We start from the raw sequence: 71587 nt of genomic DNA, 5'->3' as shown, positions 1-71587 counted from the left end.
TGTCAGATTTTTTATTTCACTTTTGTTTATTATCTATTTCACTTGCTTTGGCAATGTGATCATATGATTTCCATGCCAATAAAACACTTTGAATTTAATTGAAAGAACTATTACACACCTCCAACTTATTCCACCATGTGTCCTGTAGGGGAGCTGTTCTTCTCCCTCTTCCTCTCTCTGTCCCTCTCCCTCTTCATCCTACTTGTCACTTGCAGGTCACACACCTGGCCACTGAGCCCCACACATCTTAATTGAGCTCATCTGTGGACACACACACACACACACACACACACAGCTACAGGACAAAGCCTCAACACACACAGTGCAACAGGTGAGTGAACGTATGGTAATGCTTGAAATCATGATTTAACAACAATTATTGCGACTGAATGTTATTTTCTCTCCTAGAGCACGGAATGAATACATTTCCATACAGTTTCCTGCTGTTCTTTACCTCTCTCTCCACCTCCTTCTGTAGTTTTGACCACAGAGCCTTCCATATGATTACCATGGTGTTTGCGGTGGATGAGATTAACCGTAACTCAACCTTACTGCCAGGTGTGAGGCTGGGCTACAGAATCCTGGACAGCTGTGACCACGTCCAAACCAGCCTGAGAGGGGTGCTATCCGTGGTCACTGGGAGGAGGACTGAGGAGAATATAGAGGAGGGGGTGGAGAAGAGCATGCTTGGGTGCCTGGCCTCCTCCACTCGTACATTTCCTCAGTGAAAACAATGTACTGAGCAAATGTCAAATTGGCTTTTAACCAAACTACCGTACGACAGACCACATATTCACCCTGCACACCCTAATTGACAAACAAACAAACCAAAACAAAGGCAGTCTTCTCATGCTTTGTTGATTTAAAAAAGCTTTTGACTCAATATGGCACGAGGGTCTGCTATACAAATTGATGGAAAGTGGTGTTGGGGGAAAAACATACAACATTATAAAACCCATGTACACAAACAACAAGTGTGCAGTTAAAATTGGCAAAAAACACACATTTATCTACACACTCTTCAACATATATATCAAGAATTGGCGAGGGCACGAGAACAGTCTGCAGCATCCGGCCTCACCTTACTGGAATCTAAAGTCAAATGTCTACTGTTTGCTGATGATCTGGTGCTTCTGTCACAAACCAAGGAGGACCTACAGCAGCACCTAGATCTTCTGCGAAGATTCTGTCAGACCTCAGTAAGACAAAAATAATGGTGTTCCAAAAAAGGTCCAGTTGTCAGAACCAAAGATACAAATTCAATCTAGATACCGTTGCCCTAGAGCACACAAAAAACGATACATACCTCGACCTAAACATCAGCGCCACAGGTAACTTCCACAAAGTTTTGAACAATCTGAGAGAAAAGGCAAGAAGGGCCTTCTATGTCATCAAAAGGAACATAACATTTGCCATACCAATTAGAATCTGGATAAAAACCCTTGAATCAGTTATCCTCTCCCGACCCCCCCTCCCGGATCCGGGATCCTCCTCATCAGAAACGCTGACTAGCATAGCCTAGCCTAGCGCCACAGGGAATATCATATAATATAATTTCATGAAATCACAAGTCCAATACAGCAAATGAAAGATAAACATCTTGTGAATCCAGCCAACATGTCTGATTTTTAAAATGTTTTACAGCGAAAACACAACATATATTTATGTTAGCTCACCACCATACCCAAAACAACACAGCCATTTTTTCACAGCAAAGATATCTTTCACAAAACCCACAAATAGAGATAAAAATAATTACTAACCTTTGAACAACTTCATCAGATGACAGTCTTATAACATCATGTTATACAATACATTTATGTTTTGTTCGAAAATGTGCATATTTATAGCTACAAATCATGGTTTTACATTGGTGCCATGATCATAAATGGCTCCAAAACAGCCGGAATAATTACAGAGAGCAACGTGAAATACAGAAATACTCATCATAAAACATTTATGAAAAATACATGTTGTACACATAATTAAAGATAAACATCTTGTGAATCCAGCCAACATGTCCGATTTTTAAAATGTTTTACAGCGAAAACACAACATATATTTATGTTAGCTCACCACAATAGCCCAAAACACAGTCTTATAACATCATGTTATACAATACATTTATGTTTTGTTCGAAAATGTGCATATTTATAGCTACAAATCCTGGTTTTACATTGTGAACATGGTGCCAAAATGCTCCAAATTGTCCGGAGTCACGTAATCTAACAGAAAAACTCATCATAAACTTTGCTGAAAAATACATGTTGGACATATAATTAAAGATACACTGGTTCTTAATGCAACCACTGTGTTAGATTTTAAAAAATAACTTTAGTAAAAAGCACAGCATACAATAATCTGAGACAGCGCTCAGCCATTCTCCGCCATGTTGGAGTCAACATATTCAACAAAAATACGAAATAACATCATAAATATTCTCTTACCTTTGATGATCTTTCATCAGAATGCAGTGCAAGGAGTCCTAGTTCCACAATAAATCGTTGTTTTGTTTTAGAATGTCCATTTCTTCTGTCGAATTAGCAACTTTGGCTAGCATAGTGGAACTCACGTGTGCATGAAGATTTTACGCATGAACGAAAAATTCAAAAAGTCATAATAATAGTCGAATAAACTGGTCAAACCCAGTTGATAATCCATCTTTAGGATGATTTTCAGAAATCAATCCAATAATGTCCCAGACGGAGCATTTCTTCGTGTCTACCTAACGCATTGCAGAAAACGATGTGACAAACCCTAGTGCGTAGCCAGGTACTGCCAATATGGCTGACCTGTCACTCCAAAAGCTCTCATTCGGTCCCACATCAGGCTATACACCTCATTCAACGTTCTACTGCCTGTTGACATCTAGTGGAAGGCGTATGAAGTGCATACATATCCATAAATACAAGGCAATTGAATAGGCGGAGCCTGTCACAGAGATCCATTTCAGAATTTTCACTTCCTGTTTGGAAGTTTGCCTGCCAAATGAGTTCTGTTTTACTCACAGATATAATTCAAACAGTTTTAGAAACTTCAGAGTGTTTTCTATCCAATAGTAATAATAATATGCATATCATATGATCTAGAACAGAGTACGAGGCTGTTTAATTTGGGCACTATTTTTTCCCAAAGTGGGAAGTATTAAGTATTAAGAAGAAGTTATACAATTCACAAAATGGGACAAACATCAAATTGAGACTCTGCATGCAGAATTCTACAAAATATAATTTGTGTATAACGTAAAACACCAAATAATGCATGCAGAGCAGAATTAGGCCGATACCCACTAATTATCAAAATCCAGAAAAGAGACATTAATATCTGCAACCACCTAAAAGGAAGGGATTCCCAAACCTTCCATAACAAAGCCATCACCTATAGAGAGATGTACTTGGAAAGGAGTCCCCTAAGCAAGCTGGTCCTGGGGTTACAAACTAGAATGCTATTTGGCTCTAAACAGAGAGTACACAGTGGCAAAATACCTGACCACCGTGACCGACCCAAACGTAAGGAAAGCTTTGACTATGTACAGACTCAGTGAGCATAGCCTTGCTATTGAGAGAGGCTGCCTTAGGCAGACCTGGCTCTCAAGAGAAGACAGGCTATGTGCACACTGCCTACAAAATGAGGCAGAAACCTCCAGCCCAATGTTTGTGTCACGACTTCCACCGAAGGTAGTTCCTCTCCCTGTTCGGGCGGCACTCGGCGGTCGGCGTCGTCGGCCTACTAGCCATCACCGATCCCCTTTTCCTTTTCTGTTTGTTTTGTCTTTGGTTCTTTCACACCTGGTTTCATTTGCCTTAATTTCGGTTGGTACAATTTACCCTGTTGCCTGCCTAGATTTGTGCTGGATTATTTTATTGTGATGTTGCTCGGTTAAGTTGTGCCCATTTTTGTTTGACACATTTATACTGAGTGTGTATAAATTTAGGAGCTTTGTTTGTTCCTCCTTTCGTGATTAACGGGTTTCTCTGTTGTCGAGGGCATTTGATTTTTGTATTGTGCCTTACCTGTTGGACTTGCCCATTAAAATGAGGCATCTCGGACATCTCTGCTCTCCTGCGCCTGACTCCTTCACCTACCTCCTAATGCAATATTGTCACAGTATGACCATATTAGAGACACATATTTCCCTCAGATTACACAGACCCACAAAGAATTCAAAAACAAATCCAATTTTGACAACTCCCATATCTATTGGGTGAAATACCACAGTGTCAGCAGCAATATTTGTGACTTGTTGCCAGAAAAAAAGGGCAACCAGTGAAGATCAAACATCATTGTAAATACAACCTATATTTTTGTTTCTTTGTTTTCCGGTTTTGTACTTACACACTACTTACACATAACATGACATCTGAAATGTCTTTATTCTTTTGGAACTTTTGTGAGTGTAATGTTTACTGTACATTTCTTTATTGTTTATTATCTACTTCACTTGCTTTGGCAACGTAAACATGTTTCCCATGCCAATAAAGACCTTAAATTGAATTGTTTTGAATTGAAATTGAATTGAGATTGAGAGAGAGAAAAAAAGAAAGAGAAAGAGAGAGAAAGAGAGAGGTTTTTACATTGCCACCTGTACCTCTCAGTCAGACATGCCTGCCACTTTTTCCTGTAACTTATTGTCTGTGTTCCTCCAGGTGAGTTCCTTCAGGTGCATTCCTCCAGGTGAGTTCCTCCAGGTGCGTTCCTCCAGGTGAGTTCCTTCAGGTGCGTTCCTCCAGGTGAGTTCCTCCAGGTGCGTTCCTCCAGGTGAGTTCCTCCAGGTGCGTTCCTCCAGGTGCGTTCCTCCAGGTGAGTTCCTCCAGGTGCGTTCCTCCAGATGTGTTCCTCCAGGTGAGTTCCTCCAGGTGTGTTCCTCCAGGTGCGTTCTTCCAGGTGCGTTCCTCCAGGTGAGTTCCTCCAGGTGTGTTCCTCCAGGTGCGTTCTTCCAGGTGCGTTCCTCCAGGTGAGTTCCTCCAGGTGAGTTCCTCCAGGTGAGTTCCTCCAGGTATGTTCCTCCAGGTGTGTTCCTCCAGGTGCGTTCTTCCAGGTGAGTTCCTCCAGGTGCGTTCCTCCAGATGTGTTCCTCCAGGTGAGTTCCTCCAGGTGTGTTCCTCCAGGTGCGTTCTTCCAGGTGAGTTCCTCCAGGTGCGTTCCTCCAGGTGAGTTCCTCCAGGTGCGTTCCTCCAGGTGAGTTCCTCCAGGTGCGTTCCTCCAGGTGAGTTCCTCCAGGTGTGTTCCTCCAGGTGCGTTCCTCCAGGTGAGTTCCTCCAGGTGCGTTCCTCCAGGTGCATTCCTCCAGGTAAGTTACTTTGCCACCTGTCTGACGGATAAACTCTCCTACCCCTCGTTCCTGCGGACTGTGCCCAGTGTTCCAGGTGTCAAGAAAGACGAGAAAGTTTTAGACAACATAACAGAAGTTATGGGCGACATTTTCATATTGCAAAAGCAATGAGTTAAGTGCACATTTATGTGTTCATGTATTTTTCAGTTTACTAAACTCTAGTTAAATAATTTTAATTAAATGGTTCGAGATTACAATAATGTTTGTGTTAAATTTTTCAACACATCATCACAGAATTTCCACCATAATCTCTGTTACAATGGCAAGAAAAAGTATGTGAACACTTTGGAATTATCTGTATTTCTGCTTAAATTGGTCCCAAAAATTCACAACAATAGACAAACACAGTGTGCTTCAACTAATAACACACAAATTATTGCTGGAAAGGGTTACACAAGTATCTCTAAATACCTTGATGTTCATCAGTCCATTGTAAGACAAATTGTCACGCCCTGACCTGAGAGATCCTTTAAATTCTCTATTTGCTTAGGTCAGGGTGTGACTAGGGTGGGCAATCTATGTTTTCTATTTCTTTGTTGGCCTGGTATGGTTCCCAATCAGAGGCAGCTGTCTATCGTTGTCTCTGATTGGGGATCATATTTAGACAGCCTTTTCCCACCTGTTGTTTGTGGGATCTTGTTTTTGTGTAGCTGCCTGTGAGCAGCCCAGAACGTCACCTTTCGTTTTCTCCTGTATTGTTTTTGGTGAGTTGCGTATTTATTAAACATGTGGAACTCTAAGTACGCTGCGCCTTGGTCCATTCATTCAGACGAGCGTGACAGAAGATCCCTCCACCCACGGACCAAGCAGCGTGCCCAGGAGGAGCAGGGATCCTGGGCCTGGGAGGAAAGCCAGGAGTGGAGGACATCCTGGACGTGGGACGAAATCATGGCAGGGGACAGAAGCCTGCCATGGAAGCAGGCGGAGGCAGCGAAGGAGCAACAACGACTACACCGGGGTTCGCGGCCACGACGGAAGCCCGAGAGGCAGCCTCAAAAATAACATTTGGGGGGGCACACGGGTTGGCCGGGGGAGCCGAGGTGTGAACCAGAGCCGGTCCACATGGGGTGGTCGGCGCAGCCGAGGGTTGAACCAGAGCCAGGTCACAACGGGGTGGTCGGCGGAGCCGAGGGTTGAACCAGAGCCAGTCCACACGGGGTGGTCGGCGGAGCCGAGGGTTGAACCAGAGCCAGTCTGGGAGAGGAAGGTGAACTTGGAGGGGAGTGAAGGGAATGAATCAGAGACAGTTAAGGAGTTGATGGGGAAATTGGAGGAGAGAGTCATGAGAGAGCTGTTGTGTTGGTGCATGAGGCACGACATTCGCCCTAAGGAGCGTGTCCTCAGTTTAATGCCACCTGAGTCAGCTCTCCGTACTCATCCTGAGGAGCGTGCTAGCCGTCTGGTGAAGACTGTGCCGACCCCACGCGCCAGGTCTCCAGTATGCCTCCCCAGCCCTACACGTCCTGTGCCAGCTCTCCGCACTCACTTTGAGGAGCGTGTTATCATTCCGGTACAATGTGTGCCGGTTCTACTCACCGTGTCTCCAGTGCGCCTCCACAGCCCGGTACGTCCTGTGCCAGCTCCCGGCACTTGCCGTGCGAAGGTTTCATCAGTCCAGGACACGTTGTGCCAGCTCTACGCTCCAGACCTCCAGTGCGTCTCCCCAGCCCGGTACGTCCTGTGCCAGCTCCAAGAAACCAGGCCTCCTGTGCGTCTCCCCAGCTCGGTACGTCCTGTGCCAGCACCACGCACCAGACCTCCAGTGCGCCTCCACAGCACGGTACGTCCTGTGCCGGCTCCATGCTCCAAACCTCCTGTGCGTCTCCCCAGCCCGGTACGTCCTGTGCCAGCTCCACACACCAGGTCTCCAGCGACGGTCGGCAGTCCAGAGCCTCCAGGGACCGTAGGCAGTCCAGAGCCTCCAGCGACGGTCGGCAGTCCGGGGCCTCCAGCGACGGTCTGCAGTCTGGAGCCTCCTGCGAGAGTTGCCAGTCCGGAGCCTCGTGCGAGGGTTCCCAGTCCGGAGCCTCCGGCGACGATCCACGGTCCGGAGCCCCAAGCGATGATCCACGGTCCGCTTTCTCCGGCGACGATCCACGGTCCGCTTTCTCCGGCAACGATCCACGGTCCGGAGCCTCCGGCGACGATCCACGGTCCGGAGCCTCCGGCGACGGCCTACCGGGGAACAGTGCATTTAACTGTCTTGTTCAGGGGCAGAACGACAGATTTTTACCTTGTCAGCTCAGGGATTCAATCCAGCAACCTTTCGGTTACTGGCCCAACACTCTAACCACTAGGCTACCTGCCGTATACCATTGCTCAGGAGAAGTGTAACACCAGCACGTATTTTACACTCAGACAGGAACGATGTGTGTTTGGGGATGTGTGTGTGTGCGTGTGTAAATATGATTATTAATCTATTTCTAGTCATATTTAATCATCCCTCTATGTTAAGTGTTGGTACTGCATACCTCCCTCTCTTTTTCCATCAGCTGTAACACCAACTGAGGAGGCTGAATCTCAGCAATCAGTTTTCCATCAGTTCTTACACCAACTGAAGAGGCTAAATCTCACCAATCAGTTTGATGACAACGGGAAGCCCATTCTCCTCTATGATGTTATTTACTGGCAGAAGGTCAGCAGTGGATATATAAAGTTCCAGAAGGTAGGAAGCTATGATGGCTCTGCCCTCCCTCAGCCAACAGCTGCAGATGGAAGACAGCGCTATCGTTTGGACAGGAGGGCAATCACAGGTGGGTTGTAGTAGAAGTGGTGGTGTCGAATAGGGTGATGTTTCCATTTAAGCAACATTTATTATTCTGTTTTCCTTATCTGAATTCAACTTTCCGCAAATAAGACTTAACTAGAACTAAAGTAAATTAGGGGCCTTTGTGTGGGTTCAGAGTGTTCTCCCCTATGCAGTGTTCAATAGGCACAGGTGAGGGCCTGTGTGTGTGACTGTGCCCTATGTCTCTCCCCAGGTGAGTGTCTCTGTGCAGTGCCTACCTGCACCCCTGGCAGCAGACAGGCCCGTCATCCAGGAAAGCCTCCCTGCTACTTCGACTGCCCGCCTTGTGCTGCTGGGGAGATCAGCAACCAGACAGTTACACACACAGTGACACAACGTACCATGATTTGATTATCATTTTATATAGGCCAATGTGTGTGTGCATAATGTCCTCCCATGCAGGTTCCTTAGAGTGCACTAGGTGTCCTGAGTTCTAGTGGTCAGACAGACAGGATCATTGTGGTGCTGGTTAAGACCATTTTAAGACCATTGTGGAGCTGCTGGCCTTCAGGGCTACTGTACCAGGCTCCAATGCCCTGACGAAGCTGTTTGGACCTTCCCAGCAGAGGACACTGATGCTCTGCTCCACCGTACCTCAGGTAGAGCTGTTGAACTGATGCTCTGCTCCACCGTCCCTCAGGTAGAGCTGTTGAACTGATGCCCTGCTCCACCGTACCTCAGGTAGAGCTGTTGAATTCATCAAGCACTAGTTCATCAAGCACTACTACATAACCTTTTGCAGACTGTCATGATTGCCAACCATATTATGCTTATTGTTCCACTACTTACCCCAGGTGTGTCTCTGTGTTTACTGGCTCTCCATGGCTCTCTCCATCCCGTTCAGGAACTCTTTGTACCATGGTCTGACAAGCATGGTGGTGCTGAAGTGTAAAGGAGCCCTGGTCCAAATCAAATCAAATGTATTTATATAGCCCTTCTTACATCAGCTGATATATCAAAGTGCTGTAAAGAAACCCAGCCTAAAACCCCAAACAGCAAACAATGCAGGTGTAGAAACACGGTGGCTAGGAGAAAGTCCCTAGAAAGGCCAAAACCTAGGAAGAAACCTAGAGAGGAACCAGGCTATGAGGGGTGGTCAGTCCTCTTCTGGCTGTGCCGGGTGGAGATTATAACAGAACATGGCCAAGATGTTCAAATGTTCATAAACGACCAGCATGGTCAAATAATAATAATCACAGTAGTTGTCGAGGGTGCAACAAGTCAGCACCTCAGGAGTAAATGTCAGTTGGCTTTTCATAGCTGATCATTGAGAGTATCTCTACCGCTCCTGCAGTCTCTAGAGAGTTGAAAACAGCAGGTCTGGGATAGGTAGCACGTCCGGTGAACAGGTTAGGGTTCCATAGCCGCAGGCAGAACAGTTGAAACTGGAGCAGCAGCATGGCCAGGTGGACTGTGGACAGCAAGGAGTCATCATGCCAGGTAGTCCTGAGGCATGGTCCTAGGGCTCAGGTCCTCCGAGAAAGAGAAAGAAAGAAAGAGAGAGAGAGAAATAGAGAGAGCATACCTAAATTCACACAAGACACCGGATGAGACAAGAGAAATGCTCCAGATATAACGGACTGACCATAGCCCCCCGACACATAAACTACTGCAACATAAATACTGGAGGCTGAGACAGAAGGGGTCAGGAGACACTGTGGCCCCATCCGATGATACCCCCGGACAGGGTCAAACAGGCAGGATATAACCCCGCTCACTTTGCCAAAACACAGCCCCCACACCACTAGAGGGATATCTTCAACCACCAACTTACCATCCTGAGACAAGGCCGAGTATAGCCAACAAAGATCTCCGCCACGGCACGAACCCAAGGGGGGAGCCAACCCAGACAGGAAGACCACGTCAGATAATCAACCCACTCAAGTGACGCACCCCTCTTAGGGACGGGATGGAAGAGCACCAGTAAGCCAGTGACTCAGACCCTGTAATAGGGTTAGAGGCAGAGAATCCCAGTGGAGAGAGGGGAACCGGCCAGGCAGAGACAGCAAGGGCGGTTCGTTGCTCGAGAGCCTTTCCGTTCACCTTCACACTCCTGGGCCAGACTACAATCAATCATATGACCTACTGAAGAGATGAGTCTTCAGTAAAGACTTAAAGGTTGAGACAGAGTCTGCGTCTCTCACATGGGTAGGCAGACCATTCCATAAAAATGGAGCTCTATAGGAGAAAGCCCTGCCTCCAGCTGTTTGCTTAGAAATTCTAAGGAAAACAAGGAGGCCTGCATGTTTTGACCGTAGCGTACGTGTAGGTATGTACGGCAGGACCAAATCGGAAAGATAGGTAGGAGCAAGCCCATGTAATGCTTTGTAGGTTAGCAGTAAAACCTTGAAATCAGCCCTTGCCTTAACTTCTTTGGGATAGAGGGCAGCATTTTCACTTTTGGATGAATTGGTGCCCATAGTGAACTCCCTCCTACTCTGTCCCAGATAATAATATATGCATATTATTATTACTATTGGATAAAAAACACTCTGAAGTTTCTAAAACTGTTTGAATTATGTCTGTGAGTATAACATAACTCATATGGCAGGCAAACTTCCAAACAGGAAGTGAGAATTCTGAGAAGGGTCGATGTGAAAGTCATCGCCTATTCAATTCCCTGTAATATATGGATCTGTCAGTAGAACGTGGAATGAAGCCTCTAGTGTGATGTGGGGCCGGATGGAAGCTATTTGAGTCAGTGGTCTGGCAGAATGCTAGTTCCTGGTCACGCGCGCTAGTCATGGAATGGCCATGTGTGCAATTACTTATACAGACATGAAGAAATGCTCCGGTTGGAACGTTATTGGATATATATGATAACAACATCCTGAAGATTGATTCTCTACTAAGTTTGACCAGTTTATTCGACTGGTAATATAACTTTTTGAAGTTTTCGTCCGACGTTTGCCTTCATCTGCGCCAGTGTTTGGACATGTGTACTACACATGCTTGCTAAAGTTGCTAATTGGACATAAGTAATTATCGAACAAAAAATACGATTTATTGTGCAAATAGGATTCCTGGCATTGCATTCTGATGAAGATAATCAAAAGTAAGTGAATATTTATGATGTAATTTTGTATTTCTGTTGACTCCAACATGGCGGAGAAATTTTGTTAAATCTGAGCGCCGTCTCAGATTATTGCATGGTGTGCTTTTTACTAAAGTAAAAAAAAAATATGACACAGCGGTTGCATTAAGAACCAGTGTATCTTTAATTATATGTAAAACATGTATCTTTCATCAAAGTTTATGATGAGTATTTCTGTTATTTGACGTGGCTCTCTGCAATTACTCCGGATATTTTGGAGGCATTTCTGAACATGGCGCCAATGTAAACCGAGATTTGTGGATATAAATATGCACATTATCGAACAAAACATAAATGTATTGTGTAACATGATGTTCTATGAGTGTCATCTGATGAAGATTATCAAAGGTTAGTGATTCATTTTATCTCTATTTCTGCTTTTGTGTGACTATCTTTGGCTGGGAAAAATGGCTGTGTTTTTCTGTGGCTATGTACTGAGCTAACATAATTGTTTGGTGTGCTTTCCCCGTAAATCCTTTTTGAAATCAGACATGTTGGCTGGATTCACAACATGTGTAGCTTTAATTTGGTGTCTATCATGTGTGATTTTATGAAAGATTAATTTTTATAGTAATATATTTGAATTTGGCACGCTACATTTTTTCTGGCTTTTGGCCAAGTGGGACGCTACCGTCCCACATATCCCAGAGAAGTTAACAGGAAGCCAGTGTAGGGAGGCTAGCACTGGAGTATTATGATCAAATGTTTTGGTTCTAGTCAGGATTCTAGCAGCCGTATTTAGCACTAACTGAAGTTTATTTAGTGCTTTATCCGGGTAGCTGGAAAGTAGAGCATTGCAGTAGTCTAACCTAGAAGTAACAAAAGCATGATTAATTTTTCTGCATTATTTTTTAACAGAAAGTTTCAGATTTTTGCAATGTTACATAGATGGAAAAAAGCTGTCCTTGAAACAGTCTTGATATGTTTGTCAAAAGAGAGATCAGGGTCCAGTGTAATGCCGAGGTCCTTCACAGTTTTATTTGAGATGACTGTACAACCATCAAGATTAGTTGTCAGATTCAACAGAAGATCTCTTTGTTACTTGGGACCTAGAACAAGCATCTCTGTTTTGTCCGAGGTTAAAAGTAGAAAGTTTGCAGCCATCCACTTCCTTTATGTCTCAAACACAGGCTTCTAGCGAGGGCAATTTTGGGGCTTCACCATGTTTCATTGAAATGTACAGCTGTGTGTCATCTGCATAGCAGTGAAAGTTGAAATTATGTTTTCGAATGACATCCCCAAGAGGTAAAATATATAGTGAAAACAATAGTGGTCCTAAAACGGAACCTTGAGGAACACCGACATTTACAGTTGATTTGTCAGAGGACAAACCATTCACAGAGACACATTGATATCTTTCTGACAGATAAGAACTAAACCAATTGGGTTTCCAATCTCTCCAAAAGAATGTGGTGATCATTGGTATCAAAAGCAGCACTAAGGTCTAGGAGCACAAGGAGAGATGCAGAGCCTCGGTCTGACGCCATTAACTTCTCTGCGCTACGGATCCCTTTAGCGGGATCATTTTCCTAAACAACCACTGAATTGCAGGGCGCAAAATATTACTAAAAATATTTATAATCATGCAATCACAAGTGAAATATACCAAAACACAGCTTAGCTTGTTGTTAATCCACCTATCGTGTCTGATTTTGAAAATATGCTTTGCAGCGAAAGCAATCCAAGCTTTTGTGAGTGTATCAATCAATGCTACAACAAGTAGCCCCAAATTAGCATGGTCACGAAAGTCAGAAAGCAATAAAATGAATCGCTTACCTTTGATAATCTTCGGATGTTTGCACTCACGAGACTCCCAGTTACACAATAAATGTTATTTTTGTTCGATAAATATTACTTTTATAACAAAAAAACGGCATTTGGGTTGCGCGTTATGTTCAGAAAACCAAAGCCTCGTTCCGTTCGACAAAAATTCCAAAAAAGTATCCGTAATGTTCGTAGAAACATGTCAAATGTTTTTTATAATCAATCCTCAGGTTGTTTTTAACAAACATAATCGATAATATTTCAACCGGACCGTAACCTATTCAATAAAAGAGAGAAAGAAAATGGAGAGCTACCCCTCTCGCGCGCAAGAACTAATCAAAGGACACCTGACTAGTTTTTAAAATCTCGCTCATTTTTCAAAATAAAAGCCTGAAACTATGTCTAAAGCCTGGTCATAGCCTGAGGAAGCCATTGGAAAAGGAATCTGGTTGATACCCCTTTAAATGGAAGATAGACGGGCAAGGAAACACAGATTAAAAAATAAAAAATAAATCACTTCTGGGTTAGATTTTCTCAGGTTTTCGCCTGCAGAATCAGTTTTGTTAAACTCACAGACAATATTTTGACAGTTTTGGAAACTTTGGAGTGTTTTCTATCCTAATCTGTAAATTATATGCATATTCTACGATCTGGACCTGAGAAATAGTCCGTTTACCTTGGGAACGTTATTTTTTAAAAAGCATCTGATTCCTAGCGTCAAGAGGTTAAAAGGTCATTTACCACCTTCACAAGTGCAGTCTCAGTGCTATGATGGGGTCTAAAACCAGACTGAAGCATTTCGTATACATTGTTTGTCTTCAGGAAGGCAGTGAGTTGCTGTGCAACAGCTTTTTCTAAAATTTTAGAGAGGAATGGAAGATTCGATATAGGCCGATAGTTTTTTATATTTTCTGGGTCAAGGTTTGGCTTTTTCAAGAGAGGCTTTATTACTGCCACTTTTAGTGAGTTTGGTACACATCCGGTGGTTAGAGAGCCATTTATTATGTTCAACATAGGAGGGCCAAGCACAGGAAGCAGCTCTTTCAGTAGTTTAGTTGGAATAGGGTCCAGTATGCAGCTTGAATGTTTAGAGGCCATGATTATTTTCATCATTGTGTCAAGAGATATAGTACTAAAACACTTGAGTGTCTCCCTTGATCCTAGGTCCTGGCAGAGTTGGCAGAGCTCAGAACAACTGAGCTTTGGAGGAATACGTAGATTTAAAGGGGAGTCCGTAATTTGCTTTCTAATGATCATGATCTTTTCCTCAAAGAAGTTCATGAATTTATTACTGCTGAAGTGAAAGCCATCCTCTCTTGGAGAATGCTGCTTTTTAGTTAGCTTTGCGACAGTATCAAAAATAAATGTTGGAATGTTCTTATTTTCCTCAATTAAGTTGGAAAAATAGGAATAATCGAGCAGCAGTGAGGGCTCTTCGATACTGCACGGTACTGTCTTTCCAAGTTAGTCGGAAGACTTCCAGTTTGGTGTGGCGCCTTTTCCGTTCCAATTTTCTGGAAGCTTGCTTCAGAGCTCGGGTGTTTTCTGTATACCAGGGAGCTAGTTTCTTATGACAAATGTTTTTAGTTTTTGTGGTGCAACTGCATCGAGGGTATTGCGCAAGGTTAAATTGAGCTCCTCAGTTAGGTGGTTAACTGATTTTTGTCCTCTGACGGCCTTGGGTAGGCAGAGGGAGTCTGGAAGGGCATCAAGGAATCTTTGGGTTGTATGAGAATTTATAGCACAACTTTTGATTCTCCTCGGTTGAGTTCTGAGCAGATTATTTGTTGCGATTGCAAACATAATAAAATGGTTGTCCTATAGTCCAGGGTTATGAGGAAAAACATTAAGATCCACAACATTTATTCCATGGGACAAAAATACATCCAGAGTATGACTGTGGCAGTGAGTAGGTCCAGAGACATGTTGGACAAAACCCACTGAGTCGATGATGGCTCCGAAAGCCTTTTGGAGTGGGTCTGTGGACTTTTCCATGTGAATTTTAAAGTCACCAAAAATTTGAATATTATCTGCTATGACTACAAGGTCCGATAGGAAAGCATGGAACTCAGTGAGGAACGCTGTATATGGCCCAGGAGGACTGTAAACAGTAGCTATAAAAAGTGATTGGGTAGGCTGCATAGATTTCATGACTAGAAGCTCAATAGATGAAAACGTCGGGGGATTTTGGGAAATTGAAATTTGCTATATTAAATGTAGCCCTATTTTGACATGTGAGGAATCACGATCTCTTTCAATAATGGCAGGAATGGAGGAGGTCTTTATTCTAGTGAGATTGCTAAGGCGAACACCGCCATGTTTAGTTTTGCCCAACCTAGGTCGAGGCACAAACACGGTCTCAAAGGGGATAGCTGAGCTGACTACACTGACTGTGCTAGTGGCAGACTCCACTAAGCTGGCAGGCTGGCTAACAGCCTGCTGCCTGGGCTGCACCCTATTTCATTGTGGAGCTAGGGGAGTTATAGCCCTGTCTATGTTCGTAGACAAGATGAGAGCACCCCTCCAGCTAGGATGGAGTCCGTCACTCCTCAGCAGGCCAGGCGTGGTCCTGTTTGTGGGTGAGTCCCAGAAAGAGGGCCAGTTATCTACAAATTCTATCTTTTGGGAGGGGCAGAAAACAGTTTTCAACTAGCGATTGAGTTGTGAGACTCTGCTGTAGAGCTCATCACTCCCCCTAACTGGTAGGGGGCCAGAGACAATTACTCGATGCCGACACATCTTTCTAGCTGATTTACACGCTGAAGCTATGTTGCGCTTGGTGACCTCTGACTGTTTCATCCTAACATTGTGGATAACGACGTGTATAACAATATCTCTATACTCTCTACACTAGCCAGTTTTAGCCTTAGCCAGCACCATCTTCAGATTAGCCTTAACGTTGGTAGCCCTGCCCCCTGGTAAACAGTGTATGATCGCTGGATGATTCTTTTTAAGTCTAATACTGCGGGTAATGGAGTCGCCAATGACTAGGGTTTTCAATTTGTCAGAGCTAATGCTGGGAGCCTTTGGCGTCTCAGACCCCGTAACGGGAGGAGTAGAGTCCAGAGAAGGCTCGGCCTCTGACTCCGACTCGCTGCTTAACCTCTCTTGGGCACGTGAGACAGTAGCGTCCCACCTCTTCAACAGCCAGTGAAACTGCTGGACGCAAAATTCAAATACAGAAATACTCATTATAAAAATTCTGAAAACAAAACATATTTTACATAGGTTTAAAGATTAACTTCTTGTGAATCCAACCACGGTGTCAGATTTAAAAAATGCTTTACGGCGAAAGCATACCTTACGATTATGAGAACATAGCCGACTAGACAAATCATTACAAACAGTAGCCAGCCAGATAGAACAGTTACACAATTTAGAAATAGAGATACAATTAATCCCTTACCTTTGATGATCTTCATATGGTTGCACTCAGCAGACATTCATTTACTCAATAAATGTTATTTTTGTTCGATAAAGTCTCTTTATACCCAAAAACCTCAGTTTTGTTTGCGCGTTTTCTTCAGTAATCCACAGGCTCAAATGCATTCAAAACAGGAAGACAAAAAATATCCAAATTGTATCCGTAAAGTTCATAGAAACATGTCAAATGATGTTTATATTCAAACCTCAGGTTGTTTTTAGCCTAAATAATCGATAATATTTCAACCGGACAATAACGTTGTCAATATAAAATGTAAACAAGAAACGCACTCTCTCGGTTGTGCGCAAGAAAAAGCTCTGTGAAACTTTAGGGTCCACTCATTCAGACTGCTCTTACTTCCTCATTTTCAGAATACAAGACTGAAACACTTTCTAAAGACTGTTGACATCTAGTGGAAGGCATAGAAACTGCAATTTGAGTCCTAAGTCAATGGATACTGTAATGGTATTGAATAGAAAACTACAAAACCAAAAAGAAAACTACTTCCTGAATGGATTTTTCTCAGGTTTTCGCCTGCCAAATTAGTTCTGTTATACTCACAGACACTATTTTAATAGTTTTGGAAACTGTAGAGTGTTTTCTATCCAAATCTACAAGTTATATGCATATCATATCTTCTGGGCCCGAGAAACAGGAAGTTTAATTTGGGCATGCATTTCATCCAAAATTCCAAATGCTGCACCCTACCCTAGAGAAGTTAATGGGGAGAACCGGTTGAAAGTTTCTGTCTGCTGAATGAGCGACACCGGTTGAGCATTCCTACAGCATTTCCCTCCAGAAGCCATGAGAAAGTTGTCCCCTCGCACGTCTGTGGGGACGTGCAAGGGGATTTATACTAACGTTACTATCTGTACTTACTGGTGGCACAGATGCTGTTGCATCCTTTCCTACACTGAAATTACCCTTGCCTAACGATTGCGTCTGAAGCTGGTCTTGCAGCACAGCTATCCTCGCCGTAAGGCGATCGTTCTCCTGTATATTATGAGTACAGCAACTGCAATTAGAAGGCATCATGTTAATGTTACTACTTAGCTTTGGCTGTTGGATGTCCTGACAAACCATGTCCAGATAAAACATCCGGAATGAAAAAGTTGAATGAAATAAAGTTGAGTGAGGGAAAAACTAAAAATATAAACGGTAATTAAAAAGTAAAAACCGTAAAATTGTCAGGTAGCAAAGTAAGTTTGGCAACAAAACGCACAGCAGCATGTAAAGAAGTCTGCAAGTTGTGACCGGAAATGACAAACCTAGTACTGCCCTGAGGACGTGTGTAGATGGGTTCTAACTGGTACTGGGCTACGTCAGCCTGCTGGCCTCGCTCTGTCTCCTCCTAGCCTTCCTGGGATGCAAACACCTCCCTGACACCTTCGATGAGGCCAAGCTCATCCCCCTTCAACATGCTGTTCTTCTGTGCAGTGTGGATCTCCTTTGTCCCTGCCTACGTCAGCTCTCCTGGGAAGTACACTGTAGCTGTGGAGATATTCACCATCTTATCCTCTAGTTTTATCGTTTAGTCCTCTAGTCTGCTGCTGTGCATCGATGCCCCTAAATGTTACATCATCTTAGTGAGACCAGAGAGGAACACTAAGAAAGGGTTGATGTGGTAACACCAGGCTTTATAGTCCTCTTGGCACTTGCAGTCTAGTCCTCTTGGCACACTAGCTCTAAACAGTACTTCTCTTACAGTCTAGTCCTCTTGGCACGCTGGCTCTATACAGTATTTCCCCAAAAGTAAAAAAAAAAAAAAAATCCATTAATAGAATGTGAATTCTCTATGCCCTAATTTTTTTTTTGATGAGGTTTTGATATTTTTGTATCCCAAGTGCACCAATTAATTAGAGTAACAACAATAAATCCAGATAAATAAATATACATTTTTTTTTTTTTGTAACACCTTATTTGCAAGCAGCAAGTTTCTACTCAAAGGTTGCTGAGGTGGAAGATACACATTGTTTAAAAACATTTCCAATATAGTGCATACACGGAGTTTACTAAACACTAGGAACACATTCCTAATATTGAGTTGCCCCCCTCTCCCCCCTCCCCCTCATTTTCCCTTCAGAACAGCCTCAATTCGTCGGGGCATGGACTCTACAAGGTGTCGAAAGCGTTCCACAGGGATGCTGGCCCATGTTGACTCCAATGCTTCTCACAGATGTGTCAAGTTGGTTGGATGTCCTTTGGGTGGTTGACCATTCTTGATACACACGGGAAACAGTTGAGTGTGAAAAACCCAGCAGCGTTGCAGTTCTTGACACAAACCGGTGAGCCTGGCACCTACTACCATACCCCGTTCAAAGGCACTTAAATCTTTTGTCTTGCCCATTCACCCTCTGAATGACACACATACGCTGTAGAAAAGGCCCATGGAGTTGGTGGATGAATCGTTTAATTCACGGCCACTTGCTCAGCTGGGCCAGGGGCGCTTTAATTAGGTCAGGTGGAAATGTCAGACAGATCTCAAATCATTAAAAGGAGGAAATCGCCATCGCCCGATCTCGCTGCTTTCTCTTCCTTAACCATGTCTAATACAGAAGTTATGTGTGTCGATGAATCCACGTAAGTCCACCGAATCTTTTACCACCGAATCTGTTACCTTTTCATCTCAACTATCTGTTGCGAACGGAAGAGCGGGCCATCAATTATTAACTATAATTATTTATAGTTATTACCGCGGAGCGCGGCTTGGAGCGCATGCTTCAAAACTATTGTGTAATATAATGGTCAATGATTAGGGCCCTGCAGATCATCACAGGCCAATTATGCCAGCAGGATATATGGTTAATATGTAATGAAATTACATGTACATATGAAGACAAACTTGAAAGGGTGAAATATGAAACGTCATTGTTTGCTGAACTGATCAATTCTGATATGAAACTGATGGGGATTGTAGATTGAATAACCGATCACTGATTGAATTATTTGTATTAGTCTTCTCATGATTATGATCAATAGTTACGAGTTTAAATGACTCAAGGATGATTTCTGTTGATTTCTTATTGAACTGAATTACCTAATTATGTTAAGAATTAATGATTGTTACTCTCAGAATTCTCACTTCCTGTTTGGATTTTCTCTCAGGTTTTTGCCTGCCATATGAGTTCTGTTATACTCACAGACATAATGCAAACAGTTTTAGAAACTTCAGAGTGTTTTTTATCCAATAGTAATAATAATATGCATATATTAGCATCTGGGACAGAGTAGGAGGCAGTTCACTATGGGCACGCAATGAAAATGCTGCCCCCTATCATAAAGAAGTTAAGAACAAGTGTATCTTTAATTCTATGAAAAAGATGTATCTTTCATCAACGTTTATGATGAGTATTTCTGTTATTTGACATGGCTCTCTGCAATTTCTCCGGATATTTTGGAGGCATTTCTGAACATGGCGCCAATGTAAACTGAGGTTTTTGGATATAAATATGAACTTAATCGAACAAGACATATATGTATTGTGTAACATGAAGTCCTATGAGTGTCATCTGATGAAGATCATCAATCATCTCCTCTCTTTGGCTGAAATTTTCTGTGAGTTGGTGGTGACCTAACATAATCGTTTGTGGTGCTTTCGCTAAAAAGCCTATTTGAAATCGGACACTTTGGTGGGATTAACAACAAGATTACCTTTAAAATTGTATAAAATACATGTATGTTTGAGGAATTTTAATTATGATTTCTGTTGTTTGAATTTGGGATTGCAGCCATAATAAATTTTAACCTGTCTCCTCTCCTTCATCTACACTGATTGAAGTGATGTATCAAGTGTATCAAGTGACAACAATACGGGATCTTAGCTTTTACCTGGATTCAGCTGGTTAGTCTATGTCATGGAAGGATCAGGTGTTGTTAATGTTTTGTATACTCAGTGTAGATTGTGGCCTATATGGGATAAACTGTACATTTTAAATAACAAAAGCACATCAGGAAAAATACATTTTGTATTACTCATTCACTACTTTTTATTTCCCATGAGATGTTGTTTAGTGTTCTTCTCTGGCTTCAGGAGGATGATGTAACACTTTGGAGCAAACAGACAGAACAGCAGCCCAAAGCTGGAGGCCAGGATGGCAAAGATCTCTACAGCTACTGTGTACTTCCCAGGAGAGCTGACGTAGGCAGGGATGAAGGAGATCCACACGGCACAGAAGATCAGCATGCTGAAGGTGATGAACTTGGCCTCATTAAAGTTGCCTGGCAGTTTCCGGGCCAGAAATGCCAGGATGAAGCACAGACAGGCCAAGAGGCCGATGTATCCCAGAACGCACCAGAAGGCCAGTTGGGAGCCCACACTGCACTCCAGAATGATTTTAGAGCGTTGGTCTTGGATATTTCTGGAGGGGTAGGGAGGGGCAGCCATGAGCCAGGCAGCACAGATCAGCACCTGAACCAGGGTGCAGGAGAATATGATGACCCTCTGCTGTTTGGGCCCCAGCCACTTCATAATGTTGTTCCCAGGCCTGGCGGCAGTGAAGGCTGCCAGGACCACCAGAGTCTTGCCCAGGATGCAGGAGATGCAGAGGGAGAAGGTGATGCTGAAGGCAGTGTGGCGCAGCATGCAGGACCAGGAGGTGGGCTCCCCGATGAACATCAGCGCACACAGGAAGCACAGAATCAGGGAGAGAAGGATAAAGAAACTCAGCTCAGAGTTGTTGACGCGGACGATGGGAGTGGTCCTGTGATGGAGGAAGACTGCCAGGACGAACACGGTCAGACAGGCGCCCACTACAGCGATCACCGTCAGGGCTATCCCCATTGCATCATGGGAAAGGAACTCCACCACTTTGGGGATGCACATTGTTCCATCAGCGTTTGACCAGTAGTCCTCGGGACATTCTGTGCAGTCTATAGAATCTACACAGAAAAACAGAAAGAAAGAGAATATGAATTTATCATTGATGGGTATCTGATGCAGTCAGGCGATATCCTACAGGTAAGTGACATTTGGTAGCAGATGTGGGACTGGTGTACAGATCAAGTCTTAAAATCACAACAAGAGTAAATTGTCATAATTTCAAAACTATTTTTTTTATACAGAGAAACGTTAATACAGGGAAATGAAAAATATTATCTTTTGTATACTATTGGTGCACAGTGGCTAAGCTGAAAATGTTGACTCAATTTTCAACTTTGTGACAGAGCATTTGGCACAGAGAAGTAGATATGTACCCTGAAAAGATATACAGTGTATTCGGAATGTATTCAGATCCCTTGACTTTTTTCAATTTTTTTTACGTTACAGCCTTATTCGAAAATGTATTAAATAGTTTTTTCCACTCATTAATCTATACACAATACCCTATAATGAGAAAGCAAAAACAGATTTGACATTTCTGCAAGTGTATTAATAATAAAAAATGCAAGTATCACATTTACATAAGTATTCACTATTCCCTTTACTCAGTACTTTGTTGAAGCACCTTTGACAGGGATTACAGATTCTAGTTTTTTGGGGTATGGCGCTACAAGCTTGGCACACCTGTTTTTGGGGAGTTTCAAGCTCTGTCAGGTTGAATGGGGAGTGTAGCTGCACAGCTATTTTCAGGTCTCTCCAGAGATGTTCGATGGGGTTCAAGTCTGGGCTCTGGCTGGGCAAGTCAAGGACATTCAGAGACTTGCCCCGAAGCCACTCCTGCGTTGCTTTGGCTGTGTGCTTTAGGGTCGTTGTCCTGTTGGAAGGTGAACCTTCGCCCCAGTCTGAGGTCCTGAGAAGGTCCTTTTACTGAGGAGTGGCTTCAGTCTGGCCACTCTACCATAAAGGTCTGATTGGTGGATTGCTGGAGAGATGGTTGTCCTTCTGGAAGGTTCTCCAATCTCCACAGAGGAACTCTGGAGCTCTGTCAGAGAGACCATCGGGTTCTTGGTCACCACCCTGACCAACGCCCTTCTTCCCCAATTGCTCAGTTTGGCCGAGCGGCCAGCTCTAGGAAGATTGTTGGTGGTTTCTAACTTCTTCCATTTAAGAATGATGGAGACCACTGTGTTCTTGCAGACCAGAAATGTTTTGGTACCCTTCCCCAGATCTGTGCCTCGACACGATCCTATCTCGGAGCTCTACGGGCAATTCTTTCGACCTCATGGCTTGTATTTTGCTCTGACGTGCACTGTCAACTGTGGGACCTTATATAGACATGTGTGTGCCTTTCGAAATCATGTCCAATCAATTGAATTTACCACAGGGGGACTCCAATCAAGTTGTATAAACATCTCAAGGATGATGAATGGAAACATGCAGCACCTGAGCTAAATTTCGAGTCTCATAGCAAAGGGTCTGAACACTTATGTAAATAAGGTATTTCTGTTTTAATTTGTCATTATGCGGTATTGTGTGTAGATTGATGTGGAAACATTTTTTATTTAATCCATTTTAGTATAAGGCTGTAACATAACAAAATGTGAAACAAGGGAAGGGGCCTGAATACTTTCCAAATGCACTGTAGATATGGAGCCACTCCAGATTTGGCCCCGGGGGAGGGGGGTGTGGCAGCTACTAGAACTAAAGAATAACTCAAATGTAAATTCTTATTTAGCTTCCAGTCAATGTCTCTATACAAAGTCTAGAGTTTGAAATTGCATATGTAATTGGAACTGAGTTGATAGGCCCATAGCATTTAAAATGTTAGAGCGAGAAGTCAAACGTTAGAGCCATATCGGCCATTTTAGGTCATACCGGTATCAGGTTAGCTCAACCGCCATTTTCTCAGCCTCTGAGTATTAGAGAACAGTTTGATTGAATAACAAATCAAGTTCATAACAAGTGGATGAAATGTATCACATTTATCAACACACACTAGTGGCTATGGATGAAATTGATCCAAATATCTGATAAAAACAAACATGTTTTTTTTTAACATCAAATTTGACAATTAACGTGTGGAATGTTTTACATATATGCTTATTTTGGAGAATTGAAACAATTTTCTTGTGTTACTAAGGGTTAATCAAATAAAGTGTTACTGCTTGACAGACAGTGTCTCTTTGCAATCATTACCAATTTGGGGTAAATTGAGGTATTACCCGTTGGCACAAAAAATACCTTGGTGCTTTTAGGGTTAAAGGAGGCTACAGGAATAAGACGACTGGAGGAGGACGTGCTGCTGGACAACACAAGGCCCTGTCTGTCAGCATCAACACAACACACGGACAGGATGTGCATAGTTGCTAGATCGAATCCACGAGCTGACAAGGTAAAAATCTGTCATTCTGCCCCTGATCAAGGCAGTTAACCCACTGTTCCTAGGCCATCATTGAAAATAAGAATTTATTCTTAACTGACTTGCCTAGTTAAATAAAGGTTAAATTAAATTGAAAAAAATAACGCACTCAACTGGATCTAGAGAGACTATATAAAATCTACCAAAAGAAAGTTGTTCTATTGATTAACATAAATCAGAGACCTCACCTGTCTGACTACTAATCTACAGGTAAGTCATTATATTGATTAGGGTATATCAGAGACCTCACCTGTCTGACTACTAATCTACATGTAAGTCATTATATTGATTAGGGTATATCTGTCCTCACCTGTCTGATAACTAATCTTGCCGCTGTCACATGGTACACAGTCAAAGCAGCACAGAGGTTCCCCACGACGGACAGCCTTCCTGGATCCTGGAGCACAGCTGGCACTGCACACGGAGACCACCAGCTGAACACCACAGAGAAAACACTTCAGCTGGTTCACCGTGTACCAGTTGTATACATTTAGCATAACATGTATTGTCTTCATTACTATTATTTTTAACTTGACACCATGTGAGAGGGACACATTGCAAGACCAACATGCATCTTACATTGGAATCACAGTATTTCATCAAATCCCAACCTATCCCATTCCACCTACTTACCTCCACCTCACCCTACAGAACGTCAACAGTTGGCATCTGATGTGGTTAAATACACAGTGTGAGCAGCTTGCCTTGCTCTGATGCCCCGCCCACACGATCTTCTCCTCCTGGATCACCAACTCCTTCCCAGAGTCCTTTGCTCCGTCGAACAGACCGACGTTGATGAACTCCATGTTCCCACCCGAGCCCCTCTGCCAGTTGATGATGTCATAGTACGGGATGGAATCCCCTTTCAGGTCAAAGTTCACCTCCTCCCCAGAAATGTAAAAGGCAACTTCTTGTAGATAGTGCTGCAGCTTTGAAGAAACATTGCAAAATCAGAAAAACTTTTTTAAAAATATTTTTGCAGAGTGGTATGAAGCCCTATAGCTGTCAATTAGCATATGGATGTGCTCGAGTAGACAGATATTGAACAGGTACAGTAGATTATCTGTTCAATTCTTTTTCAAACGGTCCAGATAGTTACAATACCTTTACCTGCCAGGGGTGAACGTTGGTGCTGTGAGCGCAGGAGCGGTTGTGGAAGGGTCCTGCCCCAGCCTGGCAGTGGAGGAGGTTGTGCAGTGAGTGAGCGATGGCGTACACAGCCTTGTACACATTATAGGCCACTCTGGGGCTGGAGGTGTTCATGTAGGCTGAGTGCTGCTCCAGAAGAGTCTCCTGCCCTGAGCAGGGGGGCATCAGGGGGCTGGAAGGGGACAGAGAGGGAGAGCAGCCGTACAGAGCCTCCCACAGCTGCTGCACCAGGGGGTTAGAGGGGTACCTGCGGGGGTTCACCGTCTGCAGGTAGTCCCTGAGCCCTGGGATATTTCCCTGCCTGATCCCAAAGCCGATGGTACCCCCCAGGTAGGGGAAGTACTCGCTGGTGGTGAAGAGAGAGGCAGTGACCCAGGCCTCACTGGCCACCCACTGGATGCCTGTGATGTTCTGTGCCATGTAGTCCTTCAGGAAGGGGGTCATTTCCCCCTCGGCAGAGAACACCACCACTACCCTGGCTGTGGAGCTACGCATGACCTAGAGAGAAGAGAGAGAGAGGGGAGAGGGGAGAGATGAGAAGATAATAGAGGGTAATGGTGGGAGAGATGGAGGCAGAAGAGGGGAGAGGAAGGAGAGAGAAGGAGACAGGGTGGGAGAGGAGTTAGAAGGGGAGAGAGGGGAGACAGGGAGAAAGAGAGAAGACAGGGAGAGATATAACCTTTAATTTTGTATAGTACTCGTTTTTTTTTAAATATGCAAGACACATTTGCGTCAGGGACAGAACAGTCTCTCTCCCTCTCTTCATACCTCTATGATCTCCAGGGCCCTCTGCTGATTGTAGAGCAGAGGGATCATCTCCTGGTAGGCCACACACACACCCGTCCCCTTTAGCTCCCTCAGCAGCCCTTGTAGGGCGAAGTGCCCATATTCATGGTCCCCACGTACCACCCCCACCCAGCGCCAGTCATACCGCACCAGCAGCTGAGCCATAGCCTTCACCTGGAATAGAAGAAAGGAGGATTAGACAGAAACTAGGTCATAACAGACCAGGAAGTGAACATACTTTGATTCACTCCATTTAAGTTGACTGCAGGGAGATCCACTTCAGAAATACTTCCTGAAGAATCCTGATATTCATGAGATCATTGCCTAATGCTTTTTTATTTAATTCCAGGCCTTCACCTGGTAGTCATCGTTGGGGATTACTCTGAAGAAAGTGGGGTACTTCCTCCTGTCACCGAGGCACGCGCACGACGAGAAGTAGCTGATCTGAGGAAAGACGTTGTAAGTAAAACACTCCTTCTTTCTACAACACAGACACAAGAACACTCATATGAAGAGTTTCTTTCCAAAACGCTACGTATACATTTTCAAAAATGTTGGTAAATTAGCTTTTATTGCTAATTAGCTTTTATTGCTGAAATGGTTAAAGAGACTGCTGTGTTTTTTCTCCATCTAATCATGTCATGGGGTAGTTTAATGATGCATTTATTTGTTTAAAATCTATCACTTGATGGTTTCATTTCAGAGAGACAAATGTTTTTTTTTGCTAAATTATATACATCTGCCGAATTTTCTGAGAAATAAGTAGGACTGCTAGGTTTTACAGTAATATATATAATCATAATCATAATAATTCAATACACTAATATGAGATCTGTAAGTAAAACATTTACATTTTACAATTTAGTCATATAGCAGATGGTCTTATCCAGAGTGACTTACAGTAAGTGCATTTATCTATGGCTCTGTGAGACAATCACATATCACAGTCAAATAGACAGGATATGTACATTCCATTGCAGCTAAACAATGGCTATGTAGTGTTTTTTTGAATAAACACATTTTCTAAAATCTTTGATATGTAATATGTAATATTACAGTAATATGTTACACACACATGAAGGTACCCATAAGCAATCACTTCTGATTTAAAAAAAAAACATAAATGTGAACAACTGGTGTATATAGCGTTTTTTGGAAATTACCTCTTCATATACATATTCACACACAGAGAACCAGAAAGGTTGTACAGTATCATGAGTCTGCAGTTGATCGATAAGTCAAATAATAAAAAGGTAATTCCTTAACATAGCTGAACTCTCAGTGGAGCCCTACCATGGGTATTTTAAAGGGCTGCAGGATTCTGGATACGACAATAGACTGCGCAGAACCGGATTCTCCGATAACAGCCAGAAGAGGAGAGGCACCAGAACACATGTGAGCCTGGCCCAGTCCGTTCAACATTGCCAGAGCAGCCCTCTGCCCTGTCAGAGGATAGGCACATGAGTCAAAGATCTTGTAGCCAAGCATGTGGTTGGGCAGCAGCTGCACACTCTGGTTGATCTCCTCCACCGCCAGCCTCATGGTCTGAGCCCAGCGGAAAGCCCTCGGATCAAACCTGAATACACAGAGAGAGAGAGAGAGAGAGACAGACAGATGTTAGTGAGAGAGATGAGGAGGGGGAGGAAGAATGAGGAGAGAAAGATAAGGAGGAGAGGAAGGATAAGGAGAGAGAGCGAGAGCGAGAGCGAGAGAGAGGAGGAAGGAAGGAAGGATGAGGAGAGAGATGAGGAGGAGGGGAGGAGGAGGGGAGGAAGGATGAGGAGAGAGAGTGAGAGAGATGAGGAGGAGGAGAGGAAGGATGAGGAGAGAGAGAGAAAAAAACAGAGGAGAAAGTGACGATAAAAGGAGTCAAATAGATCTAGAAACTACATGAGGGAAAGAGGCTACAGGTCAAATAGAGTATTACTGGTTAACACTGAAAACTCACCCATTGCACTTGACTGCTGTTGGTTGGTAGGTGTAGTTGACGTCTGGCATCTCCTGGTTGTAGTGCAGGGGGAAAATACCCCCAATGACAAAGTCACCATCAGCCACGAACCCAGGATCAAAGCCACTCAGCAGAGCACACTCTGAGTCTGTGGCTAGGGTGGAGGACGGGCTGACTGTGAGGGAGGAAGATAGAGACCACAAGAACAGCAGAGACATCCTCACTCACACCTATCCCCTCTAACAGTCAGAGAGAGAGCAGGAGAGCAGTTATATATATGACCTATCGTCTCTCTGCATCTCATTACTGACAAGACAAGCCCTGGATTGGACATCTGTTTAGAAGGCATATGACATCATCACATCATCACAAGTTTATACTGTACTATAAAGGGGTGTCTAGGCTAGGGATGAGGGTATGATTACAGTTTGTTTACCAAGCTACAGTGCCTTGCAAAACTATTCATCCCCTTGGCATTTATCCTATTTTGTGGCATTACAACCTGTAATTTAAATGGATTTTATTTGGATTTCATGTAATGGACATACACAAAATAGTTAAAATTGGTGAAGTGAAATGAAAAAATACATTCTTTGCTTTGAAGCCCCTAAATAAGATATGGAGCAGTCAATTACCTTCATAAGTCACATAATTAGTTAAATAAAAGTCCACCTGTGTGCAATCTAAGTGTCACATGATCTGTCACATGATCTCAGTATATTTACAGCTGTTCTGAAAGGCCGCAGAGTCTGCAACACCACTAAGCAAGGGGCACCACCAAGCAAGCGGCACTATGAAGACCAAGGAGCTCTCCAAACAGGTCAGGGACAAAGTTGTGAAGTACAGATCAGGGTTGGGTTACAAAAAAATATCAGAAATGTTGAACATCCCACAGAGCACCATTAAATCCATTATTAAAAATGGAAAGAATATGGCACCACAACAAACCTGCCAACAGAGGGCCGCCCACCAAAACCTACGGACCAGGCAAGGAGAGGCAACAAAGAGACCAAATATAACCCTGAAGGAGCTGCAAAGCTCTACAGCGGAGATTGGAGTATCTGTCCATAGGACCACGTTAAGCCGTACACTCCACAGAGCTAGGCTTTACGGAAGAATGTCCAGAAAAAAGCCATTGCTTAAAACTTCTTCAGGATTGGTTGGTCCCCTGTGGGACGTTTGAGCTAACGTAGGCTAATGCGATTAGCATGAGGTTGTAAGTAACAAGAACATTTTCCAGTACATAGACATATCTGATATTGGCAGAAAGCTTAAAATCTTGTTAATCTAACTGCACTGTCCAATTTACTGTAGCTATTACAGTGAAATAATACCATGCTATTGTTTGAGTGTGCACAATTTTGAACATGAAAAGTTATTAATAAACAAATTAGGCACATTTGGGCAGTCTTGATACAACATTTTGAACGGTTCATTGGATCATTCTTAAACTTTGCACATACACTGCTGCCATCTAGTGGCCAAAATCTAAATTGCACCTGGGCTGGAATAATAAATTATGGCCTTTGTCTTGCATTTCAAAGATGATTGTACTAAAAAAATATATTTTACCAGATCTATTGTGTTATATTCTCCTACATTCCTTTCACATTTCCACAAACTTCAAAGTGTTTCCTTTCAAATGGTACCAAGATTATGCATACCCTTGCTTCAGGACCTGAACTACAGGCAGTTAGATTTGGGTATGTCATTTTAGGTGAAAATGGAAAAAAGTGGCCGATCCTTTATTAAAGAAAAAAATAAGCAAACACGTTTGGGTGTTCGCCAAAAGGCATGTGGGAGACTTCACAAACATATGGAAGAAGGTACTCTGGTCAGATGAGAGTAAAATTGAGCTTTTTGGCCATCAAGGAAATCGCTATGTCTGGCGCAAACCCAACACCTCCCATCACCCCGAAACAACATCCCCGCAGTGAAGCATGGTGGTGGCAGCATCATGCTGTTGGGATGTTTGTCATCGGTAGGGACTGGGAAACTGGTCAGAATTGAAGGAATGATGGCTGGCGCTAAATACAGGGAAATTCTTGAGATAAACCTGTTTCAGTCTTCCAGAGATTTGAGACTGGGATGGAGGTTCACCTTCCAGTAGCACAATGACCCTAAGCATACTGCTAAAGCAACACTTGTGTGGTTTAAGGGGAAACATTTAAATGTCTTGGAATGGCCTAGTCAAAGCGCAGACCTCAATCCAATTGAGAATCTGTGGTACGACTTAAAGATTGCTCTACACCAGTGGAACCCATCCAACTTGAAGGAGATGGATCAGTTTTGCCTTGAAGAATGGGCAAAAATCCCAGTGGCTAGATGTGCCAAGTTTATAGAGACATACCCCAAGAGACTTGCAGCTGTAATTGCTGCAAAAGGTGGCTCTACAAAGTATTGACTTTGGGGGGTGAATAGTTATGCACACTCAATGTTGTGTTTTTTTGTCTAATTTCTTGTTTGTTCCAGAATAAAAAAATATTTTGCTTCTTCAAAGTGGTAGGCATTAAATTATACAAACCCTGCCACAATCCATTTTAATTTCAGGTTGTAAGGCAACAAAACAGGAAAAATGGCAAGGGGTGAACACTTACGCAAGCCACTGTACCACATAGCATTAGCGTTATAGTGTGTAAATCCTCTGGTAGCACGATTCAAATGCTGTAGCGTTTAATTCTATATTTATTTGACAGTTTTCAGGATGAAATCTCTTGAGATGCACCATTTTGTTTTCAAAGGACAAATAATTGACAAAAAAGCAATGCTTAGTAACCAGAATAATATGAAAAGGAAAATAACACAGTAAAATTGCTAAGTTAAACAATAAAAAAAGAAAACATCTTTAATAACTACTGTCTAATAATAATAAAACAATCATTGTTAAAACAAAAATGTGTCATGACTATAGCATGACTAAACCTCTCACTAGATCAGGGGTAGGCAAACTTTTTGGCTCGAGGGCCATATTGGGATTTTGAAATTCAATGGAGTGACGCATGTCTTTGGGGACCAACTGTTTGTTTAAATGTATTTGCAGAGGCCTCCTGAGTGGCGCTGCAGCCGAAAGCACTACATCGCAGTGCTTGAGGCATCACTACAGACCCGGGTTCGATCCCAGGCTGTGTCACAGCTGGCCGTGACTGGGAGACCTATGAGGCGGCGCACAGCTGGCCCAGCGTCATCTGGGTTAGGAGAGGGTTTGGTAGGCCAATATTTCCTTGTCCAATCGCGCTCTAGCGACTCCTGTGGCGGGGCGTGCGCATACATGGTCGCCAAGTGTACAGTGTTTCCTCTGACACATTGGTGTGGCTGGCTTCCGGGGTAAGTGGGGATTGTGTCAAAAAGCAGTACGGCTTGGCTGGGTTGTGTTTCGGAGGAAGCACGTTTCAGACCTTTGTCTCTCCCGAGTCCGTACGGGAGTTGCAGCGATAGGACAAGACTATGACGAACAATTGGATTCCACGAAATTGGCCGGATTGAAGTGCCCGCGGGCCGTACTTTGCCCCCCCCCCTGCTCTAGATACAGTAACCATAAAATTTGCTAACTTGGGTGAGCTATATCTTTGATCAGGAAAATGGTACAGTAATTCAACCAAAAAATATATAATTTTTAGCTTGCCACATTCCACAAAAATGTCCCGAAGACACTATAAACATCTATTTCATTTATGGGTTTACAGCAGGTCAAAAGTAAACTGAGAACTATGACAAATAAATGTGTCCTCATTAATCTATGCATTTTTATTTCCTCCCCATGAGATGTGGTTTAGTGTTCTTCTCTGGCTTCAGGAGGATGATGTAACACTTTGGAGCAAACAGACAGAACAGCAGCCCAAAGCTGGAGGCCAGGATGGCAAAGATCTCTACAGCTACTGTGTACTTCCCAGGAGAGCTGACATAGGCAGGGATGAAGGAGATCCACACGGCACAGAAGATCAGCATGCTGAAAGTGATGAACTTGGCCTCATTAAAGTTGCCTGGCAGTTTCCGGGCCAGAAATGCCAGGATGAAGCACAGACAGGCCAAGAGGCCGATGTATCCCAGAACGCACCAGAAGGCCAGTTGGGAGCCCACACTGCACTCCAGAATGATCTTAGAGCGTTGGTCCTGGATATTTCTGGAAGGGTAGGGAGGGGCAGCCATGAGCCAGGCAGCACAGATCAGCACCTGAACCAGGGTGCAGGAGAATATGATGACCCTCTGCTGTTTGGGCCCCAGCCACTTCATAATGTTGTTCCCAGGCCTGGCGGCAGTGAAGGCTGCCAGGACCACCAGAGTCTTGCCCAGGATGCAGGAGATGCAGAGGGAGAAGGTGATGCTGAAGGCAGTGTGGCGCAGCATGCAGGACCAGGAGGTGGGCTCCCCGATGAACATCAGTGCGCACAGGAAGCACAGAGTCAGGGAGAGAAGGATAAAGAAACTCAACTCAGAGTTGTTGACGCGGACGATGGGAGTGGTCCTGTGATGGAGGAAGACTGCCAGGACGGACACGGTCAGACAGGCGCCCACTACAGCGATCACAGTCAGGGCTATCCCCATTGCATCATGGGAAAGGAACTCCACCACTTTGGGGATGCACATTGTTCCATCAGTGTTTGACCAGAAGTCCTCGGGACATTCTTTGCAGTCTATAGAATCTACACAGAAAAACAGAGAGGAAGAGCTTAGGAATTTTGGGTATGTGATGCAGTCATGCGATATTCTACATGTAAGTGACATTTGGTGGCAGAAATGGGACTGGTGTACATAGGTTAACCCTTAAAGTACCAACAAGGGTAAATTGTCATAATTTAAAAAATCTTTTATTTTTTATCCTTCTGAAATGTCTTTGTATACTAAACACGCATAGTGGCTCAGCTGAAAATGTGAACTCAAAAGTTAAACTTTGTGATCAAATTTGGCACAGAGAAGTAGATGAATGTATCCTTACATACTGTATATAGATATATGGAGCCACCCCAGATTTGGCCACTAGGGGGGCACTATAAATACATGTTTAGTTTCCAGTCAGTGTATCTATACCAAGTCCAGAGTCCCATTTTTCAGATGCAATTGGAACTGAGTTGATAGCGTTCCAAAGTTAGAGCTAATAGTCTGATGCCACCGGTGCTTAATCGCCTATATCGCCCATATCGGTGGCCATCTTAATCGCATATATCGCCCATAACGGTGGCCATCTTAATCGCCTATATCGCCCATATCGGTGGCAATCTTAATCGCCTATATCGCCCATATAGGTGGCCATCTTAATCGCCTATATCGCCCATATCAGTGGCCATCTTAATCGCCTATATCGCCCATATCGGTGGCCATCTTAATCGCCTATATCGCCGATATCGGTGGCCATCTTAATCGCATATATCGCCCATATAGGTGGCCATCTTAATCGCCTATATCACCCATATCGGTGGCCATCTTAATCGCCCATATCGGTGGCCATCTTAATCGCCTATATCGCCCATATCGGTGGCCATTTTTATCGCCTATATCGCCCATATCGGTGACCATCTTAAAAGTCGCACCAGTATGACAGATTAACTCAATTGCCAATTTCTCAGCCTCTGAGTATTACAGAACACTTTGAATGAAGAACAGACAAATCTTCATAACAAGTGGATGAAATGCATCATATTTATCAACACATATACTGCATGCATGTAAATGTTTGTAAATTGTATCGTCTTTTGTCTGTAATGTATTTTTGTTATGTGTCGGACCCCGAGTAAGACTAATTGTAGCTAATGGGGATCATAATTAATCAAATCAAATCAAAATATGTTAAAAACATGAAAAATAAAAAAAATAAAATGTGTGAAAATGTAAAAATATATGCTTATTTTGGGGAATTTAAACCATTTTCTCGTGTTACAAAATGGTCAATAAAATTAAAAAAGTGTTACTGCTTGACAGACAGTGTCTCTTTGCAATCATTACCAATTTGGGGTAAATTGGGGTATTACCCGTTGGCACTATTAAACAAAAAATACTTTTTTAGGGTTAAAGGAGGCTACAGGAATAAGACGACTGGAGGAGGACGTGCTGCTGGCCTTTTCTAACACAACACATGGACAGGATGTACATAGTGCACTCAACTGAATCTAGAGAGACTATAACATTTACCAAAAGAAAGTTGTTCTATTGATTAACATAAATCAGAGTCCTGACCTGTCTGATTACTAATCTACAGGTAAGTCATTATATTGATTAGGGTAAATCAGAGTCCTCACCTGTCTGATTAATAATCTACAGGTAAGTCATTATATTGATTAGGGTATATCAGTCCTCACCTGTCTGATTACTAATCTACAGGTAAGTCATTATATTGATTCGGGTATATCAGAGACCTCACCTGTCTGATTACTAATCTACAGGTAAGTCATTATATTGATTAGGGTATATCTGTCCTCACCTGTCTGATAACTAATCTTGCCGCTGTCACATGGTACACAGTCAAAGCAGCACAGAGGTTCCCCACGACGGACAGCCTTCCTGGATCCTGGAGCACAGCTGGCACTGCACACGGAGACCACCAGCTGAACAAATCAAAGATCAATATCTTCAGACTATTTAATGCTACCTTAATACTCATATTATTCCAGCCACTAGAGGGCACTCAATATGAGATCATTGGAGAAATCTCACTGACAGTTCTAGTAGGATGGTTAGAGAATAAGAAAAGGACATCAAGCATTGGAACGCATCAACTGGATGACCTGCAATACAAGCTTTGGAGAAACAAAAATATTTCAGGACAAATAATCCTGTTTAAAAATAACTATAATAATATGTTTACATTCACCATGCAGAGGAACTTACATCCAGGACTCCCTACACAACGTCAACAGTTGGCATCTGATGTGGTTAAATACACAGTGTGAGCAGCTTGCCTTGCTGTGATGCCTCGCCCACACTATCTTCTCTTGCTGGATTGCCAGCTCCTTCCCAGAGTCCTTTGAGCCATCATACAGCCCCACTGTGACAAAGCGGGGACCTCCGTTTGGCCCCCTCTGCCAGTTGATGAGGTCATAGGATGGGATGGCGTCCCCTTTCTGGTCAAAGTTCATATTTTCTCCAGATACGTTGAAGGACACGTCCTGGAGATATTGCTGGAGCTATGATGAGAGGAAAATAATTGTCTCATTCTTTAACTACATCTAATTACATTTGTTGACACATTTGTTGACACACCAAAATGTTTTCAACATTCATCTGTTTAGTTATTTACATAATGATATGCTTCCCCCCCCACTTTAGTAAGTAATTGACACATACCTGCCAGGGGTGAACGTTGGTGCTGTGAGCGCAGGAGCGGTTGTGGAAGGGTCCTGCCCCAGCCTGGCAGTGGAGGAGGTTGTGCAGTGAGTGAGCGATGGCGTACACAGCCTTGTACACATTATAGGCCACTCTGGGGCTGGAGGTGTTCATGTAGGCTGAGTGCTGCTCCAGAAGAGTCTCCTGCCCTGAGCAGGGTGGCATCAGGGGGCTGGAGGGGGACAGAGAGGGAGAGCAGCCGTACAGAGCCTCCCACAGCTGCTGCACCAGGGGGTTAGAGGGGTACCTGCGGGGGTTCACCGTCTGCAGGTAGTCCCTGAGCCCTGGGACTTTCCCTGAGCGGATGGCGAAGCCAATAGTCCCATCCAGGAATGGATAAGTCTCTGCCAGCACATTGGCAGTGACCCAGGCCTCACTGGCCACCCACTGGGTACCAGTGATGTTCTGCTTGACAAACTCCTTGAGGAAAGGGTATAATTCTCCCTCCCCAGAGAAGACTATCACCACCCGCGCTGTGGAGTGCCTCATCACCTCCAGGATCTGCAGGACCCTCTCTCTGCTGTAGTCTTTAGGGATCATCTCATCATAGGCCAGACAGACATCTGTGTTCTGGATCTCCCTCTTCAGGCCCTGCAGGGCGAAGTGGCCGTAGTCGTGGTCCTCGCGGATCACACCAATCCACTTCCAGCCGAAACGCTGAAGCAGACTGGCGATGGCCTTCACCTGGTAGTCGTCATTTGGAACCACTCTGAAGAACGTCGGGTATTCTTTCCTGTCACTCAGGCACGAGCAGGTGGAGAAATAGCTGATCTGAAAGAACATAGAACACCTATTTTAAGCAAACGTTAATTTCACTTAATAATTTCAAGGTGTGCATGTAAACCACATATACCATTATTATAAAATGTAAAATACATGAATATATATACAAGTCATGTATTATTTATGAGAGCGCTAATCGTATTTACACTAGTCATAAACAAAAGACAACATATTTAATTCAATTGTTAACAAATTATGTAATTCTAGGTACAACTTGCTGATAAGCGCTTTTAAATTTGTGTTCAGAGTCACAGACAAACCACCCTTTTTGAATAGTAGATTAGCTTTTTACACTAAAATAATTTCACATTTTTTAATATGAATACTGATCCACAGAATCTGAATTTTATTATAGTTCCCCCTAGTTCAACAGTGGATCTTAACTTAAAAACAAGAAATGCCTTTTCATCTGCACCAGTGGTGTAGTGCCACTTTCTGAGGTACCGGAGCCCACATCTAAAATAATAATGTCATCATTTCTCAATCAAAGTTTGTACTGACTGATGCAGCCTATTGAATATCATTTTAGAATACGCATTAAAGGCCTCCTCCAAATGCAATGTCTGGCCACACCCACACATATTGTCTCAATAAATAGTTATGTTTTTTAATTCCGTCAAACACCAAATTAGACGTACGTAATTTTAAAAGAGGCCATCTGTCAATCGTGAATGATAATTATTCTCGTTTTACCAGTGAACCATCCAATCATTTGATCTTAATCAGTCTTATGCGAATATACATTTAGATCTTATTGAATGATGTAGGGCCTAACTGTGGTTCCGTGAGCAAATGAGAGCAGATGGTGGTAGCAAATAGCATAGGCTTACTTTACCTGGATTATGGTCCAGTCGTTGTGGCACAATGTTGAGTTTAGGCCGGATGAGAAAAGAAATGTGACCACTCAGCTTACCATCCTAAAATCTCATAAGAAATGAAGTGGTGTTTTTGATCTAACAGTCACTTTACTCTATTCAGTTCTGTAGAGTACTAATAGAAAATTATGTGAATTCGCAGATATTGATTCAGCTTGGATTTAACTGTAGTAAACAGGTACCACTGTGAGAAGTGGAGGAGCAAGGTTCCGGTGAGCTCTGGCAGCACTACAACCCTGATCTGAACCCTGCAACAAAAAAACATCATCACTCACCATGGGGATTCTGAAGGGCTGCAGAGTTCTGGACAAAACAATGGACTGTGAGGAGCCAGACTCCCCTACCACGGCTATTAACGGGCTGGCACCAGAACACATAGGGCTCTGTTCTTCACCCTGTCCGTTCAGCATCGCCAACACTGCTCTCAGAGCCGTGACTGGCGTGGCACACGAGTCAAAGATCTTGTAGCCCAGCGTGTGGTTGGGCAGCAGCTGCTCACTCTGGTTGATTTCCTCCAATGCCAGCCTCATGGTCTGAGCCCAGCGGAAAGCCCTCGGGTCAAACCTGAGAGAGAGAGAGATAGAAAGAGAGAGAGAAACAGAGGGAGAGAGAGCAAGAGAGAGAGAGAGAGAAAGAGAAAGAGAGAGAGAGAATGTTTTCCCATTTCCACTTCCACTGATGGTCAGTCTGGTCTGAACAACACAACTAGACCGAGAAATGTGATCTCAATGAATGTGGCAACAATCCCACCACAGAACACTGTGTTAAGGGATTAGGAGGAAAACACAGAAAAGGAGAGGAGATTCCAGTAGACAAGAGTTCACAGTAGAGGTCAAAGGTCCTCAATGGGACCTGGCAATCAGAACCTATTCTCCACAAACTCTTATTGTTTACAGTAGGACTTGAGCCACACATCCAGGCCCCCAGTAACTCAGCTCACATAGAGAAAGAGAGAGAAAGAGAAAGAGAGAGAGAGAAAGAGAGAGAGAGAGAAAGAGAACTGTAGGACTTGATCCACACATCCAGGCCCCCTGTGAGTCAGATCACCCTTGACACAGTGCTGCCAGGGGCTGGTGGGTGTAGTCCGTGCCAGGCAGCTCCACCCGGTAGTGAAGGGGAAAGATCCCCCCCATCATGAAGTCACCCTGGGCTGAAAACCCAGGCAGCTCAAAGGCCCCCTGCGGGGAGCAGGCTGGCTGGGTAGAGGTGGCTTCTGTCAGAGGGGAAATAGAGACAGGGTAGTATAGGGACCACCACAGAAGAAGAGACATCCTCAGACTGGTCCGATAGATGCAGAGAGATCCTCCTGCTCATAGACAAGCTAATATCCTCCCACACAGCCTGTTCAGGTTGTTCTGTTTTATACTCCTTGGTCTCGTCATCATTTCATCTGATTTAATTTGGTATCTCCGTGGACTTCACGTGATCTGCACCCCTCCCTCACCAAACACTCACAGTGGCTTGGAGAGGCCGACTGGGACTTTTATGGCAGACAATATGTATGATAGGTAATAAGAAACCCACGCAATATAACACACTTCACACTGTGTTTTAAGTGATTGTAATTTGTTTCATGATATTTTATTAGGAGGCCTATACAAAGGTATTGAAGCACTTTCCTGCAGTCAAATGACCAAATCTCCCTCTAGTGGCCTCATGAGTGGAATGTTACTAATATTTCTCATAATTTCATAATTAATCAACATTATACATTTTGAAATAATAATCTGGTGTTTCTATGTCAATTGATTTTGTTATACTTCAGTCTTCTGTGATGTAAATAAATAAAGTGTAATATTGGGAAGTAAACTCAAAATGTAATACATTTCAACTCTATATCTGACATGGTACAGGTGTCATATTTTCTTTAAGCCCATAACCATGTGTGTAAGGTGTACATTTCTGTTTCAAAGTAGATTTGTTTAAGACTACCAATAAACATCTGTGACCCTGATTTAGCCCACTGCAGTAAAAGATCAATATATTACTACCCTCCCCCGGTGTAAATTGTGGTGACATCACACACAGACAATACGACACAGCTTTGTTCTAATGCAATGCATACACTGCCACCTACTGTTGAGCGAGAAATCTGGTACGAAAATGTCTGACATCCACTTTGATTATGGGGTGAATGATCCCTTTAAAGCTAGACTCATTTGTTGCTACATCCATTTTTGGACTTAAATGAATTATATATACCCATTGATTCGATAAGAATATAACTTATAAAAGCTCATTTTAACTGTCATACCACATCAGAACCCAAAATGTAAACTCATTCTACTCCAATGTTTGTAAACAATGTAAATGTAAACAAACACTGTATAGCCTCACAACATGGTTAAAACTATACATGTAATATCATGGATGGTCAGTCCTTGCATTCTTCTCTCTGTCTATTAATCTGAGAGTGGTTACATTTTTCCAGACACATTTTATTTAATTTTTTACCAAAACAGAGGCGGGTAAGGGCTTTGCTATTGTTCCAACTAAGATCTACTCATTAGAGAATGCACTGCAATAAAAAAATGGAAAAGTAAGACCTTGTCTGCAGTGATGTCATGACAACCTGGGCCTATATAGGGACCAAACCTCGTACCCACAGCCACACAAGTGAGAATTGGGGGTTAGACAAGGACTGTAAGCCCTAACTGATCTCACATCATACATCCACTCTCTGCCTGCCATGGCGCACCTCTCTGCCAGACTCCTGCTGCTGGGGCTTCTCCTGTGGGCCAGCCGGGTTTGCTCTGCCGCAGCCCAGGACGGGTGCACTTTCCTGGGGGAAGAAGAGACGAGCAGCTTCTATCAGGAGGGAGACGTGGTTCTTGGGGGCTTGTTCCCGCTCCACTATAGTCCTGTGTCCTCTGTGACATCATTTCAATGGGAACCGCAACAGACTACATATGAGTAGTAAGTGATGGGAAATGAAGAATGTTTTCTGTCTGTCTGTTTGTCTCTTTCTCTCTCACGTGCATTGCTTCTAAGCCACTTGCTATCCTCTTCCCTGTAGTTTCAGTGCCAGGGCCCTGCGTTGGATGGAGACCATGATGTTCGCAGTGAGAGAGATCAACCAACGAAGTGACCTGCTCCCACACCTGACACTGGGGTTCCATATCCGGGACAGCTGTGACCATGTCCCTGTGTCCCTGAGAGGCTCCCTGCTGCTGGTCAACGGGCAGCCAGAATGGGGGGCAGACTCCAGGGGAGCAGGTCAGGGTCCAGGTTCGGACTGTGCCGCTGTACGCAGGGCTGTGTCCCCTGTTATCATAGGAGATGCCGCCTCTGGGGTGTCTATGGCTGTGCTCAGAACTCTGGGCTCCTTTCAAATACCCCTGGTGAGACTAGGGTTACGTATATTGCACTTTTATCATTGTGTAATCATCTTCTTATAGTTGATAAATATAGATGTCTTGAAGCTATTACAGTTACATGTCTGATTGTTATGTAAATTATGTTACTTTGGCAGGAGCCATACTATTTCATGACTTAAAAGCTACTTTCAAAATTCTATACATTTTATTATGGAATTGCTTTCCTTGTTGCTACATGAAAATTAAGGGCTATATGCAATGCTTGAGTACAACTTACAGAGTGCACATTTAACCTGCTGTTCTCTCTGCTCTGGACTGGCTTGTAGATCATAATATATAGGTAAGGGATCTTAATTTGAATTAAATTTAAATTAGAATTTTTCTGCACTGCAAGAAATGCAGATGAGTTTGGTGATTTACATAAATTCACTGGAAAACCACACTAACATACGTTATATTAACAGTGTTGCACTTTCATGTAGGCTAATTTGGGCCATCTAATAGCCTGACCACCAATCAAGCTACACAATGGAATAAATGTTCATATTCTGTAGCTGCAGGATTATTTTGCTGTGACAATACTGGACAAATGAAGATCCCACATCTGTAATGTATTTTTACTTTGGCAGGAGACTTGTTATTTCATATCTTCAAATGTTATTAAAAAAAAAAATTCATGAAATTGAGTTCATATATATTGTAAATATTAAAAGCTATACATAATGCTTGAGTACATCTTACGGAGTGCACTTTTAACCTGCTGTTCCCTCTTCTTTCAGGTGAGCTACTTTGCGTCCTGCAGCTGCCTGAGTGACCAGAAGCAGTTCATGCGCACCATGCCCAGTGATGCCTTTCAGATAAGAGCCCTGGCTCGCCTGGTACGCTACTTCCACTGGACCTGGGTGGGCGTCATCGGGGTGGAGTCTGACTATGCCCGTTTTGCCATCCAGTTGTTTCTACAGGAGTCCGTTCACTTTGGGATGTGTGCTGCCTACGTCCACTTCTACCCAGTGGTCCTTACCCAGCATGCTGTGGGACAGCTAGTGGACACTATCCAGGTTAGCAAATAAATAAACGTATGATGTCTTCAAAGCACATGATTATACATTTTGTTATTCTTGTAATTGTTTCCCAGGGGTCGTCCTCCCGAGTCCTCCTGAATTTCTCCGGTGAGTCAGAGCTTCGGAGTATCCTCAGGGAGTGTCTCCATCGGAATGTCACAGGGCTGCAACTGATCGCCAGCGAGGCCTGGGCCACCTCTAAGTCCCTGTGGAGAGAGTTTGGAGATCTCCTGACAGGAACGCTGGGATTTGGAATACGGAAGGCTGATGTTATTCCCGGGCTCAAAGACTTCCTGACCAGACTAGGACCATCCCACGGACGTCAGTCGGCTTTCCTGGCAGAGTTCTGGGAAGAGACATTCAACTGTAGAGTGAACGATTCCTTAAACACACACACTCACTCTGTCAGTTACCTGGACAGAGAGCCCTGTAGTGGAAGAGAGGTTCTGGGGGATGTGTACACACCCTATGCTGATGTGAGCCAGCTCAGAGTATCCTATAACGTGTATAAGGCTGTGTATCTCATCGCCCATGCCCTGCAGGATATGACCAACTGTGTGGCTGGGCAGGGGCCTTTTATCAATGGCACCTGTGGGGACCCAAAGCATGTTAAACCATGGCAGGTGAGTCTACAGCTGAAGATACTCTGCTCATTATTGCTGAATAGATATCATTGCCCTTTTCTCATTTGCACGCATGCAGACACACACACACACACACACCAGTAGGTGGAGTAGAGTGTATAGTTTCTCATCTCACCCTCTCCACTCCTCTTTCCCCAGCTTCTACATTACATGAAGCAGGTGAAGTTTTCCACACTCGGGGAGGAGGTCAGCTTTGACCACAATGGTGACCCCATCGCTTCCTATGACCTCATGAACTGGCAGAGGGGGCAGGACGGCTCCCTGCGATTAGTTAAAGTGGGGTTCTATGACGCCTCATTGGCCGATGGCCGAGACCTGGTCATAAATGACTCAGTGATTCAGTGGCCTGTGGGAAAGCAGGTGCGCCCTTTATCACAGTCTAGGTGCTTGGTTCTACGTTTTCTTCTCAGTCTGTTCTTTGTTGTCTTCTTAACGGCATTGAAGAATATCAAGTTGGCATTTTATAAACTACATTTGGCTAGGTTGAAAAGCGTTCTGAAACACTTTCCCTGCACACCGCTTATTACACGCGAGATGTATCAGTATATCTGAGTGGTGCCCCTCTGCCCCCCAGGCAGCTCGATCAGTGTGCAGTGAGAGCTGTTCCCCAGGCACCCGTGTGGCCAGGAAGAAGGGGGAGCCTGTCTGCTGCTTCGACTGCATCCCCTGTGCTGAGGGGGAGGTCAGCAATCAAACTGGTGTGTTTTCCCTTATTTACAAGCCTTTCTCACCAGTCATTGGTCAGAACTAAAAAAACAGTGTTGCTATTGCAATCCCTGTTTTGTCTTTCCTCTCTGTCAGATTCTTTAAACTGCATACGCTGCTCTGACGTCACGTGGCCAAACGAGGCCAGAGACCACTGTGTTCCAAAGACCATAGAGTTCCTGTCCTATCAAGAGTCCATGGGTGTCGTCCTGTGTGTGGTATCCATTCTTGGGGCCTGTGCCTCACTCTCTGTCTTGGCGGTGTTTGTTGCCAACCGACACACTCCCATCGTCCGCGGCAACAACATGGAGCTGAGCTTCCTTCTCCTCCTCTTCCTTTCCGTCTGCTTCCTGATTGGCCTGTTGTTCATCGGGGAGCCATCTGATTGGCTGTGCCGGATCCGGTACCCAGCGTTCGGGGTGAGCTTTGCCCTCTGCATCTCCTGCCTCCTTGCCAAGACCATGGTGGTCCTCATGGCCTTCAGGGCCACCCTGCCAGGAAGTGATGTCATGAAGTGGTTCGGCCCTGCCCACCAGAGAGCCAGTGTTGTGTTGTGCACTGCCGTCCAGGTACTATTCTGATCTTGTTGGTTTTCTTTTCATTGACTTCTACCTCTAAAGCTGCGTTAACAGAGTCAGCCAGCCTTGTGACCAATTAGATCTGATCTTTTCCAATAACTGGGCAAAAGCCTAGATTTGGGCTGCCTGACTAAATGCAGCCTAAGTGAAAGACATTAAAATGAATCAGACAATTTAATCCCTTGATCAATAGTAACACCAATATGGTTCCCTCTGGCCGACAGGGACTGATCTGTCTCATCTGGCTGCTGACCAGACCTCCCTACACCAACCTCAACACCGGCCACATCAGCTCTGTCATCATCATCGACTGTGCCATGGGGTCAGAAGTCGCCTTCTGGTGCGTTCTGGGATACATCGGCCTCTTGGCCTGCATGTGCTTCATCCTGGCCTTTCTGGCCCGGAAACTGCCGGACAACTTCAACGAGGCCAAGTTCATCACCTTCAGCATGCTGATCTTCTTTGCTGTATGGATAACCTTTATCCCTGTGTATGTGAGCACAGCAGGAAAGTACACAGTGGCCGTCCATGTCTTTGCCATTCTAGCCTCGGCCTTTGGCCTCCTGGTCTGTATATTTGCCCCTAAGTGCTACATTGTAATGCTCAGACCAGAGAAAAACAGCAGGAAACACATGATGCTCAAAGGATAATAGATTTCCATGTGATGATTCCTGATCAGTATGTTGAATCAATGTATTTTATTAATAAAAAGTCGTAGTAGTTTATAATACATTCACCACTGAGTTAATGTGCAATATTGACCATGTTTAATATGTTACATATTTTTCATAGGTTAGGAAGAAGTTGCATAACATTATATGATATTGAATAAAATGTAGAAATGTGCTCTTTATTCTGAAATAAAATCAGACATTCCAATGAGATTTTATGATGCATTATTAATTAGAGTTTGACTTATCTGCACACATCTTGGTAAAACAAGTATAAATTGGAATAAAACAAATAGTACATAAAAGGCTGATTATTAGTCATTAATGGTCATGTGATAAAACACCTTCCATAAAAATATGATAAAACACCTTCCATAGATTTGTGGTAAAACAACTTCCATAGATTTGTGATAAAACACCTTCCATACATGAAGGGAACATTTTGACATTTGCCATATGGTTAGTGAGAAACACCATATTGCAAATGTACGGTCCCTTACTAGACGTCCGCGAACATTTGTAAAATTCGCGGATGACGCCGGACGTTGCACGGGGGCCAGATCTTTCGGGAAGTCATCGAACGAAGTCTCTCGGACATTCAGTTTCCGTTTGATAAAATCTTCACATTTTTGTCGTTTTTCTGCTGTCCCGGTAATTCCCACCAGAGGGCGAATGAATCATATTGCAAATGTACAAAACATCACCAATCACGACGTGGCTTTTTCTCCTAAACGGAAAAGATTTCGAAGACGAAACTTGGTGAGCATAGGTTTGGCATAATGGGCAGTTGGCCCCGAACAAGATGGCGTCGAGGCCGCAACGCTTTTTGAGTTATGGCCATTTTTCTGAGATTAAAGGTCAAAAACAAAAATAGAGTGCTAATTTGACCGCTTCACGTCAAAGTAGATAAACCTACGGTGTCAGGAAAAAATTAACCAGCCATTTATCTATCATAAATTAAGAGAAATCGTACATTGTACAATTCGTGATGTTCACAAAAAGGAGGTTTTTGATCCAGTTGCAGCGTGCTCAGACGAACATTTTTTAAGTAGGTTTCGAAGCTCTGCGAGAATTCTGTGATTTTCTGTGATTTTCTGAAATAACAAACACTCATTTAACCCTCTGTAAATAAGTCAGTTCTTAACATAAAGACTTAAAACTCAATATTCTATAAGAGCCTACCCTAAGGAGGATATGAGTTCACTTTCAGCTTGCTGTGTCAACCGGAAGTACCTTAAAATGGTGTCATAGGGGCTGTTTTGAAACAGTTTGCATTGACTTCTCTCCCCATAGGAATACATTGCCTGCTCCCCTAAATTCAACCTGAATCCTATGTGAGTTATGAATGTCTTATGAACCTATCTTCGATGACAATCCATCAAGCCACTATGAGGTCTACCTGTGTTGATTCTAAGCTTCCTGGAGCAACCGGAAGTGATTAAAATCACCCTAAAAGTGTTTTTTCATACCCAACCAGCAGTTTGTGATATATAGTGCATTCAACCCTGTATAAATCAGTCAGTTCTTAACGTATAGACTTAAAACTCAGGATTCTGTGAAAGCATACCCCAATCAGGATATGTGTTTACCTATAGCTTCCTGTACCAACCGGAAGTGCTTTAAAATGGGGTCATAGGTGCTGTTTCGAAGGGTTAAAAAGGTCAGATCTTTTCAAAACTTCATATGTGTGATTAGGCAACAATTATGAACTGTAAATCAGTCATTTCTCTAAACAGATGTCAAAGAAAAGCTCACACACACACACACCACACACACACACACACACAGCAAGGATGGAGTGAAAAAGTACGGTGCTTAAAGACACACAGAGCCTGCAATGGCATTACCATTATCTCTAGGCCGTGCCGAGTTCAACGAGATGCCCCGCTTGACCGGAGCTCGCTCGGTCTGAGCGCAGCGACAGTGACAACAGAAGGCCCCAAATGAAGCCTGGACCTAAATTTCAATTGCTTTTGGGCTCTAAATTTCAATTTCTTTTGGGAGACAGAGAAGGAACCTTTAAGGTTAGAAGCACAATTTGACCTCAGGAACGTTCCTACGGTCCTCCTGATCTGTGCAAGCCTAACCTTGACCGTGTGGTATTAACCCTTAACAGTTAAAAGAAGGTGTTTACATCAAACAGTTTGCTTTGACTTCTCTCCCCATAGGAATACATTGCCTGCTCCCCTAAATTCAACCTGAAGCCTATGTGGGTTATGAATGTCTTATGAGCCTGTCTTCGATGACAATCCATCAGGCCACTATGAGGTCTACCGGTGTCGATTCTAAGCTTCCTGGAGCAACCGGAAGTGATTAAATTCACCCTAAAATTCACCCTATGTTTTGATATACATAACCTGCAATTGTGAAAATCACTTCATTCAACCCTGTGTAGATCAGTCAGTTTTTAACATACAGACTTAAAACTCAGGATTCTGTAACAGCATACCCCAATCAAGATATGCGTTTACTTATAGCTTCCTGTGACAAACGGAAGTGCCTTAAAATGGTGTCATAGATGCTATTTCGAAGGGTTAAAAAGGTCAGAACTTTTCTAAACTTAATTGGTGTGATAAGGCAACCCTCATGAACTGTAAATCAGTCTTTTCTCTAAACAGATGTCAAAGAAAAGCTCTCACACACTCACACGCACACACACACACACACACACACACACACACACACACACACACACACACACACACACACACACACACACACACACAAACACACACAAACACACACACACACACAGCAAGGATGGAGTCAAAAAGTACGGTGCTTAAAGGCACACAGATCCTGCAATGGCATTACCATTATCTCTAGGCTGTGCCGAGTTCAACGAGATGCCCCGCTTGACCGTAGCTCGCTCGGTCTGAGCGCAGCGACAGTGACAAATAGAAGGCCCCGAATGAAGCCTGGACCTAAATTTCAAGTCTTTTGCTTTCGGGAGACAGAGAGAGAGCCGTTAAGGTTAGAATTCGACAGAAGAAATGGACATTCTAAAACCAAACAACGATTTATTCTGGACCAAGGACTCCTTGTACAACATTCTGATGGAAGCTCAGCAAAAGTAAGAAAAAATTGATGATGTTATTTCGTATTTCTGTGTAAAATATTGACTCCTATTCTCCGCCGTGTTGGTGAGTGCTGTCTCACAATAACGCAAGCTGTATGTTATGGTAAAGTTATTTTTTAAAATCTAACACAGCGGTTGTTGTAACGGTAGTCCTCCTCCTCTTCATCCGAAGAGGAGGAGCATGGATTGAACCAAGGCGCAGCGTTTTGGAATGACATGATTTAATTAGGACAACGAAAACACGAACTTGACTAAAAACTAACAAAACAACAAAACGGAGTAGACAAACCTGGACATGTGAACTTACATAAAACGCAGAACTCACGAACAGGAAAATGACTACACAAAAGACCGAACTCACAAACAAACCGAACAGTCCCGTATGGTGCGACAAACACTGACACAGGAGACAACCACCCACAACGAACACTGTGAAACAACCTACCTAAATATGACTCTCAATTAGAGGAACGCCAAACACCTGCCTCTAATTAAGAGCCATACCAGGCAACCCTTAAACCAACATAGAAACAGAAAACATAGAATGCCCACCCAAACTCACGTCCTGACCAACTAACACATACAACAAACTAACAGAAATAGGTCAGGAACGTGACATAACCCCCCCCTTAAGGTGCGAACTCCGGGCGCACCAGCACAAAGTCTAGGGGAGGGTCTGGGTGGGCATCTGACCACGGTGGTGGCTCAGGCTCTGGGCGAGTTCCCCACCCCACCATAGTCAATCCCAGCTTACATCTACCCCTACAAATGACCACCCTCATATTACACCCACTTAATCTTTTGGGTAACATCGAGACAAGGGGCAGCACCGGGATAGAGGGATAGCTCAGGACAGAGGGATAGCTCAGGACATAGGGATAGCTCAGGATAGAGAGGTAGCTCAGGATAGAGAGGTAGCTCAGGATAGAGGGGCAACTCCGGACTGAAAGGCAGCTCCGGACAGAGAGACAGCTCTGGACTGAGGGGCAGTTCTGGATAAATAGCCGCTCTGGGCTGAGGGACAGCTCATGACTGGCTGACGGCTCTGGACGCTCATGGCTGGCTGACGGCTCTGGACGCTCATGGCTGGCTGACGGCTCTGGACGCTCATGGCTGGCTGACGGCTCTGGACGCTCATGGCTGGCTGACGGCTCTGGACGCTCATGGCTGGCTGACGGCTCTGGACGCTCATGGCTGGCTGACGGCTCTGGACGCTCATGGCTCACTGACGGCTCTGGCAGATCCTGTCTGGTTGGCGGCTCTGGCAGATCCTGTCTGGTTGGCGGCTCTGGCAGATCCTGTCTGGTTGGCGGCCCTGGCAGATCCTGTCTGGTTGGCGGCTCTGGCAGATCCTGTCTGGTTGGCGGCTCTGGCAGATCCTGACTGACGAATGGCTCTAGCGGCTCCTGACTGACTAACGGCTCTGACGGCTCGGGACAGACGGGCGGCTCTAATGGCTCGGGACAGACGGATGGCTCAGACGGCGCTGGGGAGACGGATGGCTCAGATGGCGCTGGGGAGACGGATGGCTCAGATGGCGCTGAGGAGACGGATGGCTCAGATGGCGCTGCGGAGACGGATGGCTCAGATGGCGCTGCGGAGACGGATGGCTCAGACTGATCCTGTCTGGCGGAAGGCTTTGGCTGCTCCTGTCTGGCGGAAGGCTCTGTAGGCTCATGGCAGACGGGCAGTTCATGCGGTGCTTGGCAGACGGACAGTTCAGGCGCCGTTGGGCAGACGGCAGACTCTGGCCGGCTGAGACGCACTGTAGGCCTGGTGCGTGGTGCCGGAACTGGAGGCACCGGACTGGAGACACGCACTTCAAGCCTAGTGCGGGGAGCAGGGACAGGGCACACTGGACTCTCAAAGCGTACTATATGCCTGGTGCGTGGTACCGGCACTGGTGGCACCGGGCTGAGTGCACGCACATCAGGACGAGTACGGGGAGAAGGAACAGTGTGTACAGGGCTCTGGAGACGCACAGGTGGCTTAGTGCGTGGTGCCGGAACTGGAGGCACCGGACTGGAGGCACGCACCATAGAGAGAGTGCGTGGAGGAGGAACAGGGCTCTGGAAACGCACTGGAAGCCTGGTGCGTGGTGTAGGCACTGGTGGTACTGGGCTGGGGCGGGGAGGTAGTGCCGGAAATACCGGACCGTGCAAGCGTACTGGCTCCCTTGAGCATTGAGCCTGCCCAACCTTACCTGGTTGAATGCTCCCCGTCGCCCGACCAGTGCGGAGAGGTGGAATAACCCGCACCGGGCTATGTAGGCGAACCGGGGACACCATGCGTAAGGCTGGTGCCATGTAAGCCGGCCCGAGGAGACGTACTGGTGGCCAGATATGAAGGGCCGGCTTCATGACATTTGGCTCAATGCCCAATCTAGCCCTACCAGTGCGGGGAGGTGGAATAACCCGCACTGGGCTATGCACACGTACAGGAGACACCGTGCGCTCAACTGCGTAACACGGTGTCTGCCCGTACTCCCGCTCTCCACGGTTAGCCTGGGAAGTGGGCGCAGGTCTCCTACCTGCCCTTGGCCCACTACCTCTTAGCCCCCCCCCAAGAAATTTTTGGGTAGTACTCACGGGCTTTTCGGGCTTCCGTGCCAGATGCGTCCCCTCATATCTGCAGTTTTGGGCTTGATTCTCCGGTCTCCAGCCTTGCTTCCTTGCTGCCTCCTCATATCGCCGCCTCTCTGCTTTCGCTGCCTCCAGCTCAGCTTTGGGGCGGCGATATTCCCCTGGTTGAGCCCAAGGTCCTTTTCCATCCAGCTCGTCCTCCCAAGTCCAGTAGTCCTGTGTATTACGCTGCTTGGTTCTGGTAATTTGGTGGGTGGTTCTGTAACGGTAGTCCTCCTCCTCTTCATCCGAAGAGGAGGAGCATGGATTGAACCAAGGCGCAGCGTTTTGGAATGACATGATTTAATTAGGACAACGAAAACACGAACTTGACTAAAAACTAACAAAACAACAAAACGGAGTAGACAAACCTGGACATGTGAACTTACATAAAACGCAGAACTCACGAACAGGAAAATGACTACACAAAAGACCGAACTCACAAACAAACCGAACAGTCCCGTATGGTGCGACAAACACTGACACAGGAGACAACCACCCACAACGAACACTGTGAAACAACCTACCTAAATATGACTCTCAATTAGAGGAACGCCAAACACCTGCCTCTAATTAAGAGCCATACCAGGCAACCCTTAAACCAACATAGAAACAGAAAACATAGAATGCCCACCCAAACTCACGTCCTGACCAACTAACACATACAACAAACTAACAGAAATAGGTCAGGAACGTGACAGTTGTATTAATGTGTGAAAGTTAAATATTTCTAAAAAATATATTTTGAATTTCGCGCCCTGCACTTGAAGTGGCTGTTGTCATATTGTGGCCGGCTTCGGGCGTGCAGCCATAAGAAGTTAACAGTTGGCATTTGCCATATGGCATTTGCAATCATTTTTGAATGAAACGACGCCGAATTGATTGGTATTGTACATCGTGTATATGTTTCGTACGGTGCCAATAACTTCCCATTCATTTTTGTCCATTTCAGGGGGGTGTTCCCTTACAGTTTGTATGTCCCACAGACAATATCCACCCTGCTCCATCATGTCAGTGGCAGCAGCAGGGCTAGGATCTGGGCATAGTGACTGGACTCTGCTCTGAGGAGAATGGCTCCGGGGTCAGAATGTGTACTGCTGAGTATCACACTCCCTGACAGTCTCACTTGTAGCCAGTGAGAGGGGCTGCTGGGTCCAGAGGAGGAGTGTCCAACCAGTGTCAGCAGTCTGCTGTGGCTGCAACTCTGCAGTCCAGTCAGCTCTCTCTGCAGTCCTGTCAGCTTTCTCTGTAGTCCTGTCAGCTCTCTCTGCAGTCCTGTCAGCTCTCTCTGCAGTCCTGTCAGCTCTCTCTGCAGTCCTGTCAGCTCTCTCTTTAGTCCTGTCAGCTCTCTCTGCAGTCCTGTCAGCTCTCTCTGCAGTCCTGTCAGCTCTCTCTGCAGTCCTGTCAGCTCTCTCTAAAGTCCTGTTAGCTCTCCCTGCTCCCCTCCATTCAAAGCCTCCAGAACGGCTTGCAGTCACACCTGGTAGAATATCAGGGGGTCTGTTGATGTCCTCCACAGTGAATATCACTATCCAGTTCTCTTGAATTGTGCTGGAGAAATAAATAGCATTACATATCTTCACACGGCTGCACATACACCCTACCTCAAAATCTTTGGAACAATTTGAAAGGCACCATGTTGAAGACAGTTTCACCCTATGAAACATATCCATATGTTGTGGTGTGGAATGGATTTAAAATACATTTAATACAGATGTATCCTGCTAATAAGAATTCAAGCTGAGGGCAGTCTATTTGAATGTATACATTTAGTCATCAATGCAATGAGAGAGAGAGATATCTGGAGTGACTTCAGTAGAAACTAGTACATTTCTCCAGCATCCTCTGGAGTTTCTCATCAGGTTGTTTAACTTCTTTGATATAGGGGGCAGCATTTTCACTTTTGGATGAATTGCATGCCCATAGTGAACTGCCTCCTACTCTGTCCCAGATGCTAATATATGCATATTATTATTACTATTATTACTATTATTACTATTGGATAGAAAACACTCTGAAGTTTCTAAAACTGTTTGAATTATGTCTGTGAGTATAACAGAACTCATATGGCAGGCAAAAACCTGAGAAAAAATCCAAACAGGAAGTGAGAATTCTGAGAAGGGTCGATTTTAAAGTCATCAACTATTCAATTCCCTGTAATATATGGATATGTTTGCACTTCCTACGCCTTCCACTAGATGTCAACAGTCTGTATAATGCTGAATGAAGCCTCTAGTGTGATGTGGGACCGGATGGGAGGTGTTTCAGTCACTGATTCAGATTTTTTTTAATAAATAACGTTCCCAAGGTAAACAGACTATTTCTCAGGTCCAGATTGTAGAATATGCATATCACTTACAGATTAGGATAGAAAACACTCCAAAGTTTCCAAAACTGTCAAAATATTGTCTGTGAGTATAACAAAACTAATTCTGCAGGCAAAAACCTGAGAAAATCTAACCCAGAAGTGATTTATTTTTTATTTTTTAATCTGTGTTTCCTTGCCCGTCTATCTTCCATTTAAAGGGGTATCAACCATATTCCTTTTCCAATGGCTTCCTCAGGCTGTGACCAGGCTTTAGACATAGTTTCAGGCTTTTATTTTGAAAAATGAGCAAGATTTTTCAGAACTAGTCTGGTGTCCTCTGATTAGTTCCTGCGCGCGAGAGGGGTAGCTCTCTATTTTCTTTCTCTCTTTTATTGAATAGGTTACGGTCCGATTGAAATATTATCGATTATGTTTAATCAAACCTGAGGATTGATTATAAAAAACATTTGACATGTTTCTACGAACATTACGGATACTTTTTGGAATTTTCGTCGAACGGAACGAGGGTTTGGTTTTCTGAACATAACTTCTTCAGGCTGCAGGGTGAATATTGAAAAAACTGGAAAATATGCGCACATTTTCAAACGGCCTCTTAAGAATTTTTTGATCTTCCAATATGCATATATTTACTATTATTGGATAGAAAACAGTCTATAGTTTCTAAAAACGTTTGAATTATTTCTCTAAGTTGAACAGAACTATTTTTACAGCCCATTTCCTATCCAGAATTGAGATTTCCAAAATGCGATGTCTCTCTTTAAGACCTTGTCTATATAAGGTCATGTCACTTAGGACCGTAGAAACACGTCACACGCCTTCATCTGGGTGTAATGCGGAAGTGAGAGAAGAAAGGAGTCGAATATCTCTTTCAGGGGCTGAACACCACAACTTCTTGTGAGACCTACGCAGTTTAATTTTCAGTCAGAACCTGGACTCGGCTCCTGGAATACGCTCGTTTAAGGTGAATATGACCTCTGCCTACGATATTATTTGATACATGTCACAAAATCATCCTAAAGTATGTTTTTTCAATATACTTTAATTATATTATTGAAATTTATTCTGGACTTTAGACGTGATGCTTTGGAAGAATTGTTTGAAGAAGGAGAGGTTAGCGCCGCACGGCCATTGTGCTTGCTAAACCAAGAGGGAAATAGTTCGTTCTGGAACCCAACTAAAGACTGTACTGGACAATGGACCCCGTTACAACATTCTGATGGAATATCAACAAAGATAAGGACCCAATTTGGGATGCTTTTTCATATATCTGTCGAACTGTGCTATGCTAGCGCTTGACTAGAATCAATGCTGCCGTATGCTAGCTAATGTTGTAAGCTAATATAACGATATATTGTGTTTTCGCTGTAAAACACTTCAAAAATCGGAAATATTGGCTCTATTCACACGATCTTTGTCTTTCATTAGCTATCCACCATATGTTTTTCTGAAATGTTTTATGAGGTGTAATTAGTAGTTGACGTTGGTGTCTGTATTTTCTCTGGCTACTCCCGTGCGATTTCAGACTGTAGCTATGATGGTAGCAGTAATGTAAAACTGATTTATAGCTAAAATATGCACATTTTATGAACAAAACATAGATTTATTGTGTAACATGTTATAGGACTGTCATCTGAGGTAGTTTTTTCTAGGTTGTTTAGGTTGGTTGTAGGTTAGTTAGGTTGGCTTGTGCATGCTACTTGAATCATACTTGTGCTGCTGCTACATGTCTGTCCACTTTTTTATTTGGTGGTGAGCTAACATAAATATATGTGGTGTTTTCTCTGTAAAACATTTAAAAAATCGGACATGTTGGCTGGATTGACAAGATGTTTATCTTTCAAATGCTGTATTGGACTTGTTAATGTGTGAAAGTTAAATATTTAAAAAAAATAGATTTTGAATTTCGCGCCCTGCAATAGAGCTGGATGTTGTCATAAGTGTACCGATATCGGGACAGCCCGCCTAACAGGATAACTTGCAACCCAAATTGCGTTTTTTTGTTATAATAGTAATATTTATCGAACAAAAATAACATTTGTTGTGTAACTGGGAGTCTCGTGAGTGCAAACATCCGAAGATTATCAAAGGTAAGCGATTCATTTTATTGCTTTTCTGACTTTCGTGACCACGCTAATTTGGGGCTAGCTGTTGTTGCATTGATTGATACACTCACAAAAGCTTGGATTGCTTTCGCTGCAAAGCATATTTTCAAAATCTGACACGATAGGTGGATTAACAACAAGCTAAGCTGTGTTTTGGTATATTTCACTTGTGATTGCATGATTATAAATATTTTTAGTAATATTTTTGAATCTGAAAAGTTTGGGAATTTTCTTCTGCCTTTCAGGACCGGAACGAGGCTGTAGTTTTCTGAACATAACGCGCAACCCAAATGGCGTTTTTTTGTTATAAAAGTAATATTTATCGAACAAAAATAACATTTATTGTGTAACTGGGAGTCTCGTGAGTGCAAACATCCAAAGATTATCAAAGGTAAGCGATTAATTTTATTGCTTTTCTGACTTTCGTGACCATGCTAATTTGGGGCTAGCTGTTGTAGCATTGATTGATACACTCACAAAATCTTGGATTGCTTTCGCTGCAAAGCATATTTTCAAAATCTGACACAATAGGTGGATTAACAACAAGCTAAGCTGTGTTTTGGTATATTTCACTTGTGATTGCATGATTATAAATATTGTTAGTAATATTTTGCGCCCTGCAATTCAGCGGTTGTTTAGGAAAATGAGGGTGACGCCAGAGCGCCCTGCCTGCTGCCTCGATTCCCAGAGGAACCAACCCGGCACTGACCAGCAGTGTGACCTCTGCGACCACATATGTTGCACGAGTGGGAACCCCCTCCGGTCTCCCTGGGTGGATGGAACCACCGGACCCCGATCAGAACGTCCGAGGGTAGCCAGCAGGTTGTCTAGTAGGATGTACAATCCACCAGCTGGTCGAACGTGAGGGTGGTGTGTCTGCAGGCCATCTCCCGACGGATGTCCTCATGCAGACTGCAGCGGTAATGGTCGATCAGGGCCCTGTTGCTACCGCCCGCGCTGGCAGCCAGGGTCCTAAAATCCAGGGCGAACTCCTGGGCGCTCCTTGTCTCCTGCCTCAGATGGAAGAACTCCTCAAACTGGTCCAACGCCGCATATCCCTCTCTCCACACGGCGTTGGCCCACTCCAGGGCTTTCCCGGTGAGGCACGAGACGAGGGCGGACACTCTCTCACGGCCCGATGGAGCCGGGTGGACGGTGGCCAGGTATAGCTCCAGTTGAAGCAGGAACCCCTGGCAGGGAGAGACGAATCCCACTGGAACCAGGTGGAAAAGGGGCGCTCAGAGAAGACCCCGGTTGTGCTGGTGGAGGCGCTGGAAGAACTCCCTGTCTCTCCCAGCGGTCCATAGTCTGGACAACGCGGTCCATGGTAATGCCAAGATGGTGAAGCATTGCTGCGTCCTCCCGGACGTGCTCCTCCACCCCTATAACCTGGGTATCTGCTCCTGCTGACTCCATACTGGGTTGGTGATTCTGTAAGGGTGTGTGCTGGTGGCAGGGAAGTCAGGCGCAGGAGATCGAACTTGGTATAAAAACGGAGCAGTTTAAAACTTCTTATGGCTGCATCCCGCTACCGGGATCGATATGACAGCAGCCAGAGAAAGTGCAGGGCGCCAAATTCAAACAACAGAAATCTCATAAATAAAATTCCTCAAACATACATGTGTCTTATATCATTTTAAAGGTATTCTTGTTGTTAATCCCACCAAAGTGTCCGATTTCAAATATGCTTTTCAGCGAAAGCACTACAAACGATTATGTTAGGTCACCATCAAACCACAATAAGCACAGCCATTTTTTCCAGCGAAAGATAGCAGTCAGAAAAAGCAGAAATAGAGATAAAATTAATCACTAACCTTTGAATATCTTCATCAGATGACACTCATAGGACTTCATGTTACACAATACATGCATGTTTTGTTTGATAAAGTTAATATTTATAACAAAAAATCTGAGTTTACATTGGCGCGTTACATTCACTAGTTCCAAAAACATCAAGTGATTTTGCATAGCCACATCATTTCAACAGAAATACTCATCATAAATGTAGATGATAATACAAGTTATACACATGGAATTATAGATATATCTCTCCTTAATGCAACCGCTGTGTCAGATTTCAAAATGTATTTACGGAAAAAGCAAATCATGCAATAATCTGAGACGGAGCTCATCACAATAGCCAAATCAGCCGCCATGTTGGGGTCAACAGAAACCAGAAAATACATGATAAATGTTTCCTTACCTTTGATGAACTTCATCAGAATGCAGTCCTAGGAATACCAGGTCCACAATAAATGCTTGATTAGTTCGATAATGTCCGTTATTTATGTCCAATTAGCTACTTTGGTTAGCGCCTTTGGTAAACAATTCCAAAGTCACAAAGCGCCTCCACTATAACGTGACGAAACAGTCAGCAGAAACATGTCAAACGATGTATTGAGTCAATCTTTAGAATGTTGTTAACATACATCTTGAATAACGTTCCAACCGGAGAATTAGATTGACTTCAGAAGAGCGGTGGAACGGACGTCCTCCTCATGTGAAGGCGCATGGTGAATGCGTGATCAGCTCGTGGTAGTGATTACTCATTCCTGTCTCCTTCGGCCCCCCTTCACATTAGAGTCATCAGACAAAGTTCTATTGACTGTTGACATCTAGTGGAAGCGGTAGGAAGTGAAAACTCATCCATATCTCGCTGTAATTTCATTGAGAGCTTGGTTGAAAATCTGCCACCTCAGAAACAATTCAAACAGGAAGTGGAACTTCTCAGGTTTTTGCCTGCCATATGAGTTCTGTTATACTCACAGACATAATTGAAACAGTTTTAGAAACTTCAGAGTGTTTTCTATCCAATATGAATAATAATATGCATATATTAGCAACTGGGACTGAGGAGCAGGCCGTTTAATATGGGCACCTCTGTGCACCTTTCATCCAAGCTACTCAATACTGCCCCTGCAGCTATAAGAAGTTAATAAGTGCTCATAAACTCCGAAAAACTAAATATACAAAATAATACAAGTGGGTACAAAACCCGTCGCACACCAGAACATATCTAGCACAAAGCTTACAAACAAACAATCACCGACAAGGACAATGAGGGGGGACAGAGGGTTAAATACACAACATGTAATGAATGGGATTGGAACCAGGTGTGATCAAGACAAGACAAAACCAAAGGAAAATGAAAAGAGGAACGCCACCCGAACAAGGAGAGGGACCAACTTCGGCGGAAGTCGTTACACATTCCAGGATTTTTCTTTATTTTTACTATTTCCTACATTGTAGAATAATAGTGAAAACATCAAAACTATTAAATAACACATATGGAAACATGTAGTAACCAAAAAAGTACTAAACAAATCAGAGTATATTTGATATTTGATGTTCTGCAAAGTAACCACCCTTTGCCTTAATGACAGCTTTGCACACTGTCGGTATTCTCTCAACCAGCTTCATGAGGTAGTCACCTGGAATGCATTTCAATTAACAGGTGTGCCTTGTTAAAAGTGAATTTGTTTAATTAATGCGTTTGAGCCAATCAGTTATGTTGTGACAAGGTAGTGGTGTTATACAGAAGATAGCCTTATTTGGTAAAAGACCAAGTCCATATTATGGCAAGAACAGTGCAAATAAACAAAGCGAAACGACAGTCCATCATTACTTTAAGACATGAAGGTCAGTCAATCCGTAAAATTTCAATTGCAGTCGCAAAAACCATTCACGAGCTATGATGAAACTTTGCTTTCATGAGTACCGCCACAGGAAAGGAAGACCTAGAATTACCTCTGCTGCAGACGATAAGTTCATTAGAGTTAACTGCACCTCAGATTGCAGGTCAAATAAATCCTTCACAGATTTCAAGTAACAGACACATCTCAACATCAACTTTTCAGAAGAGACTGCGTGAATCAGGCCTTCATGGTCGAATTGCTGGAAAGAAACCACTACTAAAGTACACCAACAAGAAAACATACAGTATACTTGTTTGGGCCAAGAAACATGAGCAATGGCATTAGACCTGTGAAAATCTGTCCTTTGGTCTGATGAGTCCAAATGTGAGATTTTTGGTTCCAACTGCCATGCCTTTGTGAGACACAGAGTAGGTGAACGGATGATCTCTGCATGTGTGGTTCCCACCGTGAAGCATGGAGGAGGAGGTGTGATGGTGTGGGGTGCTTTGCTAGTGACACTGTCTGTGATTTATTTAGAATTCAAACCACACTTTACCTTAACATTCTGCAGCAATACACCATCCCATCTGATTTGCGGTTTTTGGGACACATTTTTTTTCCAACAGGACTATGACCCAAAACACACCTCCAGTCTGGGGCCAGCATCCCGGTGTTGCCTCTTCACAGTTGACGTTGAGACTGGTGTTTTGTGGGTACTATTTCATGAAGCTGCTAATTGAGGACTTGTGAGGCATCTGTTTCTCAAACTAGACACGCTAATGTACTTGTCCTTTTGCTCAGTTGTGCACCGGGGCCTCCCACTCCTCTTTATATTCTGGTTAGGGCCGGTTTGCACTGTTCTGTGAAGGGAGTAGTACCTAGTCTTGTACGTGACTTTCAGTTTCTTGGCAATTTCTCGCATGTCTCGCCTTCATTTCTCAGAACAAGAATAGACTGACGAGTTTCAGAAGAAAGTTATTTGTTTCTGGCTATTTTGAGCCTGTAATCGTACCCACAAATGCTGATGCTCCAGACACTCAACTAGTCTAAAGAAGGCCAGTTTTATTGATTCTTTATTCAGCACAACAGTTTTTCAGCTGTGCTAACATAATTGCAAAAGGTTTTTCTAATGATTAGTTAGCCTTTTAAAATTATAAACTTGGATTAGCTAACACAATGTGCCATTGGAACACAGGAGTGATGGTTGCTGATATTGTGCTTCTATACGCCTATGTAGATATTCCTTTAGAAATCATCTGTTTCCAGCTACAGTAGTCATTTACAACATTAACAATGTCTACACTGATTTTCAGATCAATTTGATGTTATTTTAATGGACCAAAAAATATGCTTTTCTTTCAAAAACAAGGACATTTCTAAGTGACCCCAAACTTTTGAACGGTAGTGTATAATAACACTTCCAGTACACAGGAATGGAAAGGGCTGTTATATTAGGCCACACAGTTACAAATACTGTTTATCTCTTTACAAGTCATTTGCTATTACCTGACCTTTAATTTATTGCAACATCTATTTGAAATGGGTTACACTGGTTTCCAATTACATCTAGATATCATTCACAAAGCAGAGCGCATCAGCTGCAAAAATAGGCCTTGATTCTATCTACCATGTTATGACATGTGCATTACAACTAGAGTATATGACATCGTGTAATTGACCTAGCTTGCTTCCTCTTTGTTATCAGTGTTCTGTCTGGAGGTATCTGGTGTTGGAGGTCTCAGGTCCAGTTTGGTGGTCCTCTGTGGTCCGGGAGGGGGAGGGCCAAGGCGCCAGGCCTTGAGGCCTAAACTAAAATAACACTTTAGGCCTGTAGTAGGAGATAGCAAGGCCTACTGCCTGGCTCAGTGACACATCCTTCAGAGTGTGACATCACACTGGCACCTTCCATGAGCAGAGGGGATACTGCTGGGAATCAGTAGACTGTAGAGGCTGTTGCTGCAATGTGGAGGCAACTCATCATAATGAGGATGACACATCAGTTGTTTGTTACAGAAAGCTCACAACTGTGCCCAGTGAATGGCTGGACATTAAAATGCTCTTGACACCAATGGTCCTTATACAGAAGTCTGAATACTTAAAGCTAGAATCTTAAAATGAATCAATGACAAAGCAGAATCCCCAGCTCTGTTTTGGTAAAAAAAAAAAGCTGAGGGAGGGGTCTTGAGAAATGTAACCACTCTCAAATTCATGGACAGAGCTATGGATGCAAGGACTGACCACCCATGATATCAAAAGTATAGTTCTAACCATGTTTTGAGGTGATACAGCATTAGTTTGCATTGTTTCCAAACATTATAGTAAAACAAGCTTATATTTTGGGTTCTGATGGGGTACACCATTTGAACTATGCTTATGAGGCATTTATAAGCTATAATATTCTAGAATCAATGGGTATATATAATTAATTTATAAGTTATATTTTCCAAGAATCAATGGGTTTATATCATTAATTTATAAGTAATATTTTCCAAGAATCAATGGGTACTGTATATGATTTTAGCATTTGAATTTTAAGTCCAAAAGGATGTAGCAACTAACAATTCTAGTTTTATTCTATTTCAAGGACATTTAATATATTTTATTGTGAATTAGAATATTGTTTTTATATATCGGTTTCAAAATATATATTTTTGGAGGTAATTGACTATGGATACATCTCTTTCACATTTGATGAATATGTGAGCTCTGTATCAGACGGATGCATCAGATCTGGACACAGAGAGAATAATCTAATTCAGCCAAGGCTTGTCTGTAGACTGTGTAGATGTCAATACATGAGATGAGGTTGTACTTTAGTTTACATCCACCAGAGGGCGGATTGTTTTCTTTGTCAACTCTTCATGATTGTCAGTGTATAGTACATTGCCTTAGGTGAGCTGAGCTGTTGCTATTTTTGTTTTCTGAAGAAAAAAATACACTATTAGATATGCAAAGATGCAATTACACAGTTGGATATTTACTTAACAGTATATGGGGCAGATGGGTACAGTTGAATGAATCCTAATACAACTTCAAATGTAGAGAACACACAGAATAGTTTTTAACTAGCTTAATTTAATAAGATTGAGTGACAATTTCCAGATTTAAATCAACAGTCAATAAATAACACATTTACATTTTACATGTAATTGTTTTTGTATTTAAATGACCAAAAAGTTAGTAACGTATATCATTGGTCTTCCCCATCATATGTTTTTTGGTGTTTTCCTTTGATCTCAGCAATATAATGAAACATTTAGGAAGAAAGATGCAAAATAGCATTCCATAACTAGAGGCCAGAATAGCAAAGATCTCCACAGCTACAGTGAACTTCCCAGGAGAGCTGACATAAGCTGGGATAAAGGTGATCCAGACTGCACAGAATATGAGCATGCTGAAGGTGATGAATTTGGCCTCATTGAAGTTATCAGGCAGCTTTCGAGCCAGAAAAGCCAGCACAAAGCACAAGAGAGCCAGGAGTCCTATATACCCCAACACAGCCCAGAAACCAATAGCTGAACCCACATCACACTCTAGAATGATCTTTTCCTTATAGGTCTTCATGTTCTTGTAGGGGAAAGGAGGGGAGACTGTTAACCAAAGTACACAGATCAGGACCTGTATGAGAGTGAAAGCCAGAACACTGAGTCTCTGCTGTGGAGGACCAAACCATTTCATGACATTACTGGCTGGAAGTGTAGCCCTGAAGGCCATCAACACCACTATTGTTTTCCCCAGAATACAAGAGATGCAGAGGACGAAGGTGATCCCAAACGCTGTGTGACGCAGCATACAGGACCACTCAGAGGGCCGGCCAATGAAAGTAAGAGAACACAGAAAACACAGAGTCAAGGAGAAGAGCAGCAGGAAGCTCAGCTCAGAGTTGTTGGCCCTGACGATGGGGGTGTCTTGGAATTGGAAGAAAATTGTTGCTATAATAATAGTTAAACAAACCCCAATCAAACAAAACAGAAGTAAAATGACCCCCATGAGTTCAGTGTAGGACAGGAATTCAATCTCTTTTATGACACATCTATCCCCTCTCCCATTGGACCAGTATTGGACTGGGCACTTCATGCACTCGGCTGAATCTGTTTAGAGAAAGAAAACCCCCCCAGAAAAAAAACAATGTTAATGATTCAGGAAAACATGCAGAACATTTGACATATTATATGCTCTGTTGGTTCTACACATTTTCAGTTAAGAGGTTTAAGGGATTTGTGAAGGCCAGCACACGTTAGAATAAAACGTGATGTCCAGTATGTAACCCAGCATGTATTCACCTCACCAACTGTATTTTTGATGGCCGAGTGTAATTTACCTGTAGTGTTGCTGATCTCGCCGCCAGAACATGGGACACAGTCATAACAGCATACAGGCTTTCCTTTCTGTACAGCCTTACGAGTGCCTGGGGGACAGCTCTCACTGCACACTGACACAGGTACCTGGAACACACACAAACAGACTCACATAGGGGACCAAGGAGAGTTTGAGTACTCATGTTCACTCATGTATTGTACATATCTATCCTGTTAATCATAAATCACCAATGTTTGTGCACTGTAGAGTGTGTGATTTGACTTGTCTCAATACTGTACATACCAACAGGGGCTGAGTGGCTGAGGTTAAGTGTAATTGTTGTGTTAAAGAATACCATGCAGGATAGCATACTGACTTCCCAGCCAGAGATATGAGAACAAGACAATATGAAAATGTACCGTCTCACTATTTCCTCCCCATACAATGCTAACGTTGTTCATAGTGAACTGGTGGTCTCCAGTCAAAGACCCGCCATATAAACCGACTGTGGCCACTTCCATGGTTCCCGATGTGGTACTTTGTAAATTAACAAGTTCATATCTTGCTGGGGAATCTCCATTGCTGTCAAAAAATACTCTCTCGTCCTCTCCCGTTGTGAAATTGACAGACTGTAGATAGTGCAACAGCTAGAGAGAGGAGAAATGGTCAAGAAAGGAAAGTTGTTTTCTATGTAGCTTTGCATCATCATTCTGTTATTATCAGTCTACAGTGAAACCATTTATTTTACTTTAACTGACTTGAAATAGACAAAGGTCACTTTTTTAGAGGTATATTCTTGCTCACCTGCCATGGCTGGATGTGTGTAGGTTGAGCACAGCTCCCATTAGAGAAGGGGCCCTGGCTCTCCTCACATGTCAACAGGTTGTGGAGGGCATGAGCCACAGCATACACAGACTTATACACATTATTAGTGAATGTCAGCTTGGACACATCTGTGAACGTGTTCTGCACGTCTCTTAAACTCTCCGAGCCGTTGCATGGCTTCCTCTTAGGTGCTGTAGTCACATTGAGAGAGCAGTCGAACACAATCTCCCAGAAATCCCTGAGAAACATGCTGTTGGGGAAGTGAGAGGGGTGGACATCCCTCAGATGCTCTCCCAGCCCGGGGATGTGAGCCCTGGTCACCGTGAAGCCTATGGCACCCACCAGAGCGCTGTGTCCCTCGATTGCAGTGAGAGAAGGGTCTGTGATCCAGGCATCACTGCCGATCCACTGTAGTCCTGTGATATTGTGCCTGTAGAGCTCACTCGCCAGAACCTTGATCTCCCTGTGGGTCATGAAGGCCATGATGACCTTTGAACTGGACTGTTTAATAATCTCCACTATCCTGAGAAGCTCATGGCGCGGACCTGTCTGCTCAAATGCCTCAGAGTATTCTATACACACTCCCTCCTCCTGTGCAGCTATCATAAAGGTGGCTATGCCTCTATTCCCATAGTCATTATCACTGCTTATAGCCCCCACCCAGCTCCAGCCAAAGTGTTTGACCAGCTTTGCCAGGGCTCTACTCTGGTAGAAGTCACTGGGGATGGTTCTGAAGAAGGAGGGGAACTCCTTTCTGTTACTCAGACACGCACAGGTGGCGAAGTGGCTGATCTGTGTACAAAATAACAGCATTTTATTGGAAACTTGACATGACATACTGTACAGTAGTTTTGACACCAAGAGCTATGTTTTGTTATTTTAAGACATTGATCGACAAAAATAACACCTTGTGTATAGTGGCAATATAAAAGTATATATTTTATTGTATGAGTTCATAGAAAAGTGAATAGAACATCTTACTACTGGTACACGAAACCTTCCGATGATTCGGGCCAATCCTATTGTTGGTGTCGAGGCAGAGTGGCCTATGACAGCCTGAGCCATGTCTGTCTTGGTGCAGTTCCCTTCATCGATAAACTTCTCCTGGCCACTGGCTAAAGCCAAACCAGACTTCAGGATGTTGTCGTATCCACACGCATTGTAGATATTGTAGCCCAGAGTATGGTTTGGGAGAATTGCCGGATTTCGATTGATTTCTTCACTTGCAAATATAAGTGTTTGTGCAAATTGGAATTCTCTGAAATTCATACTGAAGAGAGATAAAAAAAAAATTTAAAAGATGTGCCATTAAAGAAGGCAAAATATATCTCACCAGTCTTACACACAACCCAAAACCCTAGGAGGTAAACCTCAGATGGACATTAGATTAAAAGCCTCGGAGATGAACCTCAGATGGACAGTAGATTAAAACCCTAGGAAATAAACCTCAGATGGACAGTAGATTAAAACCCTATGAGATAAACCTCAGATGGACAATAGATTAAAACCCTACGAGATAAACGTCAGATGGACAGTAGATTAAAACCCTAGGAAATATACCTCAGATGGACAGTAGATTAAAACCCTACGAGATTAACCTCAGATAGACAGTAGATTAAAACCCTAGGAAATATACCTCAGATGGACAGTCGATTAAAACCCTACGAGATAAACCTCAGATGGACAGTCGATTAAAACGCTACGAGATAAACCTCAGATGGACAGTAGATTAAAAAATAACTCATAACATTGAAAACAGTGAAAGTCCCATATTTGAAACAAAAAAAAAGTTATCTTCAACTGAGAGAGAATACTCACTTCTTACACCTTGGTTGGTCTGGTAAACTCTGGAAGTTGGGTACCCTGCCGTCGTACTCCGTCTGGAAGGTGAAGATGCCTCCGATGACAAGATCCCCGTCCTTGGCCAGCTCTGGCAGCTCTGCCCTGCCCTGCAGCCTGCACACAGGTTCTCCCTCCCCTATCACTACCAGCAGCACCAACAGGACCAGCTCCAGCAGTGGCATGGCTCCTGGCTCCGTAGTGCAGTCTAGAGCTAGGGCTGGCTCTGTTGCTCTGTGGCCCCTCACAGCTCATCTCTTTATACTCTCAGAACCCTGTGTCTGTCTCAGAGCCTTACCACAGAGGCCCTGTCTGTCGGTGCTCCAGTCCCTGCTCCTGTCCCCGTCCACATCCTGCCCACACCCCCTTCAACCTGGCATGTATGAGGTGTGACAGGTCTCTGAGGTATCGAGAGAATGACGTAGGGGTCTTAAGAGAGCATAGGAGAGCCTGTCTGGTGCCGGCAACCCAAGTCCTCACAGTGAGGACGCATGCGCCAAGCATGATTTAGCCTGTAGGTCTCTTTAACTACTGTACTGTAGGTAGTGCCCTGCTGTTCACAGTGTAATGTAACACTTTCAACATGTGGCACATTATGTACTGTATCAGGACACGTGGCTGCTCTTTGATGGGCTTAAACTCTGTGGCGGCTACATGTACTGTAACGATGTTCGTCTGAGGAAGAAGGAGTAGACCAAAGCGCAGCGTGGTACGTGTTCATGATGTTTATTATAACCTGAACACTGAAACAAAAAACAAAAGTGGAACAAAACGCAACAGTTCTGTCAGGTACTCACACAAAACAGAAAACAACTACCCACAAAACCAACATGGAAATGGCAACCTAAATAGGCTCCCCAATCAGAGACAACGAGAAACAGCTGTCTCTGATTGGGAACCAATTCAGGCCATCATAAACCTACAATCCCCTAGACCATACCAAATCCCCATAGATAGACAAAACCCCTAGACAAGCCAAAAACCCCTAGACAAATGATTGACTTTACCTACCAAACTATTGACCTTACTACAGAACTATTGACCGTACCTACCAAACTGTTGACCTTATTACAGAACTAGTGACCTTACAACCGAACTATTGACCTTACTACTGAACTATTGACCATACTACCGAACTATTGACCTTGCTACCAAACTATTTTGCCGTTGGTACCGAAATATTGACCCAGTCCACGAGGTACTGAAGGCCCCTCGCCCGACGTCTCGAATCCAGTATGGAATGAACAGAGTACGCCGGGGCTCCCTCGATATCCAGAGGGGGCGGAGGAACCTCCCGCACCTCAGACTCCTGGAGCGGTCCAGCCACCACCAGCCTGAGGAGAGACACATGGAACGAGGGGTTATTGCGGTAACCGGGGAGCTGTAACCTGTAACATACCTCGTTCACTCTCCTCAGGACTTTAAATGGCCTCACAAACTGCGGACCCAGCTTCCGACAGGGCAGGCGGAGGGGCAGGTTTCGGGTTGAGAGCCAGACCCGGTCCCCCGGTGCAAACACCGGAGCCTCACTGCGGTGACGGTCTGCGCCAACTTTCTGGCGCAGTAAGGTGCGCTGAAGATGGACATGGGTGGCGTCCCTTGTCTCCTCCGCACGCCGGAACCAGTCGCCCGCCACAGGAGCCTCGGTCCGACTCTGATGCCAAGGAGCCAGAACCGGCTGATACCCTAATATACACTGGAAGGGAGAAAGGTTAGTGGAGGAGTGGCGGAGCGAGTTCTGGGCCATCTCTGCCCAGGGCACGAACGCTGCCCACTCCCCCGGCCGGTCCTGGCAATAAGACCTGAGAAACCTACCCACATCCTGGTTAACTCTCTCCACCTGCCCGTTACTCTCGGGGTGAAAACCTGAGGTAAGGCTAACTAAGAAGGCACAGGGGTGGAGCTTCGGTGGCGTACCTGAGCACTGAGAGAGCACCGCTCCTATCCCAGCCTCGGATAGTAAACATAGCACAAAACATTTCAGGAAAATTCTTGAAGATCTTTTGAAGTTACATAAAAACACTTTTCTGACAATTAGAGGAGTTTAGAAAAAGTAACAATGCATATAAACAAATTATTTTCTTTCCACCTTCACTATGAACGCCAAAGAGGATTCCGGATGGGCCAACACGGGAGCTGAGGTAAACAGAGCCCTCAGGTAACTAAAAGCCCTGTCCACCTCAATTGACCACTGCAAGCGCACCGGGCCCCCCTTCAGCAGTGAGGTAATGGGAACCGCCACCTGACCAAAACCCCGGATAATCCTCCGGTAGTAGTTGGCAAACCCTAAGAACCGCTGCACCTCCTTTACCGTGGTGGGATTCGGCCAATTACGCACGGCTGCAATGCGGTCACTCTCCATCTCCACCCCTGAAGTGGAAATGCGATACCCTAGGAAGGAGACGGACAGTTGGACGAACAGGCATTTCTCAGCCTTGACATACAGGTCATGCTCCAACAGGCGACCAAGCACTCTGCGCACCAGGGACACATGCTCAGCGCGTGTAGAGGAATATATCAAAATGTCATCAATATACACCACTACACCCTGCCCATGCAGGTCCCTGCAAACCTGGTCTACAAAGGCTTGGAAGACTGATGGCGCATTCATCAACCCGTACGGCATGACGAGGTACTCATAGTGCCCAGAGGTGGTACTGAAAGCCGTCTTCCACTCGTCTCCCTCTCGTATATGCACCAGGTTGTAAGCGCTCCTGAGATCTAGTTTTGTGAAGAAGCGCGCCCCCCCCCCCCCCCCCCCCCCCCCCCCCCCCCCCCGTGCATTGACTCTATCGCTGTGGCTATGAGCGGTAGCGGGTAACTATACCTCACAGTGATCTGATTCAGACCCCGATAGTCAATACACGGGCGCAGACCCCCCTCCTTCTTCTTCACAAAAAAGAAACATCTCGGAGGCGGGTGAAGTGGAGGACCGAATATACCCCTGACGCAGGGATTCGGAGACATATGTTTCCATAGCCTCCGTCTCTGCCTCTGAGAGGGGATACATGTGACTCCTGGGAAGTGCAGCGTCTACCAGGAGGTCTATCGCACAATCGCCCCGTCGATGAGGTGGTAATTGAGTCGCCTTCTTTTTGGAGAAGGTGAGAGCCAAATCGGCATATTCAGGGGGAATGCGCACGGTGGAGACCTGGTCTGGAATCTCCACCGTGGTAGCATCAACGGAAACTCCTAAACACCTACCTGAGCACTCTCGTGAGAGCCCCCTGTGGCCAAGAAAGTGGGGTTATGACAAGCTAACCAGGGTAGGCCCAGCACCACGGGAAACGCAGGATAGTCAATAAGGAAGAGACTCATTCTCTCCGTATGATCCCCCTGCGTCACCATGCCCAAAGGCGCGGTGACCTCCTTAATCAACCCTGACCCTAATGGTCGACAATCTGAGGCGCCAACGGGGAAGGGCACATCCACGGGAACAATAGGGGTCCCTAAACTATGAGCTAATTACCAGCCGCACCTGAATCTACGAGCGCCTTATGCTGGGAATGTGGAGAAAACTCAGGAAAAGTGACAGACACAAACATATGTGCAACAGAGGGCTCTGGGTGAGAATGGTGCCGGCTCACCTGGGGTGACGCCAGAGCACCCTGCCTGCTGCCTCGATCCCCAGAGGAACCAACCTGGCACCGACCGGCAGTGTGACAGATGGTGCAGATGGTGCACGAGCGGGAATGTATTACTGCTGAAGTGAAATCCATCCTCTTTTGGGGAATGCTGCTTTTTAGTTAGCTTTGCGACAGTATCAAAAATAAATTTCGGATTGTTCTTATTTTCCTCAATTAAGTTGGAAAAATAGGATGATCGAGCAGCAGTGAGGGCTCTTCGATACTGCACGGTACTGTCTTTCCAAGCTAGTCGGAAGACTTCCAGTTTGGTGGAGCGCCATTTCCGTTCCAATTTTCTGGAAGCTTGCTTCAGAGCTCGGGTATTTTCTGTATACCAGGGAGCTAGTTTCTTATGACAAATGCTTTTAGTTTTTAGGGGTGCAACTGCATCTAGGGTGTTGCGCAAGGTTAAGATGAGTTCCTCAGTTAGGTGGTTAACTGATTTTTGTCCTCTGACGTCCTTGGGTAGGCAGAGGGAGTCTGGAAGGGCATCAAGGAATATTTGTGTTGTCTGAGAATTTATAGCACAACTTTTGATGCTCCTTGGTTGGGGTCTGAGCAGATTATTTGTTGCTATTGCAAACGTAATAAAATGGTGGTCCGATAGTCCAGGATTATGAGGAAAAACATTAAGATCCACAACATTTATTCCATGGGACAAAACTAGGTCCAGAGTATGACTGTGGCAGTGCGTAGGTCCAGAGACATGTTGGACAAAACCCACTGAGTCGATGATGGCTCCGAAAGCCTTTTGGAGTGGGTCTGTGCACTTTTCCATGTGAATATTAAAATCTCAAAAAAATTGAATATTATCTGCTATGACTACAAGGTCCAATAGGAATTCAGCGAACTCAGTGAGGAACGCTGTATATGGCCCAGGAGGCCTGTAAACAGTAGCTATAAAAAGTGATTGAGTAGGCTGCATAGATTTCATGACTAGAAGCTCAAAAGACGAAAACTTATTTTTTTTTGTAAATTGAAATTTTCTATCGGGATGCACGGGGGATATGGTCACTAGTGCAACCAGAAGGTGAGGCCTCATTTAATACAGTAAATTCATCAGGCTTAAGCCATGTTTCAGTCAGGCCAATCACATCAAGATTATGATCTGTGATTAGTTCATTGACTATAACTGCCTTTGAAGTGAGGGATCTAACATTAAGTAGCCCTATTTTGAGATGTGAGGTATCACGATCTCTTTCAATAATGGCAGGAATGGAGGAGGTCTTTATCCTAGTGAGATTGCTAAGGCGAACACCGCCATGTTAAGTTTTGCCCAACCTAGGTTGAGGCACAGACACGGTCTCAATGGGGATAGCTGAGCTGACTACACTGACTGTACTAGTGGCAGACACCACTAAGCTGGCAGGCTGGCTAACAGCCTGCTGCCTGGCCTGCACCCTATTTCATTGTGGAGCTAGAGGAGTTAGAGCCCTGTCTATGTTGGTAGATAAGATGAGAGCACCCCTCCAGCTAGGATGGAGTCCTTCACTCCTCAGCAGGCCAGGCGTGGTCCTGTTTGTGGGTGAGTCCCAGAAAGAGGGCCAGTTATCTTCAAATTCTATCTTTTGGGAGGGGCAGAAAACAGTTTTCAACCAGCGATTGAGTTGTGAGACTCTGCTGTAGAGCTCATTACTCCCCCTAACTGGGAGGGGGCCAGAGACAATTTCTCGATGCCGACACATCTTTCTAGTTGATTTACACACTGAAGCTATGTTGCGCTTGGTGACCTCTGACTGTTTCATCCTAATGTCGTGTCTTTGACTATGCCAGATTAATTGCTATGACAGGCTATTCTATAAAATAATTTCTTCGTAATTAATATTACCCGATTGAACTAATCATGTAAATATTAATTAACTAGAGAGGGACACCACGAAATAATATTTATAGAGCTGTTATCTTCCGAATAAACTCTTAAAGATTTAGTAATATTTTACATCCATAGCAGTCACATAAATCGTCAGTTTATTCAGTCTCATCTGAAAGTTGTAAGTCCTTGGTTATCTGCAAGAATCCTGGCTAACAAGTTGAATCAGCAATACAAAATTGGGTTTAATTATTTATTTACTAAATACCTAACTAATCACACAGAATCACACATACACAATTAAATCATAACTTGATTACAAAGTGCCGTCATACAGAAAAACGTCCCTAGTGGGCGGAATAGATATGACAGCTTGTTACACAAAGAAAAGGGGCCGGGATTTTAGTGAAAGTGCGGGAGACTGGAACATAGGCGAAGCTGTGTTATCGTAAATACAGTATCTTATGCATTCTAAATTACCGCCCATTTGAAAAGGAAAATGCAATAAATATGTACTCTGAGCTGCGCTTCAGTAGGTTGGTGGTAGATGGACCGTGTCGCCAACCCGAGTCCTCTGTCCTTTGAAGAATGTCTCTGGTAGTCACTGGATACGTTGGAGTAACGTTGTGTGTAGTAGACGGGATACTCGGACTGTCCTTCCTAACCTGCGTTTGTAGCAACTGTTGCTAACTCAACGGCTAGGAGATATCACTTCTGTAGTGAATACGAGTTCAAAGTTCATACCATTCACAATCAAAGTCCATGCTGCTGTTGGCTTAGTTCTGTAGTTATTATCTGAACCATTCTGACACCGGATCGTCATCCTGGTGTGCCCGGAACAGGAAGTTATATTCTTGTCAATGGCTTTTATAGTGGAGGGAGAGGGGTGTGTCTGAAAAGTCTATTACCCATGTCTCTTCACAGGGGCGGGCCCCTAGTTGAGCAGAAGCCCAAACTTATGAAAACACATCTCTCATTTGGAAGCTAAAATTAAATTTCATCTCTTCACAAATAATTTCATATTCAAACATTTGAATTAAACAACAATTCCATGTGAATCCGATACCTCTGACGTTTAGACTTTCCACAGTAGAGTTTATGTCATTCTATCATTGATGAGAATGTGTCAGAGGGCAACCGAACTGACATAATATACCTTAAGTACCACCGCATATGTTCAGTTGGTCGGATTACCAGAATATAGTTCATTTCCCCCAACTTCTGATGTTACCCAGAATCTCTATGTTAACCCATGGGTTTCCTTATGTCACATCAGTTATAGTAGGGAGAGAGAAAAAGGGGGAAAGAGGTATTTATGACTGTCATAAACCTACCCACAGGCCAACGTCATGACAGTCCCCCCATGTTGGGTTCAATCTTGCGATTAACCTGCATGTTGCAAACCAACATACAAATGACCGTGGGTTGTCCTGGTTGTGGACCATCGTTGTGGTCCCCATCTGGTGGTCGACCCGGGTAGGGTTTTTGCGAATGAAGTCCTCTCCATGGCTGGACAGCAGATGTCCAGTTGGTGATCGCTGTTGCAGTCCCCCCTCTGGTGTGGTCGACCCGGGTAGGGTGTCTGCAAATGAAGAAGTCTGCTCCATGGCTGGGCAGCGGGGGTCCGGATTGGGATCGCCGTTCCGGACCCGTCGTCTGGTCGTCCAGACTGGAAGATCTGGGCAGTAACTTAGGCAGATGTTAACAACGCACACACACTCATGAAATATATCATTACATTTCCTCCCAAATGAGCGGCGTTGTGGCACTAACTGATGGTTGTATGGGGAAGTTGTTTATGGCTATCACTTTCTACATGCCGAAGAAAATGAAACAAAATGAATGAAAGCATAAACAAAACAAAATATAGTTATTGGCAAAATAACTTGGCAAAATGACCCTATCATGGCATTGTCTAATGTCATATCTAGGGCTCTTCTAATTTGCGGGG

General features: G+C 44.1%; 4 protein-coding genes and 1 pseudogene across 4 annotated transcripts; 2 read left to right on the top strand and 3 right to left on the bottom strand.

Moving 5' to 3' along the window:
• Positions 1–8010: 8010 nt before the first annotated feature.
• Positions 8011–18030, top strand: LOC120018919 (annotated as a pseudogene).
• Positions 18031–20381: 2351 nt separating this feature from the next.
• On the bottom strand, positions 20382–27741 carry LOC120018719 (extracellular calcium-sensing receptor-like). The gene is made up of 9 exons (XM_038961921.1): positions 27524–27741; positions 26869–27151; positions 25933–26019; positions 25558–25749; positions 25037–25287; positions 24751–24961; positions 24369–24569; positions 23951–24074; positions 20382–21280 (listed from the first exon to the last, which is right to left on the bottom strand). The coding sequence occupies exons 1-9, from the start codon at positions 27739–27741 to the stop codon at positions 20382–20384; spliced, it is 2466 nt and encodes an 821-aa protein (XP_038817849.1).
• A 3526-nt stretch (positions 27742–31267) lies between these two features.
• Positions 31268–37766, bottom strand: LOC120018718 (extracellular calcium-sensing receptor-like). The gene is made up of 7 exons (XM_038961920.1): positions 37543–37766; positions 36771–37059; positions 35085–35608; positions 34799–35009; positions 34438–34638; positions 33936–34059; positions 31268–32163 (listed from the first exon to the last, which is right to left on the bottom strand). The coding sequence occupies exons 1-7, from the start codon at positions 37764–37766 to the stop codon at positions 31268–31270; spliced, it is 2469 nt and encodes an 822-aa protein (XP_038817848.1).
• A 1418-nt stretch (positions 37767–39184) lies between these two features.
• On the top strand, positions 39185–43450 carry LOC120018717 (extracellular calcium-sensing receptor-like). Its single transcript, XM_038961918.1, has 8 exons — positions 39185–39408; positions 39512–39836; positions 40592–40870; positions 40948–41496; positions 41656–41877; positions 42092–42215; positions 42319–42791; positions 43025–43450. The coding sequence occupies exons 1-8, from the start codon at positions 39185–39187 to the stop codon at positions 43448–43450; spliced, it is 2622 nt and encodes an 873-aa protein (XP_038817846.1).
• A 16964-nt stretch (positions 43451–60414) lies between these two features.
• LOC120018918 (extracellular calcium-sensing receptor-like) lies at positions 60415–64385 on the bottom strand. The gene is made up of 6 exons (XM_038962135.1): positions 64180–64385; positions 63343–63631; positions 62341–63153; positions 61956–62183; positions 61559–61682; positions 60415–61328 (listed from the first exon to the last, which is right to left on the bottom strand). Exons 1-6 carry the CDS (start codon positions 64383–64385, stop codon positions 60415–60417), a joined length of 2574 nt encoding a protein of 857 aa, XP_038818063.1.
• Positions 64386–71587: the final 7202 nt, after the last annotated feature.

This window comes from Salvelinus namaycush, chromosome 23 (assembly GCF_016432855.1).
Source record: "Salvelinus namaycush isolate Seneca chromosome 23, SaNama_1.0, whole genome shotgun sequence".
Classification (NCBI taxonomy): domain Eukaryota; kingdom Metazoa; phylum Chordata; class Actinopteri; order Salmoniformes; family Salmonidae; genus Salvelinus; species Salvelinus namaycush.
Note: the sequence above shows the minus strand (reverse complement) of the source record. Positions and strands in the feature narration are given on the sequence as shown.

Bases quoted from the DNA above. Each gene is read 5' to 3' on its own strand.
- LOC120018719 (XM_038961921.1), bottom strand. From the start codon at position 27,741: ATGTCTCTGCTGTTCTTGTGGTCTCTATCTTCCTCCCTCACAGTCAGC. The intron at 27,152-27,523 runs GTGAGTTTTCAG...CTGTGTATTCAG, and splicing joins ACAGCAGTCAAGTGCAATGG to GTTTGATCCGAGGGCTTTCC. The intron at 25,288-25,557 runs GTATGAAGAGAG...TCTTCTCTCTAG, and splicing joins GGGCCCTGGAGATCATAGAG to GTCATGCGTAGCTCCACAGC.
- LOC120018718 (XM_038961920.1), bottom strand. From the start codon at position 37,766: ATGTCTCTTCTTCTGTGGTGGTCCCTATACTACCCTGTCTCTATTTCC. The intron at 34,639-34,798 runs GTATGTGTCAAT...CTCTCATCATAG, and splicing joins CCAACGTTCACCCCTGGCAG to CTCCAGCAATATCTCCAGGA. The intron at 34,060-34,437 runs GTGTGGGCGAGG...TGATTTGTTCAG, and splicing joins CAATCCAGCAAGAGAAGATA to CTGGTGGTCTCCGTGTGCAG.
- LOC120018717 (XM_038961918.1), top strand. From the start codon at position 39,185: ATGGCGCACCTCTCTGCCAGACTCCTGCTGCTGGGGCTTCTCCTGTGG. The intron at 39,409-39,511 runs GTAGTAAGTGAT...TCTTCCCTGTAG, and splicing joins CCGCAACAGACTACATATGA to TTTCAGTGCCAGGGCCCTGC. The intron at 40,871-40,947 runs GTTAGCAAATAA...ATTGTTTCCCAG, and splicing joins AGCTAGTGGACACTATCCAG to GGGTCGTCCTCCCGAGTCCT.
- LOC120018918 (XM_038962135.1), bottom strand. From the start codon at position 64,385: ATGCCACTGCTGGAGCTGGTCCTGTTGGTGCTGCTGGTAGTGATAGGG. The intron at 63,632-64,179 runs GTGAGTATTCTC...ATCTCTCTTCAG, and splicing joins GACCAACCAAGGTGTAAGAA to TATGAATTTCAGAGAATTCC. The intron at 63,154-63,342 runs GTAAGATGTTCT...TTTTGTACACAG, and splicing joins GAAGGTTTCGTGTACCAGTA to ATCAGCCACTTCGCCACCTG.